We start from the raw sequence: 72,089 nt of genomic DNA, 5'->3' as shown, positions 1-72,089 counted from the left end.
ATTCTGGGTTCATTTGTGTGAAAACAAGGTACAATCAGGCTGAAACGTTACAGGAAGGTAGAATCTATTGAGTTGTAAGTGATCTGAACGTTTCATGATGATAGCACTTTCCTAAGGGGGTCAAACCATGTCCCAAAGGTCACCGGATCTGGTGTCAATTTAAAGAAGTAGTCCAGTTACACATTTGTGGACTTGTAACTTTGCTTCTGAATTTCCTAGAGAGATCTGGTTTGTTTTAGTGTACTCCAATCAACAGCCCCTACAACCACAAAAAGGAATGGAGTCATTAGCACTTATGGTTTGTAAATGGCACCCAGAATTATGTTGCACAAAGCACAATTTCACATCATTCTGGGTCCATTTGTGTGAAAACAAGGTCCAATCAGGCAGAAACGTTACAAGAAGGTAGAATCTATTGAGTTGTAAGTGATCTGAACGTTTCATGATGATCGCACATTCCTATAGGGGGTTAAACCATGTCCCAAAGGTCACCGGGCCTGGTGTCACTTTAAAGAAGTAGTCCAGTTACACCTTTGTGGGCTTATAACTTGGCTACTGAAGGGCCTAGAGAGGTCAGGTTTGTTTTAGTGTACTCCAATCAACAGTTCCTACAACCACAAAAAGGAATGGAGTCATTAGCATTTATGGTTTGTTAATCGCACCCAGAATTATGTTGCACGAAGCACAATTTCACATCATTCTGGGTCCATTTGTGTGAAAACAAGGTCTAATCAGGCTGAAACGTTACAAGACGGTAGAATCTACTGAGTTGTAAGTGATCTGAACATTTCATGATGATCACACATTCCTATAGGGGGTAAAACCATGTCCCAAAGGTCACCGGGCCTGGTGTCACTTTAAAGAAGTAGTCCAGTTACACATTTGTGGGCTTATAACTTGGCTTCTGAATGTCCTAGAGAAATCAGGTTTGTTTTAGTGTACTCCAATCAACAGCCCCTAGAACCACAAAAAGGAATGGAGTCATTAGCACTTATGGTTTGTAAATGGCACCCAGAATTATGTTGCACGAAGCACAATTTCACATCATTCTGGGTCCATTTGTGTGAAAACAAGGTCCAATCAGGCTGAAACGTTACAGGAAGGTAGAATCTATTGAGTTGTAAGTGATCTGAACGTTTCATGATGATAGCACTTTCCTAAGGGGGTCAAACCATGTCCCAAAGGTCACCGGATCTGGTGTCAATTTAAAGAAGTAGTCCAGTTACACATTTGTGGGCTTATAACTTGGCTTCTGAATGTCCTAGAGAGATCAGGTTTGTTTTAGTGTACTCCAATCAACAGCCCCTACAACCAAACAAAGGAATGGAGTCATTAGTACTTATGGTTTTTAAATGGCACCCAGAATTATGTTGCATGAAGCACAATTTCACATCATTCTGGGTTCATTTGTGTGAAAACAAGGCCCAATCAGGCTGAAACGTTACAGGAAGGTAGAATCTATTGAGTTGTAAGTGATCTGAACGTTTCATGATGATAGCACTTTCCTAAGGGGGTCAAACCATGTCCCAAAGGTCACCGGATCTGGTGTCAATTTAAAGAAGTAGTCCGGTTACACATTTGTGGGCTTTTAACTTGGCTTCTGAATATCCTAGAGAGATCAGGTTTGTTTTAGTGTACTCCAATCAACAGCCCCTACAACCACAAAAAGGAATGGAGTCATTAGCACTTATGGTTTTTAAATGGCACCAAGAATTATGTTGCACGAAGCACAATTTCACATCATTCTGGGTTCATTTGTGTGAAAACAAGGTCCAATCAGGCTGAAACGTTACAAGAAGGTAGAATCTATTGAGTTGTAAGTGATCTGAACGTTTCATGATGATAGTACTTTCCTAAGGGGGTCAAACCATGTCCCAAAGGTCACCGGATCTGGTGTCAATTTAAAGAAGTAGTCCAGTTACACATTTGTGGGCTTATAACTTGGCTTCTGAATGTCCTAGAGAGATCAGGTTTGTTTTAGTGTACTCCAATCAACAGCCCCTACAACCACAAAAAGGAATGGAGTCATTAGCACTTATGGTTTGTAAATGGCACCCAGAATTATGTTGCACGAAGCACAATTTCACATCATTCTGGGTCCATTTGTGTGAAAACAAGGTCCAATCAGGCTGAAACGTTACAGGAAGGTAGAATCTATTGAGTTGTAAGTGATCTGAACGTTTCATGATGATAGCACTTTCCTAAGGGGGTCAAACCATGTCCCAAAGGTCACCGGATCTGGTGTCAATTTAAAGAAGTAGTCCAGTTACACATTTGTGGGCTTATAACTTGGCTTCTGAATGTCCTAGAGAGATCAAGTTTGTTCTAGTGTACTCCAATCAACAGCCCCTACAACCACACAAAGGAATGGAGTCATTAGCACTTATGGTTTTTAAATGGCACCCAGAATTATGTTGCACGAAGCACAATTTCACATCATTCTGGGTTCATTTGTGTGAAAACAAGGCCCAATCAGGCTGAAACGTTACAGGAAGGTAGAATCTATTGAGTTGTAAGTGATCTGAACGTTTCATGATGATAGCACTTTCCTAAGGGGGTCAAACCATGTCCCAAAGGTCACCGGATCTGGTGTCAATTTAAAGAAGTAGTCCGGTTACACATTTGTGGGCTTATAACTTGGCTTCTGAATATCCTAGAGAGATCAGGTTTGTTTTAGTGTACTCCAATCAACAGCCCCTACAAGCTCAAAAAGGAATGGAGTCATTAGCACTTATGGTTTGTAAATGGCACCCAGAATTATGTTGCACGAAGCACAATTTCACATCATTCTGGGTTCATTTGTGTGAAAACAATGTACAATCAGGCTGAAACGTTACAGGAAGGTAGAATCTATTGAGTTGTAAGTGATCTGAACGTTTAATGATGATAGCACTTTCCTAAGGGGGTCAAACCATGTCCCAAAGGTCAACGGATCTGGTGTCAATTTAAAGAAGTAGTCCAGTTACACATTTGTGGACTTATAACTTGGCTTCTGAATTTCCTAGAGAGATCAGGTTTGTTTTAGTGTACTCCAATCAACAGCCCCTACAACCACAAAAAGGAATGGAGTCATTAGCACTTATGGTTTGTAAATGGCACCCAGAATTATGTTGCACGAAGCACAATTTCACATCATTCTGGGTCCATTTGTGTGAAAACAAGGTCCAATCAGGCAGAAACGTTACAGGAAGGTAGAATCTATTGAGTTGTAAGTGATTTGAACGTTTCATGATGATCGCACATTCCTATAGGGGGTTAAACCATGTCCCAAAGGTCACCGGGCCTGGTGTCACTTTAAAGAAGTAGTCCAGTTACACCTTTGTGGGCTTATAACTTGGCTATTGAATTGCCTAGAGAGGTCAGGTTTGTTTTAGTGTACTCCAATCAACAGTCCCTACAACCACAAAAAGGAATGGAGTCATTAGCACTTATGGTTTGTAAATGGCATCCAGAATTATGTTGCACGAAGCACAATTTCACATCATTCTGGGTCCATTTGTGTGAAAACAAGGTCCAATCAGGCTGAAACGTTACAGGAAGGTAGAATCTATTGAGTTGTAAGTGATCTGAACGTTTCATGATGATCGCACATTCCTATAGGGGGTCAAACCATGTCCCAAAGGTCACCGGATCTGGTGTCAATTTAAAGAAGTAGTCCAGTTACACATTTGTGGGCTTATAACTTGGCTTCTGAATGTCCTAGAGAGATCAGGTTTGTTTTAGTGTACTCCAATCAACAGCCCCTACAACCACAAAAAGGAATGGAGTCATTAGCACTTATGGTTTTTAAATGGCACCCAGAATTATGTTGCACGAAGCACAATTTCACATCATTCTGGGTTCATTTGTGTGAAAACAAGGTCCAATCAGGCTGAAACGTTACAGGAAGGTAGAATCTATTGAGTTGTAAGCAATCTGAACGTTTCATGATGATAGCACTTTCCTAAGGGTGTCAAACCATGTCCCAAAGGTCACCGGATCTGGTGTCAATTTAAAGAAGTAGTCCGGTTACACATTTGTGGGCTTATAACTTGGCTTCTGAATATCCTAGAGAGATCAGGTTTGTTTTAGTGTACTCCAATCAACAGCCCCTACAACCACAAAAAGGATTGGAGTCATTAGCACTTATGGTTTGTAAATGGCACCCAGAATTATGTTGCATGAAGCACAATTTCACATTATTCTGGGTCCATTTGTGTGAAAACAAGGTCCAATCAGGCTGAAACGTTACAAGAAGGTAGAATCTATTGAGTTGTAAGTGATCTGAACGTTTCATGATGATCGCACATTCCTTTAGGGGGTCAAACCATGTCCCAAAGGTCACCGGGCCTGGTGTCACTTTAAAGAAGTAGTCCAGTTACACATTTGTGGGCTTATAACTTGGCTTCTGAATATCCTAGAGAGGTCAGGTTTGTTTTAGAGTACTCCAAATAACAGCCCACATTACCACAAAAAGGAATGGAGTCATTAGCACTTATGGTTTGTAAATGGCACCCAGAATTATGTTGCACGAAGCACAATTTAACATCATTCTGGGTCCATTTGTGTGAAAACAAGGTCCAATCAGGCTGAAACGTTACAAGAATGTAGAATCTATTGAGTTGTAAGTGATCTGAACGTTTCATGATGATCGCACATTCCTTTAGGGGGTCAAACCATAACCCAAAGGTCACCGGGCCTGGTGTCACTTTAAAGAAGTAGTCCAGTTACACATTTGTGGGCTTATAACTTGGCTTCTGAATATCCTAGAGAGGTCAGGTTTGTTTTAGAGTACTCCAAATAACAGCCCACATTACCACAAAAAGGAATGGAGTCATTAGCACTTATGGTTTTTAAATGGCACCAAGAATTATGTTGCACGAAGCACAATTTCACATCATTCTGGGTTCATTTGTGTGAAAACAAGGTCCAATCAGGCTGAAACGTTACAAGAAGGTAGAATCTATTGAGTTGTAAGTGATCTGAACGTTTCATGATGATAGTACTTTCCTAAGGGGGTCAAACCATGTCCCAAAGGTCACCGGATCTGGTGTCAATTTAAAGAAGTAGTCCAGTTACACATTTGTGGGCTTATAACTTGGCTTCTGAATGTCCTAGAGAGATCAGGTTTGTTTTAGTGTACTCCAATCAACAGCCCCTACAACCACAAAAAGGAATGGAGTCATTAGCACTTATGGTTTGTAAATGGCACCCAGAATTATGTTGCACGAAGCACAATTTCACATCATTCTGGGTCCATTTGTGTGAAAACAAGGTCCAATCAGGCTGAAACGTTACAGGAAGGTAGAATCTATTGAGTTGTAAGTGATCTGAACGTTTCATGATGATAGCACTTTCCTAAGGGGGTCAAACCATGTCCCAAAGGTCACCGGATCTGGTGTCAATTTAAAGAAGTAGTCCAGTTACACATTTGTGGGCTTATAACTTGGCTTCTGAATGTCCTAGAGAGATCAAGTTTGTTCTAGTGTACTCCAATCAACAGCCCCTACAACCACACAAAGGAATGGAGTCATTAGCACTTATGGTTTTTAAATGGCACCCAGAATTATGTTGCACGAAGCACAATTTCACATCATTCTGGGTTCATTTGTGTGAAAACAAGGCCCAATCAGGCTGAAACGTTACAGGAAGGTAGAATCTATTGAGTTGTAAGTGATCTGAACGTTTCATGATGATAGCACTTTCCTAAGGGGGTCAAACCATGTCCCAAAGGTCACCGGATCTGGTGTCAATTTAAAGAAGTAGTCCGGTTACACATTTGTGGGCTTATAACTTGGCTTCTGAATATCCTAGAGAGATCAGGTTTGTTTTAGTGTACTCCAATCAACAGCCCCTACAAGCTCAAAAAGGAATGGAGTCATTAGCACTTATGGTTTGTAAATGGCACCCAGAATTATGTTGCACGAAGCACAATTTCACATCATTCTGGGTTCATTTGTGTGAAAACAATGTACAATCAGGCTGAAACGTTACAGGAAGGTAGAATCTATTGAGTTGTAAGTGATCTGAACGTTTAATGATGATAGCACTTTCCTAAGGGGGTCAAACCATGTCCCAAAGGTCAACGGATCTGGTGTCAATTTAAAGAAGTAGTCCAGTTACACATTTGTGGACTTATAACTTGGCTTCTGAATTTCCTAGAGAGATCAGGTTTGTTTTAGTGTACTCCAATCAACAGCCCCTACAACCACAAAAAGGAATGGAGTCATTAGCACTTATGGTTTGTAAATGGCACCCAGAATTATGTTGCACGAAGCACAATTTCACATCATTCTGGGTCCATTTGTGTGAAAACAAGGTCCAATCAGGCAGAAACGTTACAGGAAGGTAGAATCTATTGAGTTGTAAGTGATTTGAACGTTTCATGATGATCGCACATTCCTATAGGGGGTTAAACCATGTCCCAAAGGTCACCGGGCCTGGTGTCACTTTAAAGAAGTAGTCCAGTTACACCTTTGTGGGCTTATAACTTGGCTATTGAATTGCCTAGAGAGGTCAGGTTTGTTTTAGTGTACTCCAATCAACAGTCCCTACAACCACAAAAAGGAATGGAGTCATTAGCACTTATGGTTTGTTAATCGCACCCAGAATTATATTGCACGAAGCACAATTTCACATCATTCTGGGTCCATTTGTGTGAAAACAAGGTCCAATCAGGCTGAAACGTTACAAGACGGTAGAATCTACTGAGTTGTAAGTGATCTGAACCTTTCATGATGATCGCAAATTCCTATAGGGGGTAACACCATGTCCCAAAGGTCACCGGGCCTGGTGTCACTTTAAAGAAGTAGTCCAGTTACACATTTGTGGGCTTATAACTTGGCTTCTGAATGTCCTAGAGAGATCAGGTTTGTTTTAGTGTACTCCAATCAACAGCCCCTACAACCACAAAAAGGAATGGAGTCATTAGCACTTATGGTTTGTAAATGGCATCCAGAATTATGTTGCACGAAGCACAATTTCACATCATTCTGGGTCCATTTGTGTGAAAACAAGGTCCAATCAGGCTGAAACGTTACAGGAAGGTAGAATCTATTGAGTTGTAAGTGATCTGAACGTTTCATGATGATCGCACATTCCTATAGGGGGTCAAACCATGTCCCAAAGGTCACCGGATCTGGTGTCAATTTAAAGAAGTAGTCCAGTTACACATTTGTGGGCTTATAACTTGGCTTCTGAATGTCCTAGAGAGATCAGGTTTGTTTTAGTGTACTCCAATCAACAGCCCCTACAACCACAAAAAGGAATGGAGTCATTAGCACTTATGGTTTTTAAATGGCACCCAGAATTATGTTGCACGAAGCACAATTTCACATCATTCTGGGTTCATTTGTGTGAAAACAAGGTCCAATCAGGCTGAAATGTTACAGGAAGGTAGAATCTATTGAGTTGTAAGCAATCTGAACGTTTCATGATGATAGCACTTTCCTAAGGGTGTCAAACCATGTCCCAAAGGTCACCGGATCTGGTGTCAATTTAAAGAAGTAGTCCGGTTACACATTTGTGGGCTTATAACTTGGCTTCTGAATATCCTAGAGAGATCAGGTTTGTTTTAGTGTACTCCAATCAACAGCCCCTACAACCACAAAAAGGATTGGAGTCATTAGCACTTATGGTTTGTAAATGGCACCCAGAATTATGTTGCACGAAGCACAATTTCACATTATTCTGGGTCCATTTGTGTGAAAACAAGGTCCAATCAGGCTGAAACGTTACAAGAAGGTAGAATCTATTGAGTTGTAAGTGATCTGAACGTTTCATGATGATCGCACATTCCTTTAGGGGGTCAAACCATGTCCCAAAGGTCACCGGGCCTGGTGTCACTTTAAAGAAGTAGTCCAGTTACACATTTGTGGGCTTATAACTTGGCTTCTGAATATCCTAGAGAGGTCAGGTTTGTTTTAGAGTACTCCAAATAACAGCCCACATTACCACAAAAAGGAATGGAGTCATTAGCACTTATGGTTTTTAAATGGCACCCAGAATTATGTTGCACGAAGCACAATTTCACATCATTCTGGGTTCATTTGTGTGAAAACAAGGTACAATCAGGCTGAAACGTTACAGGAAGGTAGAATCTAATGAGTTGTAAGTGATCTGAACGTTTCATGATGATAGCACTTTCCTAAGGGGGTCAAACCATGTCCCAAAGGTCACCGGATCTGGTGTCAATTTAAAGAAGTAGTCCAGTTACACATTTGTGGGCTTATAACTTGGCTTCTGAATGTCCTAGAGAGATCAGGTTTGTTTTAGTGTACTCCAATCAACAGCCCCTACAACCACAAAAAGGAATGGAGTCATTAGCACTTATGGTTTGTAAATGGCACCCAGAATTATGTTGCACGAAGCACAATTTCACATCATTCTGGGTCAATTTGTGTGAAAACAAGGTCCAATCAGGCTGAGACGTCACAGGAAGGTAGAATCTATTGAGTTGTAAGTGATCTGAACGTTTCATGATGATAGCACTTTCCTAAGGGGGTCAAACCATGTCCCAAAGGTCACCGGATCTGGTGTCAATTTAAAGAAGTAGTCCAGTTACACATTTGTGGGCTTATAACTTGGCTTCTGAATGTCCTAGAGAGATCAGGTTTTTTTTAGTGTACTCCAATCAACAGCCCCTACAACCACACAAAGGAATGGAGTCATTAGCACTCATGGTTTTTAAATGGCACCCAGAATTATGTTGCACGAAGCACAATTTCACATCATTCTGGGTTCATTTGTGTGAAAACAAGGCCCAATCAGGCTAAAACGTTACAGGAATGTAGAATCTATTGAGTTGTAAGTGATCTGAATGTTTCATGATGATCGCACATTCCTTTAGGGGGTCAAACCATGTCCCAAAGGTCACCGGTTCTGGTGTCACTTTAAAGAAGTAGTCCAGTTACACATTTATGGGCTTATAACTTGGCTTCTGAATATCCTAGAGAGGTCAGGTTTGTTTAGAGTACTCCAAATAACAGCCCCCATTACCACAAAAAGGAATGGAGTCATTAGCACTTATGGTTTTTAAATGGCACCCAGAATTATGTTGCACGAAGCACAATTTCACATCATTCTGGGTTCATTTGTGTGAAAACAATGTTCAATCAGGCTGAAACGTTACAGGAAGGTAGAATCTATTGAGTTGTAAGTGATCTGAACGTTTCATGATGATAGCACTTTCCTAAGGGGGTCATACCATGTCCCAAAGTTCACCGGATCTGGTGTCAATTTAAAGAAGTAGTCCAGTTACACATTTGTGGGCTTATAACTTGGCTTCTGAATGCCCTAGTGAGATCAGGTTTGTTTTGGTGTACTCCAATCAAGAGCCCCTACAACCACAAAAAGGAATGGAGTCATTAGCACTTATGGTTTTTAAATGGCACCCAGAATTGTGTTGCACGAAGCACAATTTCACATCATTCTGGGTTCATTTGTGTGAAAACAAGGTCCAATCAGGCTGAAACGTTACAGGACGGTAGAATCTATTGAGTTGTAAGTGATCTGAACGGTTCATGATGATCGCACATTCCTATAGGGGGTAAAACCATGTCCCAAAGGTCACCGGGCCAGGTGTCACTTTAAAGAAGTAGTCCAGTTACACCTTTGTGGGCTTATAACTTGGCTACTGAATGTCCTAGAGAGGTCAGGTTTGTTTTAGTGTACTCCAATCAACAGTCCCTACAACCACAAAAAGGAATGGAGTCATTAGCACTTATGGTTTGTAAATGGCACCCAGAATTATGTTGCACGAAGCACAATTTCACATCATTCTGGGTCCATTTGTGTGAAAACAAGGTCCAATCAGGCTGAAACGTTACAAGAAGTTAGAATCTACTGAGTTGTAAGTAATCTGAATGTTTCATGATGATCGCACATTCCTATAGGGGGTAAAACCATGTCCCAAACGTCACCGGGCCTGGTGTCACTTTAAAGAAGTAGTCCAGTTACACATTTGTGGGCTTATAACTTGGCTTCTGAATGTCCTAGAGAGATCAGGTTTGTTTTAGTGTACTCCAATCAACAGCCCCTACAACCACAAAAAGGAATGGAGTCATTAAAACTTATGGTTTGTAAATGGCACCCAGAATTATGTTGCACGAAGCACAATTTCACATCATTCTGGGTTCATTTGTGTGAAAACAAGGTCCAATCAGGCAGAAACGTTACAGGAAGGTAGAATCTATTGAGTTGTAAGTGATCTGAACGTTTCATGATGATAGCACTTTCCTAAGGGGGTCAAACCATGTCCCAAAGGTCACCGGATCTGGTGTCACTTTAAAGAAGTAGTCCAGTTACACATTTGTGGGCTTATAACGTGGCTTCTGAAATTCCTAGAGAGATCAGGTTTGTTTCAGTGTACTCCAATCAACAGCCCCTACAACCACAAAAAGGAATGGAGTCATTAGCACTTATGGTTTTTAAATGGCACCCAGAATTATGTTGCACGAAGCACAATTTCACATCATTCTGGGTTCATTTGTGTGAAAACAAGGTCCAATCAGGCTGAAACGTTACAGGACGGTAGAATATATTGAGTTGTAAGTGATCTGAACGTTTCATGATGATAGCACTTTCCTAAGGGGGTCAAACCATGTCCCAAAGGTCACCGGATCTGGTGTCAATTTAAAGAAGTAGTCCAGTTACACATTTGTGGGCTTATAACTTGGCTTCTGAATTTCCTAGAGAGATCAGGTTTTTTTTATTGTACTCCAATCAAGAGCCCCTACAACCAAAAAAAGGAATGGAGTCATTAGCACTTATGGTTTGTAAATGGCACCCAGAATTATGTTGCACGAAGCACAATTTCACATCATTCTGGGTTCATTTGTGTGAAAACAAGGTACAATCAGGCTGAAACGTTACAGGAAGGTAGAATCTATTGAGTTGTAAGTGATCTGAACATTTCATGATGATAGCACATTCCTATAGGGGGTCAAACCATTTCCCAAAGGACACCGGGCCTGGTGTCACTTTAAAGAAGTAGTCCAGTTACACCTTTGTGGGCTTATAACTTGGCTACTGAATAACCAAGAGAGGTCAGGTTTGTTTTAGTGTACTCCAATCAACAGTCCCTACAACCACAAAAAGGAATGGAGTCATTAGCACTTATGGTTTGTAAATGGCACCCAGAAATATGTTGCACGAAGCACAATTTCACATCATTCTGGGTCCATTTGTGTGAAAACAAGGTCCAATCAGGCTGAAACGTTACAAGAAGGTAGAATCTACTGAGTTGTAAGTGATCTGAACGTTTCATGATGATCGCACATTCCTATAGGGGGTAAAACCATGTCCCAAAGGTCACCGGGCCTGGTGTCACTTTAAAGAAGTAGTCCAGTTACACATTTGTGGGCTTATAACTTGGCTTCTGAATGTCCTAGAGAGATCAGGTTTGTTTTAGTGTACTCCAATCAACAGCCCCTACAACCACAAAAAGGAATGGAGTCATTAAAACTTATTGTTAGTAAATGGCTCCCAGAATTATGTTGCACGAAGCACAATTTCACATCATTCTGGGTCCATTTGTGTGAAAACAAGGTCCAATCAGGCTGAAACATTACAAGAAGGTAGAATCTATTGAGTTGTAATTGATCTGAACGTTTCATGATGATCGCACATTCCTATAGGGGGTAAAACCATGTCCCAAAGGTCACCGGATCTGGTGTCACTTTAAAGAAGTAGTCCAGTTACACATTTGTGGGCTTATAACTTGGCTTCTGAATATCAGAGAGAGGTCAGGTTTTTTTTAGAGTACTCCAATTCACAGCCCCCATTACCCCAAAAAGGAAAGGAGTCATTAGCACTTATGGTTTTTAAATGGCACCCAGAATTATGTTGCACGAAGCACAATTTCACATCATTCTGGGTTCATTTGTGTGAAAACAAGGTCCAATCAGGCAGAAACGTTACAGGAAGGTAGAATCTATTGAGTTGTAAGTGATCTGAACGTTTCATGATGATAGCACTTTCCTAAGGGGGTCAAACCATGTCCCAAAGGTCACCGGATCTGGTGTCAATTTAAAGAAGTAGTCCAGTTACACATTTATGGGCTTATAACTTGGCTTCTGAATTTCCTAGAGAGATCAGGTTTGTTTTAGTGTACTCCAATCAACAGCCCCTACAACCACAAAAAGGAATAGAGTCATTAGCACTTATGCTTTTTAAATGGCACCCAGAATTATGTTGCACGAAGCACAATTTCACATCATTCTGGGTTCATTTGTGTGAAAACAAGGTCCAATCAGGCTGAAACGTTACAGGAAGGTAGAATCTATTGAGTTGTAAGTGATCTGAACGTTTCATGATGATCGCACATTCCTTTAGGGGGTCAAACCATGTCCCACAGGTCACCGGGCCTGGTGTAACTTTAAATAAGTAGTCCAGTTACACCTTTGTGGGCTTATAACTTGGCTACTGAATGTCCTAGAGAGGTCAGGTTTGTTTTAGTGTACTCCAATCAACAGTCCCTACAACCACAAAAAGGAATGGAGTCATTAGCACTTATGGTTTGTAAATGGCACCCAGAATTATGTTGCACGAAGCACAATTTCACATCATTCTGGGTCCATTTGTGTGAAAACATAGTCCAATCAGGCTGAAATGTTACAAGAAGGTAGAATCTACTGAGTTGTAAGTGATCTGAACGTTTCATGATGATTGCACATTCCTATAGGGGGTAAAACCATGTCCCAAAGGTCACTGGGCCTGGTGTCACTTTAAAGAAATAGTCCAGTTACACATTTGTGGGCTTATAACTTGGCTTCTGAATGTCCTAGAGAGATCAGGTTTGTTTTAGTGTACTCCAATCAACAGCCCCTACAACCACAAAAAGGAATGGAGTCATTAAAACTTATGGTTTGTAAATGGCACCCAGAATTATGTTGCACGAAGCACAATTTCACATCATTCTGGGTCCATTTGTGTGAAAACAAGGTCCAATCAGGCTGAAACATTACAAGAAGGTAGAATCTATTGAGTTGTAAGTGATCTGAACGTTTCATGATGATCGCACATTCCTATAGGGGGTAAAACCATGTCCCAAAGGTCACCGGGCCTGGTGTCACTTTAAAGAAGTAGTCCAGTTACACATTTGTGGGCTTATAACTTGGCTTCTGAATGTCCTAGAGAGATCAGGTTTGTTTTAGTGTACTCCAATCAACAGCCCCTACAACCACAAAAAGGAATGGAGTCATTAAAACTTATGGTTTGTAAATGGCACCCAGAATTATGTTGCACGAAGCACAATTTCACATCATTCTGGGTCCATTTGTGTGAAAACAAGGTCCAATCAGGCTGAAACATTACAAGAAGGTAGAATCTATTGAGTTGTAAGTGATCTGAACTTTTCATGATGATCGCACATTCCTATAGGGGGTAAAACCATGTCCCAAAGGTCACCGGATCTGGTGTCTCTTTAAAGAAGTAGTCCAGTTGCACATTTGTGGGCTTATAACTTGGCTTCTGAATATCCTAGAGAGGTCAGGTTTGTTTTAGAGTACTCCAATTAACAGCCCCCATTACCCCAAAAAGGAAAGGAGTCATTAGCACTTATGGTTTTTAAATGGCACCCAGAATTATGTTGCACGAAGCACAATTTCACATCATTCTGGGTTCATTTGTGTGAAAACAAGGTCCAATCAGGCAGAAACGTTACAGGAAGGTAGAATCTATTGAGTTGTAAGTGATCTGAACGTTTCATGATGATAGCACTTTCCTAAGGGGGTCAAACCGTGTCCCAAAGGTCACCGGATCTGGTGTCAATTTAAAGAAGTAGTCCAGTTACACATTTGTGGGCTTATAACTTGGCTTCTGAATTTCCTAGAGAGATCAGGTTTGTTTTAGTGTACTCCAATCAACAGCCCCTACAACCACAAAAAGGAATAGAGTCATTAGCACTTATGCTTTTTAAATGGCACCCAGAATTATGTTGCACGAAGCACAATTTCACATCATTCTGGGTTCATTTGTGTGAAAACAAGGTCCAATCAGGCTGAAACGTTACAGGAAGGTAGAATCTATTGAGTTGTAAGTGATCTGAACGTTTCATGATGATCGCACATTCCTTTAGGGGGTCAAACCATGTCCCAAAGGTCACCGGGCCTGGTGTAACTTTAAAGAAGTAGTCCAGTTACACCTTTGTGGGCTTATAACTTGGCTACTGAATGTCCTAGAGAGGTCAGGTTTGTTTTAGTGTACTCCAATCAACAGTCCCTACAACCACAAAAAGGAATGGAGTCATTAGCACTTATGGTTTGTAAATGGCTCCCAGAATTATGTTGCACGAAGCACAATTTCACATCATTCTGGGTCCATTTGTGTGAAAACATAGTCCAATCAGGCTGAAACGTTACAAGAAGGTAGAATCTACTGAGTTGTAAGTGATCTGAACGTTTCATGATGATTGCACATTCCTATAGGGGGTAAAACCATGTCCCAAAGGCCACTGGGCCTGGTGTCACTTTAAAGAAAAAGTCCAGTTACACATTTGTGGGCTTATAACTTGGCTTCTGAATGTCCTAGAGAGATCAGGTTTGTTTTAGTGTACTCCAATCAACAGCCCCTACAACCACAAAAAGGAATGGAGTCATTAAAACTTATGGTTTGTAAATGCCACCCAGAATTATGTTGCACGAAGCACAATTTCACATCATTCTGGGTCCATTTGTGTGAAAACAAGGTCCAATCAGGCTGAAACATTACAAGAAGGTAGAATCTATTGAGTTGTAAGTGATCTGAACGTTTCATGATGATCGCACAATCCTATAGGGGTAAAACCATGTCCCAAAGGTCACCGGGCCTTGTGTCACTTTAAAGAAGTAGTCCAGTTACACATTTGTGGGCTTATAACTTGGCTTCTGAATATCCTAGAGAGGTCAGGTTTGTTTTAGAGTACTCCAAATAACAGCCCACATTACCACAAAAAGGAATGGAGTCATTAGCACTTATGGTTTGTAAATGGCACCCAGAATTATGTTGCACGAAGCACAATTTAACATCATTCTGGGTCCATTTGTGTGAAAACAAGGTCCAATCAGGCTGAAACGTTACAAGAATGTAGAATCTATTGAGTTGTAAGTGATCTGAACGTTTCATGATGATCGCACATTCCTTTAGGGGGTCAAACCATAACCCAAAGGTCACCGGGCCTGGTGTCACTTTAAAGAAGTAGTCCAGTTACACATTTGTGGGCTTATAACTTGGCTTCTGAATATCCTAGAGAGGTCAGGTTTGTTTTAGAGTACTCCAAATAACAGCCCACATTACCACAAAAAGGAATGGAGTCATTAGCACTTATGGTTTTTAAATGGCACCAAGAATTATGTTGCACGAAGCACAATTTCACATCATTCTGGGTTCATTTGTGTGAAAACAAGGTCCAATCAGGCTGAAACGTTACAAGAAGGTAGAATCTATTGAGTTGTAAGTGATCTGAACGTTTCATGATGATAGTACTTTCCTAAGGGGGTCAAACCATGTCCCAAAGGTCACCGGATCTGGTGTCAATTTAAAGAAGTAGTCCAGTTACACATTTGTGGGCTTATAACTTGGCTTCTGAATGTCCTAGAGAGATCAGGTTTGTTTTAGTGTACTCCAATCAACAGCCCCTACAACCACAAAAAGGAATGGAGTCATTAGCACTTATGGTTTGTAAATGGCACCCAGAATTATGTTGCACGAAGCACAATTTCACATCATTCTGGGTCCATTTGTGTGAAAACAAGGTCCAATCAGGCTGAAACGTTACAGGAAGGTAGAATCTATTGAGTTGTAAGTGATCTGAACGTTTCATGATGATAGCACTTTCCTAAGGGGGTCAAACCATGTCCCAAAGGTCACCGGATCTGGTGTCAATTTAAAGAAGTAGTCCAGTTACACATTTGTGGGCTTATAACTTGGCTTCTGAATGTCCTAGAGAGATCAAGTTTGTTCTAGTGTACTCCAATCAACAGCCCCTACAACCACACAAAGGAATGGAGTCATTAGCACTTATGGTTTTTAAATGGCACCCAGAATTATGTTGCACGAAGCACAATTTCACATCATTCTGGGTTCATTTGTGTGAAAACAAGGCCCAATCAGGCTGAAACGTTACAGGAAGGTAGAATCTATTGAGTTGTAAGTGATCTGAACGTTTCATGATGATAGCACTTTCCTAAGGGGGTCAAACCATGTCCCAAAGGTCACCGGATCTGGTGTCAATTTAAAGAAGTAGTCCGGTTACACATTTGTGGGCTTATAACTTGGCTTCTGAATATCCTAGAGAGATCAGGTTTGTTTTAGTGTACTCCAATCAACAGCCCCTACAAGCTCAAAAAGGAATGGAGTCATTAGCACTTATGGTTTGTAAATGGCACCCAGAATTATGTTGCACGAAGCACAATTTCACATCATTCTGGGTTCATTTGTGTGAAAACAATGTACAATCAGGCTGAAACGTTACAGGAAGGTAGAATCTATTGAGTTGTAAGTGATCTGAACGTTTAATGATGATAGCACTTTCCTAAGGGGGTCAAACCATGTCCCAAAGGTCAACGGATCTGGTGTCAATTTAAAGAAGTAGTCCAGTTACACATTTGTGGACTTATAACTTGGCTTCTGAATTTCCTAGAGAGATCAGGTTTGTTTTAGTGTACTCCAATCAACAGCCCCTACAACCACAAAAAGGAATGGAGTCATTAGCACTTATGGTTTGTAAATGGCACCCAGAATTATGTTGCACGAAGCACAATTTCACATCATTCTGGGTCCATTTGTGTGAAAACAAGGTCCAATCAGGCAGAAACGTTACAGGAAGGTAGAATCTATTGAGTTGTAAGTGATTTGAACGTTTCATGATGATCGCACATTCCTATAGGGGGTTAAACCATGTCCCAAAGGTCACCGGGCCTGGTGTCACTTTAAAGAAGTAGTCCAGTTACACCTTTGTGGGCTTATAACTTGGCTATTGAATTGCCTAGAGAGGTCAGGTTTGTTTTAGTGTACTCCAATCAACAGTCCCTACAACCACAAAAAGGAATGGAGTCATTAGCACTTATGGTTTGTTAATCGCACCCAGAATTATATTGCACGAAGCACAATTTCACATCATTCTGGGTCCATTTGTGTGAAAACAAGGTCCAATCAGGCTGAAACGTTACAAGACGGTAGAATCTACTGAGTTGTAAGTGATCTGAACCTTTCATGATGATCGCAAATTCCTATAGGGGGTAACACCATGTCCCAAAGGTCACCGGGCCTGGTGTCACTTTAAAGAAGTAGTCCAGTTACACATTTGTGGGCTTATAACTTGGCTTCTGAATGTCCTAGAGAGATCAGGTTTGTTTTAGTGTACTCCAATCAACAGCCCCTACAACCACAAAAAGGAATGGAGTCATTAGCACTTATGGTTTGTAAATGGCATCCAGAATTATGTTGCACGAAGCACAATTTCACATCATTCTGGGTCCATTTGTGTGAAAACAAGGTCCAATCAGGCTGAAACGTTACAGGAAGGTAGAATCTATTGAGTTGTAAGTGATCTGAACGTTTCATGATGATCGCACATTCCTATAGGGGGTCAAACCATGTCCCAAAGGTCACCGGATCTGGTGTCAATTTAAAGAAGTAGTCCAGTTACACATTTGTGGGCTTATAACTTGGCTTCTGAATGTCCTAGAGAGATCAGGTTTGTTTTAGTGTACTCCAATCAACAGCCCCTACAACCACAAAAAGGAATGGAGTCATTAGCACTTATGGTTTTTAAATGGCACCCAGAATTATGTTGCACGAAGCACAATTTCACATCATTCTGGGTTCATTTGTGTGAAAACAAGGTCCAATCAGGCTGAAACGTTACAGGAAGGTAGAATCTATTGAGTTGTAAGCAATCTGAACGTTTCATGATGATAGCACTTTCCTAAGGGTGTCAAACCATGTCCCAAAGGTCACCGGATCTGGTGTCAATTTAAAGAAGTAGTCCGGTTACACATTTGTGGGCTTATAACTTGGCTTCTGAATATCCTAGAGAGATCAGGTTTGTTTTAGTGTACTCCAATCAACAGCCCCTACAACCACAAAAAGGATTGGAGTCATTAGCACTTATGGTTTGTAAATGGCACCCAGAATTATGTTGCACGAAGCACAATTTCACATTATTCTGGGTCCATTTGTGTGAAAACAAGGTCCAATCAGGCTGAAACGTTACAAGAAGGTAGAATCTATTGAGTTGTAAGTGATCTGAACGATTTCATGATGATCGCACATTCCTTTAGGGGGTCAAACCATGTCCCAAAGGTCACCGGGCCTGGTGTCACTTTAAAGAAGTAGTCCAGTTACACATTTGTGGGCTTATAACTTGGCTTCTGAATATCCTAGAGAGGTCAGGTTTGTTTTAGAGTACTCCAAATAACAGCCCACATTACCACAAAAAGGAATGGAGTCATTAGCACTTATGGTTTTTAAATGGCACCCAGAATTATGTTGCACGAAGCACAATTTCACATCATTCTGGGTTCATTTGTGTGAAAACAAGGTACAATCAGGCTGAAACGTTACAGGAAGGTAGAATCTAATGAGTTGTAAGTGATCTGAACGTTTCATGATGATAGCACTTTCCTAAGGGGGTCAAACCATGTCCCAAAGGTCACCGGATCTGGTGTCAATTTAAAGAAGTAGTCCAGTTACACATTTGTGGGCTTATAACTTGGCTTCTGAATGTCCTAGAGAGATCAGGTTTGTTTTAGTGTACTCCAATCAACAGCCCCTACAACCAGAAAAAGGAATGGAGTCATTAGCACTTATGGTTTGTAAATGGCACCCAGAATTATGTTGCACGAAGCACAATTTCACATCATTCTGGGTCAATTTGTGTGAAAACAAGGTCCAATCAGGCTGAGACGTCACAGGAAGGTAGAATCTATTGAGTTGTAAGTGATCTGAACGTTTCATGATGATAGCACTTTCCTAAGGGGGTCAAACCATGTCCCAAAGGTCACCGGATCTGGTGTCAATTTAAAGAAGTAGTCCAGTTACACATTTGTGGGCTTATAACTTGGCTTCTGAATGTCCTAGAGAGATCAGGTTTTTTTTAGTGTACTCCAATCAACAGCCCCTACAACCACACAAAGGAATGGAGTCATTAGCACTCATGGTTTTTAAATGGCACCCAGAATTATGTTGCACGAAGCACAATTTCACATCATTCTGGGTTCATTTGTGTGAAAACAAGGCCCAATCAGGCTAAAACGTTACAGGAATGTAGAATCTATTGAGTTGTAAGTGATCTGAATGTTTCATGATGATCGCACATTCCTTTAGGGGGTCAAACCATGTCCCAAAGGTCACCGGTTCTGGTGTCACTTTAAAGAAGTAGTCCAGTTACACATTTATGGGCTTATAACTTGGCTTCTGAATATCCTAGAGAGGTCAGGTTTGTTTAGAGTACTCCAAATAACAGCCCCCATTACCACAAAAAGGAATGGAGTCATTAGCACTTATGGTTTTTAAATGGCACCCAGAATTATGTTGCACGAAGCACAATTTCACATCATTCTGGGTTCATTTGTGTGAAAACAATGTTCAATCAGGCTGAAACGTTACAGGAAGGTAGAATCTATTGAGTTGTAAGTGATCTGAACGTTTCATGATGATAGCACTTTCCTAAGGGGGTCATACCATGTCCCAAAGTTCACCGGATCTGGTGTCAATTTAAAGAAGTAGTCCAGTTACACATTTGTGGGCTTATAACTTGGCTTCTGAATGCCCTAGTGAGATCAGGTTTGTTTTGGTGTACTCCAATCAAGAGCCCCTACAACCACAAAAAGGAATGGAGTCATTAGCACTTATGGTTTTTAAATGGCACCCAGAATTGTGTTGCACGAAGCACAATTTCACATCATTCTGGGTTCATTTGTGTGAAAACAAGGTCCAATCAGGCTGAAACGTTACAGGACGGTAGAATCTATTGAGTTGTAAGTGATCTGAACGGTTCATGATGATCGCACATTCCTATAGGGGGTAAAACCATGTCCCAAAGGTCACCGGGCCAGGTGTCACTTTAAAGAAGTAGTCCAGTTACACCTTTGTGGGCTGATAACTTGGCTACTGAATGTCCTAGAGAGGTCAGGTTTGTTTTAGTGTACTCCAATCAACAGTCCCTACAACCACAAAAAGGAATGGAGTCATTAGCACTTATGGTTTGTAAATGGCACCCAGAATTATGTTGCACGAAGCACAATTTCACATCATTCTGGGTCCATTTGTGTGAAAACAAGGTCCAATCAGGCTGAAACGTTACAAGAAGTTAGAATCTACTGAGTTGTAAGTAATCTGAATGTTTCATGATGATCGCACATTCCTATAGGGGGTAAAACCATGTCCCAAACGTCACCGGGCCTGGTGTCACTTTAAAGAAGTAGTCCAGTTACACATTTGTGGGCTTATAACTTGGCTTCTGAATGTCCTAGAGAGATCAGGTTTGTTTTAGTGTACTCCAATCAACAGCCCCTACAACCACAAAAAGGAATGGAGTCATTAAAACTTATGGTTTGTAAATGGCACCCAGAATTATGTTGCACGAAGCACAATTTCACATCATTCTGGGTTCATTTGTGTGAAAACAAGGTCCAATCAGGCAGAAACGTTACAGGAAGGTAGAATCTATTGAGTTGTAAGTGATCTGAACGTTTCATGATGATAGCACTTTCCTAAGGGGGTCAAACCATGTCCCAAAGGTCACCGGATCTGGTGTCACTTTAAAGAAGTAGTCCAGTTACACATTTGTGGGCTTATAACGTGGCTTCTGAAATTCCTAGAGAGATCAGGTTTGTTTCAGTGTACTCCAATCAACAGCCCCTACAACCACAAAAAGGAATGGAGTCATTAGCACTTATGGTTTTTAAATGGCACCCAGAATTATGTTGCACGAAGCACAATTTCACATCATTCTGGGTTCATTTGTGTGAAAACAAGGTCCAATCAGGCTGAAACGTTACAGGACGGTAGAATATATTGAGTTGTAAGTGATCTGAACGTTTCATGATGATAGCACTTTCCTAAGGGGGTCAAACCATGTCCCAAAGGTCACCGGATCTGGTGTCAATTTAAAGAAGTAGTCCAGTTACACATTTGTGGGCTTATAACTTGGCTTCTGAATTTCCTAGAGAGATCAGGTTTTTTTTATTGTACTCCAATCAAGAGCCCCTACAACCAAAAAAAGGAATGGAGTCATTAGCACTTATGGTTTGTAAATGGCACCCAGAATTATGTTGCACGAAGCACAATTTCACATCATTCTGGGTTCATTTGTGTGAAAACAAGGTACAATCAGGCTGAAACGTTACAGGAAGGTAGAATCTATTGAGTTGTAAGTGATCTGAACATTTCATGATGATAGCACATTCCTATAGGGGGTCAAACCATTTCCCAAAGGACACCGGGCCTGGTGTCACTTTAAAGAAGTAGTCCAGTTACACCTTTGTGGGCTTATAACTTGGCTACTGAATAACCAAGAGAGGTCAGGTTTGTTTTAGTGTACTCCAATCAACAGTCCCTACAACCACAAAAAGGAATGGAGTCATTAGCACTTATGGTTTGTAAATGGCACCCAGAAATATGTTGCACGAAGCACAATTTCACATCATTCTGGGTCCATTTGTGTGAAAACAAGGTCCAATCAGGCTGAAACGTTACAAGAAGGTAGAATCTACTGAGTTGTAAGTGATCTGAACGTTTCATGATGATCGCACATTCCTATAGGGGGTAAAACCATGTCCCAAAGGTCACCGGGCCTGGTGTCACTTTAAAGAAGTAGTCCAGTTACACATTTGTGGGCTTATAACTTGGCTTCTGAATGTCCTAGAGAGATCAGGTTTGTTTTAGTGTACTCCAATCAACAGCCCCTACAACCACAAAAAGGAATGGAGTCATTAAAACTTATTGTTAGTAAATGGCTCCCAGAATTATGTTGCACGAAGCACAATTTCACATCATTCTGGGTCCATTTGTGTGAAAACAAGGTCCAATCAGGCTGAAACATTGCAAGAAGGTAGAATCTATTGAGTTGTAATTGATCTGAACGTTTCATGATGATCGCACATTCCTATAGGGGGTAAAACCATGTCCCAAAGGTCACCGGATCTGGTGTCACTTTAAAGAAGTAGTCCAGTTACACATTTGTGGGCTTATAACTTGGCTTCTGAATATCAGAGAGAGGTCAGGTTTTTTTTAGAGTACTCCAATTCACAGCCCCCATTACCCCAAAAAGGAAAGGAGTCATTAGCACTTATGGTTTTTAAATGGCACCCAGAATTATGTTGCACGAAGCACAATTTCACATCATTCTGGGTTCATTTGTGTGAAAACAAGGTCCAATCAGGCAGAAACGTTACAGGAAGGTAGAATCTATTGAGTTGTAAGTGATCTGAACGTTTCATGATGATAGCACTTTCCTAAGGGGGTCAAACCATGTCCCAAAGGTCACCGGATCTGGTGTCAATTTAAAGAAGTAGTCCAGTTACACATTTATGGGCTTATAACTTGGCTTCTGAATTTCCTAGAGAGATCAGGTTTGTTTTAGTGTACTCCAATCAACAGCCCCTACAACCACAAAAAGGAATAGAGTCATTAGCACTTATGCTTTTTAAATGGCACCCAGAATTATGTTGCACGAAGCACAATTTCACATCATTCTGGGTTCATTTGTGTGAAAACAAGGTCCAATCAGGCTGAAACGTTACAGGAAGGTAGAATCTATTGAGTTGTAAGTGATCTGAACGTTTCATGATGATCGCACATTCCTTTAGGGGGTCAAACCATGTCCCACAGGTCACCGGGCCTGGTGTAACTTTAAATAAGTAGTCCAGTTACACCTTTGTGGGCTTATAACTTGGCTACTGAATGTCCTAGAGAGGTCAGGTTTGTTTTAGTGTACTCCAATCAACAGTCCCTACAACCACAAAAAGGAATGGAGTCATTAGCACTTATGGTTTGTAAATGGCACCCAGAATTATGTTGCACGAAGCACAATTTCACATCATTCTGGGTCCATTTGTGTGAAAACATAGTCCAATCAGGCTGAAATGTTACAAGAAGGTAGAATCTACTGAGTTGTAAGTGATCTGAACGTTTCATGATGATTGCACATTCCTATAGGGGGTAAAACCATGTCCCAAAGGTCACTGGGCCTGGTGTCACTTTAAAGAAATAGTCCAGTTACACATTTGTGGGCTTATAACTTGGCTTCTGAATGTCCTAGAGAGATCAGGTTTGTTTTAGTGTTCTCCAATCAACAGCCCCTACAACCACAAAAAGGAATGGAGTCATTAAAACTTATGGTTTGTAAATGGCACCCAGAATTATGTTGCACGAAGCACAATTTCACATCATTCTGGGTCCATTTGTGTGAAAACAAGGTCCAATCAGGCTGAAACATTACAAGAAGGTAGAATCTATTGAGTTGTAAGTGATCTGAACGTTTCATGATGATCGCACATTCCTATAGGGGGTAAAACCATGTCCCAAAGGTCACCGGGCCTGGTGTCACTTTAAAGAAGTAGTCCAGTTACACATTTGTGGGCTTATAACTTGGCTTCTGAATGTCCTAGAGAGATCAGGTTTGTTTTAGTGTACTCCAATCAACAGCCCCTACAACCACAAAAAGGAATGGAGTCATTAAAACTTATGGTTTGTAAATGGCACCCAGAATTATGTTGCACGAAGCACAATTTCACATCATTCTGGGTCCATTTGTGTGAAAACAAGGTCCAATCAGGCTGAAACATTACAAGAAGGTAGAATCTATTGAGTTGTAAGTGATCTGAACTTTTCATGATGATCGCACATTCCTATAGGGGGTAAAACCATGTCCCAAAGGTCACCGGATCTGGTGTCTCTTTAAAGAAGTAGTCCAGTTGCACATTTGTGGGCTTATAACTTGGCTTCTGAATATCCTAGAGAGGTCAGGTTTGTTTTAGAGTACTCCAATTAACAGCCCCCATTACCCCAAAAAGGAAAGGAGTCATTAGCACTTATGGTTTTTAAATGGCACCCAGAATTATGTTGCACGAAGCACAATTTCACATCATTCTGGGTTCATTTGTGTGAAAACAAGGTCCAATCAGGCAGAAACGTTACAGGAAGGTAGAATCTATTGAGTTGTAAGTGATCTGAACGTTTCATGATGATAGCACTTTCCTAAGGGGGTCAAACCGTGTCCCAAAGGTCACCGGATCTGGTGTCAATTTAAAGAAGTAGTCCAGTTACACATTTGTGGGCTTATAACTTGGCTTCTGAATTTCCTAGAGAGATCAGGTTTGTTTTAGTGTACTCCAATCAACAGCCCCTACAACCACAAAAAGGAATAGAGTCATTAGCACTTATGCTTTTTAAATGGCACCCAGAATTATGTTGCACGAAGCACAATTTCACATAATTCTGGGTTCATTTGTGTGAAAACAAGGTCCAATCAGGCTGAAACGTTACAGGAAGGTAGAATCTATTGAGTTGTAAGTGATCTGAACGTTTCATGATGATCGCACATTCCTTTAGGGGGTCAAACCATGTCCCAAAGGTCACCGGGCCTGGTGTAACTTTAAAGAAGTAGTCCAGTTACACCTTTGTGGGCTTATAACTTGGCTACTGAATGTCCTAGAGAGGTCAGGTTTGTTTTAGTGTACTCCAATCAACAGTCCCTACAACCACAAAAAGGAATGGAGTCATTAGCACTTATGGTTTGTAAATGGCTCCCAGAATTATGTTGCACGAAGCACAATTTCACATCATTCTGGGTCCATTTGTGTGAAAACATAGTCCAATCAGGCTGAAACGTTACAAGAAGGTAGAATCTACTGAGTTGTAAGTGATCTGAACGTTTCATGATGATTGCACATTCCTATAGGGGGTAAAACCATGTCCCAAAGGCCACTGGGCCTGGTGTCACTTTAAAGAAAAAGTCCAGTTACACATTTGTGGGCTTATAACTTGGCTTCTGAATGTCCTAGAGAGATCAGGTTTGTTTTAGTGTACTCCAATCAACAGCCCCTACAACCACAAAAAGGAATGGAGTCATTAAAACTTATGGTTTGTAAATGGCTCCCAGAATTATGTTGCACGAAGCACAATTTCACATCATTCTGGGTCCATTTGTGTGAAAACATAGTCCAATCAGGCTGAAACGTTACAAGAAGGTAGAATCTACTGAGTTGTAAGTGATCTGAACGTTTCATGATGATTGCACATTCCTATAGGGGGTAAAACCATGTCCCAAAGGTCACCGGGCCTTGTGTCACTTTAAAGAAGTAGTCCAGTTGCACATTTGTGGGCTTATAACTTGGCTTCTGAATATCCTAGAGAGGTCAGGTTTGTTTTAGAGTACTCCAATTAACAGCCCCCATTACCCCAAAAAGGAATGGAGTCATTAGCACTTATGGTTTTTAAATGGCACCCAGAATTATGTTGCACGAAGCACAATTTCACATCATTCTGGGTTCATTTGTGTGAAAACAAGGTCCAATCAGGCAGAACGTTACAGGAAGGTAGAATCTATTGAGTTGAAAGTGATCTGAACGTTTCATGATTATAGCACTTTCCTAAGGGGGTCAAACCATGTCCCAAAGGTCACCGAATCTGTTGTCACTTTAAAGAAGTAGTCCAGTTACACATTTGTGGGCTTATAACTTGGCTTCTGAATGTCCTAGAGAGATCAGGTTTGTTTTAATGTACTCCAATCAACAGCCCCTACAACCACAAAAAGGAATGGAGTCATTAGCACTTATGGTTTGTAAATGGCACCCAGAATTATGTTGCACTAAGCACAATTTCACATCATTCTGGGTCCATTTGTGTGAAAACAAGGTCCAATCAGGCTGAAACGTTACAAGAAGGTAGAATCTATTGAGTTGTAAGTGATCTGAACGTTTCATGATGATCGCACATTCCTATAGGGGGTTAAACCATGTCCCATAGGTCACCGGGCCTGGTGTCACTTTAAAGAAGTAGTCCAGTTACACCTTTGTGGGCATATAACTTGGCTTCTGAATGTCCTAGAGAGATCAGGTTTGTTTTAATGTACTCCAATCAACAGCCCCTATAACCACAAAAAGGAATGGAGTCATTAGCACTTATGGTTTGTAAATGGCACCCAGAATTATGTTGCACGAAGCACAATTTCACATCATTCTGGGTCCATTTGTGTGAAAACAAGATCCAATCAGGCTGAAACGTTACAAGAATGTAGAATCTACTGAGTTGTAAGTGATCTGAACGTTTCATGATGATCGCACATTCCTATAGGGGGTCAAACCATGTCCCAAAGGTCACCGGGCCTGGTGTCACTTTAAAGAAGTAGTCCAGTTACACCTTAGTGGGCTTAAAACTTGGCTTCTGAATGTCCTAGAGTGATCAGGTTTGTTTTAATGTACTCCAATCAACAGCCCCTACAACCACAAAAAGGAATGGAGTCATTAGCACTTATGGTTTGTAAATGGCACCCAGAATTATGTTGCACGAAGCACAATTTCACATCATTCTGGGTCCATTTGTGTGAAAACAAGGTCCAATCAGGCTGAAACCTTACAAGAAGGTAGAATCTACTGAGTTGTAAGTGATCTGAACATTTCATGATGATCGCACATTCCTATAGGGGGTAAAATCATGTCCCAAAGGTCACCGGGCCTGGTGTCATTTTAAAGAAGTAGTCCTGTTACACATTTGTGGGCTTATAACTTGGCTTCTCAATGTCCTAGAGAGATCAGGTTTGTTTTAGTGTACTCCAATCAACAGCCCCTACAACCACAAAAAGGAATGGAGTCATTAGCACTCATGGTTTGTAAATGGCACCCAGAATTATGTTGCACGAAGCACAATTTCACATCATTCTGGGTTCATTTGTGTGAAAACAAGGTCCAATCAGGCAGAAACGTTACAGGAAGGTAGAATCTATTGAGTTGTAAGTGATCTGAACGTTTTATGATGATAGCACTTTCCTAAGGGGGTCAAACCATGTCCCAAAGGCCACCGGATCTGGTGTCAATTTAAAGAAGTAGTCCAGTTACACATTTGTGGGCTTATAACTTGGCTTCTGAATATCCTAGAGAGGTCAGGTTTGTTTTAGAGTACTCCAATTAACAGCCCCCATTACCCAAAAAGGAATGGAGTCATTAGCACTTATGGTTTTTAAATGGCACCCAGAATTATGTTGCACGAAGCACAATTTCACATCATTCTGGGTCCATTTGTGTGAAAACAAGGTCCAATCAGGCTGAAACGTTACAAGAAGGTAGAATCTACTGAGTTGTAAGTGATCTGAACGTTTCATGATGATTGCACATTCCTAAGGGGGTCAAACCATGTCCCAAAGGTCACCGGGCCTGGTGTCACTTTAAAGTAGTCGTCCAGTTACACCTTTGTTGGCTTATAACTTGGCTTCTGAATGTACTAGAGAGATCAGGTTTGTTTTAGTGTACTCCAATCAACAGCCCCTAAATCCACAAAAAGGAATGGAGTCATTAGCACTTATGGTTTGTAAATGGCACCCAGAATTATGTTGCACAAAGCACAATTTCACATCATTCTGGGTCCATTTGTGAGAAAACAAGGTCCAATCAGGCTGAAACGTTACAAGAAGGTAGAATCTATTGAGTTGTAAGTGATCTGAACGTTTCATGATGATTGCACATTCCTATAGGGGGTAAAACCATGTCCCAAAGGCCACTGGGCCTGGTGTCACTTTAAAGAAAAAGTCCAGTTACACATTTGTGGGCTTATAACTTGGCTTCTGAATGTCCTAGAGAGATCAGGTTTGTTTTAGTGTACTCCAATCAACAGCCCCTACAACCACAAAAAGGAATGGAGTCATTAAAACTTATGGTTTGTAAATGCCACCCAGAATTATGTTGCACGAAGCACAATTTCACATCATTCTGGGTCCATTTGTGTGAAAACAAGGTCCAATCAGGCTGAAACATTACAAGAAGGTAGAATCTATTGAGTTGTAAGTGATCTGAACGTTTCATGATGATCGCACAATCCTATAGGGGTCAAACCATGTCCCAAAGGTCACCGGGCCTGGTGTCACTTTAAAGAAGTAGTCCAGTTGCACATTTGTGGGCTTATAACTTGGCTTCTGAATATTCTAGAGAGGTCAGGTTTGTTTTAGAGTACTCCAATTAACAGCCCCCATTACCCCAAAAAGGAATGGAGTCATTAGCACTTATGGTTTTTAAATGGCACCCAGAATTATGTTGCACGAAGCACAATTTCACATCATTCTGGGTTCATTTGTGTGAAAACAAGGTCCAATCAGGCAGAACGTTACAGGAAGGTAGAATCTATTGAGTTGAAAGTGATCTGAACGTTTCATGATTATAGCACTTTCCTAAGGGGGTCAAACCATGTCCCAAAGGTCACCGAATCTGTTGTCACTTTAAAGAAGTAGTCCAGTTACACATTTGTGGGCTTATAACTTGGCTTCTGAATGTCCTAGAGAGATCAGGTTTGTTTTAATGTACTCCAATCAACAGCCCCTACAACCACAAAAAGGAATGGAGTCATTAGCACTTATGGTTTGTAAATGGCACCCAGAATTATGTTGCACTAAGCACAATTTCACATCATTCTGGGTCCATTTGTGTGAAAAACAAGGTCCAATCAGGCTGAAACGTTACAAGAAGGTAGAATCTATTGAGTTGTAAGTGATCTGAACGTTTCATGATGATCGCACATTCCTATAGGGGGTTAAACCATGTCCCATAGGTCACCGGGCCTGGTGTCTCTTTAAAGAAGTAGTCCAGTTACACCTTTGTGGGCATATAACTTGGCTTCTGAATGTCCTAGAGAGATCAGGTTTGTTTTAATGTACTCCAATCAACAGCCCCTACAACCGCAAAAAGGAATGGAGTCATTAGCACTTATGGTTTGTAAATGGCACCCAGAATTATGTTGCACGAAGCACAATTTCACATCATTCTGGGTCCATTTGTGTGAAAACAAGATCCAATCAGGCTGAAACGTTACAAGAATGTAGAATCTACTGAGTTGTAAGTGATCTGAACGTTTCATGATGATCGCACATTCCTATAGGGGGTCAAACCATGTCCCAAAGGTCACCGGGCCTGGTGTCACTTTAAAGAAGTAGTCCAGTTACACCTTTGTGGGCTTAAAACTTGGCTTCTGAATGTCCTAGAGTGATCAGGTTTGTTTTAATGTACTCCAATCAACAGCCCCTACAACCACAAAAAGGAATGGAGTCATTAGCACTTATGGTTTGTAAATGGCACCCAGAATTATGTTGCACGAAGCACAATTTCACATCATTCTGGGTCCATTTGTGTGAAAACAAGGTCCAATCAGGCTGAAACCTTACAAGAAGGTAGAATCTACTGAGTTGTAAGTGATCTGAACATTTCATGATGATCGCACATTCCTATAGGGGGTAAAATCATGTCCCAAAGGTCACCGGGCCTGGTGTCATTTTAAAGAAGTAGTCCAGTTACACATTTGTGGGCTTATAACTTGGCTTCTCAATGTCCTAGAGAGATCAGGTTTGTTTTAGTGTACTCCAATCAACAGCCCCTACAACCACAAAAAGGAATGGAGTCATTAGCACTCATGGTTTGTAAATGGCACCCAGAATTATGTTGCACGAAGCACAATTTCACATCATTCTGGGTTCATTTGTGTGAAAACAAGGTCCAATCAGGCAGAAACGTTACAGGAAGGTAGAATCTATTGAGTTGTAAGTGATCTGAACGTTTCATGATGATAGCACTTTCCTAAGGGGGTCAAACCATGTCCCAAAGGCCACCGGATCTGGTGTCAATTTAAAGAAGTAGTCCAGTTACACATTTGTGGGCTTATAACTTGGCTTCTGAATATCCTAGAGAGGTCAGGTTTGTTTTAGAGTACTCCAATTAACAGCCCCCATTACCCAAAAAGGAATGGAGTCATTAGCACTTATGGTTTTTAAATGGCACCCAGAATTATGTTGCACGAAGCACAATTTCACATCATTCTGGGTCCATTTGTGTGAAAACATAGTCCAATCAGGCTGAAACGTTACAAGAAGGTAGAATCTACTGAGTTGTAAGTGATCTGAACGTTTCATGATGATTGCACATTCCTATAGGGGGTAAAACCATGTCCCAAAGGTCACTGGGCCTGGTGTCACTTTAAAGAAATAGTCCAGTTACACATTTGTGGGCTTATAACTTGGCTTCTGAATGTCCTAGAGAGATCAGGTTTGTTTTAGTGTACTTCAATCAACAGCCCCTACAACCACAAAAATGAATGGAGTCATTAAAACTTATGGTTTGTAAATGGCACCCAGAATTATGTTGCACGAAGCACAATTTCACATCATTCTGGGTCCATTTGTGTGAAAACAAGGTCCAGTCAGGCTGAAACATTACAAGAAGGTAGAATCTATTGATTTGTAAGTTATCTGAACGTTTCATGATGATCGCACATTCTTATAGGGGGTAAAACCATGTCCCAAAGGTCACCGTGCTTGGTGTCACTTTAAAGAAGTAGTCCAGTTACACATTTGTGGGCTTATAACTTGGCTTCTGAATGTCCTAGAGAGATCAGGTTTGTTTTAGTGTACTCCAATCAACAGCCCCTACAACCACAAAAAGGAATGGAGTCATTAAAACTTATGGTTTGTAAATGGCACCCAGAATTATGTTGCACGAAGCACAACTTCACATCATTCTGGGTCCATTTGTGTGAAAACAAGGTCCAATCAGGCTGAAACATTACAAGAAGGTAGAATTTATTGAGTTGTAAGTGATCTGAACGTTTCATGATGATCGCACATTCCTATAGGGGGTAAAACCATGTCCCAAAGGTCACCGGATCTGGTGTCACTTTAAAGAAGTAGTCCAGTTACACATTTGTGGGCTTATAACTTGGCTTCTGAATTTCCTATTGAGATCAGGTTTGTTTTAGTGTACTCCAATCAACAGCCCCTACAACCACAAAAAGGAATAGAGTCATTAGCACTTATGCTTTTTAAATGGCACCCAGAATTATGTTGCACGAAGCACAATTTCACATCATTCTGGGTTCATTTGTGTGAAAACAAGGTCCAATCAGGCTGAAACGTTACAGGAAGGTAGAATCTATTGAGTTGTAAGTGATCTGAACGTTTCATGATGATCGCACATTCCTTTAGGGGGTCAAACCATGTCCCAAAGGTCACCGGGCCTGGTGTAACTTTAAAGAAGTAGTCCAGTTACACCTTTGTGGGCTTATAACTTGGCTACTGAATGTCCTAGAGAGGTCAGGTTTTTTTAGTGTACTCCAATCAACAGTCCCTACAACCACAAAAAGGAATGGAGTCATTAGCACTTATGGTTTGTAAATGGCTCCCAGAATTATGTTGCACGAAGCACAATTTCACATCATTCTGGGTCCATTTGTGTGAAAACATAGTCCAATCAGGCTGAAACGTTACAAGAATGTAGAATCTACTGAGTTGTAAGTGATCTGAACGTTTCATGATGATCGCACATTCCTATAGGGGGTCAAACCATGTCCCAAAGGTCACCGGGCCTGGTGTCACTTTAAAGAAGTAGTCCAGTTACACCTTTGTGGGCTTAAAACTTGGCTTCTGAATGTCCTAGAGTGATCAGGTTTGTGTTAATGTACTCCAATCAACAGCCCCTACAACCACAAAAAGGAATGGAGTCATTAGCACTTATGGTTTGTAAATGGCACCCAGAATTATGTTGCACGAAGCACAATTTCACATCATTCTGGGTCCATTTGTGTGAAAACAAGGTCCAATCAGGCTGAAACCTTACAAGAAGGTAGAATCTACTGAGTTGTAAGTGATCTGAACATTTCATGATGATCGCACATTCCTATAGGGGGTAAAATCATGTCCCAAAGGTCACCGGGCCTGGTGTCATTTTAAAGAAGTAGTCCAGTTACACATTTGTGGGCTTATAACTTGGCTTCTCAATGTCCTAGAGAGATCAGGTTTGTTTTAGTGTACTCCAATCAACAGCCCCTACAACCACAAAAAGGAATGGAGTCATTAGCACTCATGGTTTGTAAATGGCACCCAGAATTATGTTGCACGAAGCACAATTTCACATCATTCTGGATTCATTTGTGTGAAAACAAGGTCCAATCAGGCAGAAACGTTACAGGAAGGTAGAATCTATTGAGTTTAAGTGATCTGAACGTTTCATGATGATAGCACTTTCCTAAGGGGGTCAAACCATGTCCCAAAGGCCACCGGATCTGGTGTCAATTTAAAGAAGTAGTCCAGTTACACATTTGTGGGCTTATAACTTGGCTTCTGAATATCCTAGAGAGGTCAGGTTTGTTTTAGAGTACTCCAATTAACAGCCCCCATTACCCAAAAAGGAATGGAGTCATTAGCACATATGGTTTTTAAATGGCACCCAGAATTATGTTGCACGAAGCACAATTTCACATCATTCTGGGTCCATTTGTGTGAAAACATAGTCCAATCAGGCTGAAACGTTACAAGAAGGTAGAATCTACTGAGTTGTAAGTGATCTGAACGTTTCATGATGATTGCACATTCCTATAGGGGGTAAAACCATGTCCCAAAGGTCACTGGGCCTGGTGTCACTTTAAAGAAATAGTCCAGTTACACATTTGTGGGCTTATAACTTGGCTTCTGAATGTCCTAGAGAGATCAGGTTTGTTTTAGTGTACTCCAATCAACAGCCCCTACAACCACAAAAAGGAATGGAGTCATTAAAACTTATGGTTTGTAAATGGCACCCAGAATTATGTTGCACGAAGCACAATTTCACATCATTCTGGGTCCATTTGTGTGAAAACAAGGTCCAATCAGGCTGAAACATTACAAGAAGGTAGAATCTATTGAGTTGTAAGTTATCTGAACGTTTCATGATGATCGCACATTCCTATAGGGGGTAAAACCATGTCCCAAAGGTCACCGTGCTTGGTGTCACTTTAAAGAAGTAGTCCAGTTACACATTTGTGGGCTTATAACTTGGCTTCTGAATGTCCTAGAGAGATCAGGTTTGTTTTAGTGTACTCCAATCAACAGCCCCTACAACCACAAAAAGGAATGGAGTCATTAAAACTTATGGTTTGTAAATGGCACCCAGAATTATGTTGCACGAAGCACAACTTCACATCATTCTGGGTCCATTTGTGTGAAAACAAGGTCCAATCAGGCTGAAACATTACAAGAAGGTAGAATCTATTGAGTTGTAAGTGATCTGAACGTTTCATGATGATCGCACATTCCTATAGGGGGTAAAACCATGTCCCAAAGGTCACCGGATCTGGTGTCACTTTAAAGAAGTAGTCCAGTTACACATTTGTGGGCTTATAACTTGGCTTCTGAATATCCTAGAGAGGTCAGGTTTGTTTTAGAGTACTCCAATTAACAGCCCCCATTACCCCAAAAAGGAAAGGAGTCATTAGCACTTATGGTTTTTAAATGGCACCCAGAATTATGTTGCACGAAGCACAATTTCACATCATTCTGGGTTCATCTGTGTGAAAACAAGGTCCAATCAGGCTGAAACGTTACAGGAAGGTAGAATCTATTGAGTTGTAAGTGATCTGAACGTTTCATGATGATCGCACATTCCTTTAGGGGGTCAAACCATGTCCCAAAGGTCACCGGGCCTGGTGTAACTTTAAAGAAGTAGTCCAGTTACACCTTTGTGGGCTTATAACTTGGCTACTGAATGTCCTAGAGAGGTCAGGTTTGTTTTAGTGTACTCCAATCAACAGTCCCTACAACCACAAAAAGGAATGGAGTCATTAGCACTTATGGTTTGTAAATGGCTCCCAGAATTATGTTGCACGAAGCACAATTTCACATCATTCTGGGTCCATTTGTGTGAAAACATAGTCCAATCAGGCTGAAACGTTACAAGAAGGTAGAATCTACTGAGTTGTAAGTGATCTGAACGTTTCATAATGATTGCACATTCCTATAGGGGGTAAAACCATGTCCCAAAGGCCACTGGGCCTGGTGTCACTTTAAAGAAAAAGTCCAGTTACACATTTGTGGGCTTATAACTTGGCTTCTGAATGTCCTAGAGAGATCAGGTTTGTTTTAGTGTACTCCAATCAACAGCCCCTACAACCACAAAAAGGAATGGAGTCATTAAAACTTATGGTTTGTAAATGGCACCCAGAATTATGTTGCACGAAGCACAATTTCACATCATTCTGGGTCCATTTGTGTGAAAACAAGGTCCAATCAGGCTGAAACATTACAAGAAGGTAGAATCTATTGAGTTGTAAGTGATCTGAACGTTTCATGATGATCGCACATTCCTATAGGGGGTAAAACCATGTCCCAAAGGTCACCGGGCCTGGTGTCACTTTAAAGAAGTAGTCCAGTTGCACATTTGTGGGCTTATAACTTGGCTTCTGAATATCCTAGAGAGGTCAGGTTTGTTTTAGAGTACTCCAATTAACAGCCCCCATTACCCCAAAAAGGAATGGAGTCATTAGCACTTATGGTTTTTAAATGGCACCCAGAATTATGTTGCACGAAGCACAATTTCACATCATTCTGGGTTCATTTGTGTGAAAACAAGGTCCAATCAGGCAGAAACGTTACAGGAAGGTAGAATCTATTGAGTTGAAAGTGATCTGAACGTTTCATGATTATAGCACTTTCCTAAGGGGGTCAAACCATGTCCCAAAGGTCACCGGATCTGGTGTCACTTTAAAGAAGTAGTCCAGTTACACATTTGTGGGCTTATAACTTGGCTTCTGAATGTCCTAGAGAGATCAGGTTTGTTTTAATGTATTCCAATCAACAGCCCCTACAACCACAAAAAGGAATGGAGTCAATAGCACTTATGGTTTGTAAATGGCACCCAGAATTATGTTGCACTAAGCACAATTTCACATCATTCTGGGTCCATTTGTGTGAAAACAAGGTCCAGTCAGGCTGAAACGTTACAAGAAGGTAGAATCTATTGAGTTGTAAGTGATCTGAACGTTTCATGATGATCGCACATTCCTATAGGGGGTAAAACCATGTCCCAAAGGTCACCAGGCCTGGTGTCACTTTAAAGAAGTAGTCCAGTTACACATTTGTGGGCTTATAACTTGGCTTCTGAATGTCCTAGAGAGATCAGGTTTGTTTTAGTGTCCTCCAATCAACAGCCCCTACAACCACAAAAAGGATTTGAGTCATTAGCACTTATGGTTTGTAAATGGCACCCAGAATTATGTTGCACTAAGCACAATTTCACATCATTCTGGGTCCATTTGTGTGAAAAACAAGGTCCAGTCAGGCTGAAACGTTACAAGAAGGTAGAATCTATTGAGTTGTAAGTGATCTGAACGTTTCATGATGATCGCACATTCCTATAGGGGGTCAAACCATGTCCCAAAGGTCACCGGGCCTGGTGTCACTTTAAAGAAGTAGTCCAGTTACACATTTGTGGGCTTATAACTTGGCTTCTGAATGTCCTAGAGAGATCAGGTTTGTTTTAGTGTACTCCAATCAACAGCCCCTACAACCACAAAAAGGAATGGAGTCATTAAAACTTATGGTTTGTAAATGGCACCCAGAATTATGTTGCACGAAGCACAATTTCACATCATTCTGGGTCCATTTGTGTGAAAACAAGGTCCAATCAGGCTGAAACATTACAAGAAGGTAGAATCTATTGAGTTGTAAGTGATCTGAACGTTTCATGATGATCGCACATTCCTATAGGGGGTAAAACCATGTCCCAAAGGTCACCGGGCCTGGTGTCACTTTAAAGAAGTAGTCCAGTTGCACATTTGTGGGCTTATAACTTGGCTTCTGAATATCCTAGAGAGGTCAGGTTTGTTTTAGAGTACTCCAATTAACAGCCCCCATTACCCCAAAAAGGAATGGAGTCATTAGCACTTATGGTTTTTAAATGGCACCCAGAATTATGTTGCACGAAGCACAATTTCACATCATTCTGGGTTCATTTGTGTGAAAACAAGGTCCAATCAGGCAGAAACGTTACAGGAAGGTAGAATCTATTGAGCTGAAAGTGATCTGAACGTTTCATGATTATAGCACTTTCCTAAGGGGGTCAAACCATGTCCCAAAGGTCACCGGATCTGGTGTCACTTTAAAGAAGTAGTCCAGTTACACATTTGTGGGCTTATAACTTGGCTTCTGAATGTCCTAGAGAGATCAGGTTTGTTTTAATGTATTCCAATCAACAGCCCCTACAACCACAAAAAGGAATGGAGTCATTAGCACTTATGGTTTGTAAATGGCACCCAGAATTATGTTGCACTAAGCACAATTTCACATCATTCTGGGTCCATTTGTGTGAAACAAGGTCCAGTCAGGCTGAAACGTTACAAGAAGGTAGAATCTATTGAGTTGTAAGTGATCTGAACGTTTCATGATGATCGCACATTCCTATAGGGGGTAAAACCATGTCCCAAAGGTCACCAGGCCTGGTGTCACTTTAAAGAAGTAGTCCAGTTACACATTTGTGGGCTTATAACTTGGCTTCTGAATGTCCTAGAGAGATCAGGTTTGTTTTAGTGTCCTCCAATCAACAGCCCCTACAACCACAAAAAGGATTTGAGTCATTAGCACTTATGGTTTGTAAATGGCACCCAGAATTATGTTGCACTAAGCACAATTTCACATCATTCTGGGTCCATTTGTGTGAAAAACAAGGTCCAGTCAGGCTGAAACGTTACAAGAAGGTAGAATCTATTGAGTTGTAAGTGATCTGAACGTTTCATGATGATCGCACATTCCTATAGGGGGTAAACCCATGTCCCAAAGGTCACCAGGCCTGGTGTCACTTTAAAGAAGTAGTCCAGTTACACATTTGTGGGCTTATAACTTGGCTTCTGAATGTCCTAGAGAGATCAGGTTTGTTTTAGTGTCCTCCAATCAACAGCCCCTACAACCACAAAAAGGATTTGAGTCATTAGCACTTATGGTTTTTAAATGGCACCCAGAATTATGTTGCACGAAGCACAATTTCACATCATTCTGGGTCCATTTGTGTGAAAACAAGATCCAATCAGGCTGAAACGTTACAAGAATGTAGAATGTACTGAGTTGTAAGTGATCTGAACGTTTCATGATGATCGCACATTCCTATAGGGGGTCAAACCATGTCCCAAAGGTCACCGGGCCTGGTGTCACTTTAAAGAAGTAGTCCAGTTACACCTTTGTGGGCTTAAAACTTGGCTTCTGAATGTCCTAGAGTGATTAGGTTTGTTTTAATGTACTCCAATCAACAGCCCCTACAACCACAAAAAGGAATGGAGTCATTAGCACTTATGGTTTGTAAATGGCACCCAGAATTATGTTGCACGAAGCACAATTTCACATCATTCTGGGTCCATTTGTGTGAAAACAAGGTCCAATCAGGCTGAAACGTTACAAGAAGGTAGAATCTACTGAGTTGTAAGTGATCTGAACATTTCATGATGATCGCACATTCCTATAGGGGGTAAAATCATGTCCCAAAGGTCACCGGGCCTGGTGTCATTTTAAAGAAGTAGTCCAGTTACACATTTGTGGGCTTATAACTTGGCTTCTCATTGTCCTAGAGAGATCAGGTTTGTTTTAGTGTACTCCAATCAACAGCCCCTACAACCACAAAAAGGAATGGAGTCATTAGCACTCATGGTTTGTAAATGGCACCCAGAATTATGTTGCACGAAGCACAATTTCACATCATTCTGGGTTCATTTGTGTGAAAACAAGGTCCAATCAGGCAGAAACGTTACAGGAAGGTAGAATCTATTGAGTTGTAAGTGATCTGAACGTTTCATGATGATAGCACTTTCCTAAGGGGGTCAAACCATGTCCCAAAGGTCACCGGATCTGGTGTCAATTTAAAGAAGTAGTCCAGTTACACATTTGTGGGCTTATAACTTGGCTTCTGAATATCCTAGAGAGGTCAGGTTTGTTTTAGAGTACTCCAATTAACAGCCCCCATTACCCAAAAAGGAATGGAGTCATTAGCACTTATGGTTTTTAAATGGCACCCAGAATTATGTTGCACGAAGCACAATTTCACATCATTCTGGGTTCATTTGTGTGAAAACAAGGTCCAATCAGGGAGAAACGTTACAGGAAGGTAGAATCTATTGAGTTGTAAGTGATCTGAACGTTTCATGATGATAGCCCTTTCCTAAGGGGGTCAAACCATGTCCCAAAGGTCACCGGATCTGGTGTCAATTTAAAGAAGTAGTCCAGTTACACATTTGTGGGCTTATAACTTGGCTTCTGAATTTCCTAGAGAGATCAGGTTTGTTTTAGTGTACTCCAATTAACAGCCCCTACAACCACAAAAAGGAATGGAGTCATTAGCGCTTATGGTTTTTAAATGGCACCCAGAATTATGTTGCACGAAGCACAATTTCACATCATTCTGGGTTCATTTGTGTGAAAACAAGGTCCAATCAGGCTGAAACATTACAGGAAGGTAGAATCTATTGAGTTGTAAGTGATCTGAATGTTTCATGATGATCGCACATTCCTATAAGGGGTCAAACCATGTCCCAAAGGTCACCGGATCTGGTGTCAATTTAAAGAAGTAGTCCAGTTACACATTTGTGGGGTTATAACTTGGCTTCTGAATGTCCTAGAGAGATCAGGTTTGTTTTAGTGTACTCCAATCAACAGCCCCTACAACGTCAAAAAGGAATGGAGTCATTAGCACTTATGGTTTTTAAATGGCACCCAGAATTATGTTGCACGAAGCACAATTTCACATCATTCTGGGTTCATTTGTGTGAAAACAAGGTCCAATCAGGCTGAAACGTTACAGAAAGGTAGAATCTATTGAGTTGTAAGTGATGTAAGGTTATGAAGTTCATGGTTTTCAACTCCATACAGCTGGCCCCTGGGCACAATAACACCGTGTAGAAAAACCAAGGTCGGGTTGTTCCTCAGACTGTTTACATTCCAGAAGAAGAAGCTTTACCTAATCAAAGTACTTTATTTGTGATTAAAATTATTAAGCAAAACAGATGTTGATCAACAATAATCAAGTGAATGATCTGTGAAATAAATATGTCATGAATTATGTTTAATGAAACCAGGACTACGGTGCAGACATACTGATCCTCATCTCCATAGAAATGCATGACACATTGTTCCAACCAATCAGAGCTTTCGGCTGCCGCAGGAGAATCTGGTGTTGACTTCAAGTGTCCAATCTACTTTACTGAAACTTATCAACAATTCAGAGATATAAAACAAGGCAACGCCATTTTAAGTCAGTTCCATCTTGACTTCAGTTCTATTCACCATCATCCTAAAGACAAGCGCAGCCTGGCCGGATGCGTTATCTTTAAACTAAGAACTGTGAAACGGGAGATTTTCGTCGTTTAACAACCAGACGACGTCCTTTCAAAATAAGAGCAACTGCTGACGCTGCTGAATCGTACCGGGCCGACCCTCCAGACGGGTTTTGAAACGTTGTGACCGCTGCACCGACAGCTCCATCGTACATCCGAGGTTTCCGGACCTGGCAATTCCTGATCTACTTGGGAGACCCCACTGGGTACGTACACGGCAAAATAGCGGCTCATGTCATCACTTTATAAGCCTCGTGATATCTAGTCATAACAAAGACGACCAGATTCGATTACGTCATCCTAGAGAATCTGAACCAGACCCACACACACACACACATGCACCAACACAACATCCGAATCCATTCTCATCCATCACAGAGTAGTCCTGGTAGATTGTTTAGAATTTATAATTCAGAAATTAAAGATTCTCAAACGATCCCATCTCTCTCTCTTTTATTGTCTCAAAGTCAATACAGAGTGTTTAATTAAACTCCCTGATGATAAAAACAGCCTATTCTTCTGTTTATAAAAGTGAACGACTAACAGTGTATTAAAATACAACATTAGATAGTTACATCACTTTGATTCCGTTACACTATGGCGAGCCAAGCTTGATATCTGCACAGTTTATTACACTTTGTGCCGAATTTGAGACATTTTGGGATTATCTGTGTCTGTGTGTTAGAGATAAAGGAAAAGGCGAGCGCTTCCTCAGTCAGCTCTTAGAAAGGGGGGTGCACATTCACCACCCTCCAACGGGAGGCGCTGTTTCATCAAAACACCTTAAGTGCTGACATGTGCTGGTGGCCATTTTGAGGCCTACATCTAAGGGTAAACATTTCTCCTGTTTTATTGCATTGGAACCGTCTGTTTATTGTTTGTCGTGGTGTTTGTGACACTGTGTGCGTCCATTTGTGTAATCGGAGACTGAAGACTCCGTCGGAAATTTATTTCCATTCGATGAGCGCAGGATTCGCGCTGTTCTTAGTCGGAATTCTCGTTAGCACCTGCCGTTGCTTGACTGCTCGGTGAACGCTGTCAGCCGAGAACACCCGCAGAGCGGTACTGAATCCAGATTGCGTACACTTATGAGACCCTTTCAATCACGGAGCGAGAGGCCCGTTGGTTGATCGAGGCAATTTTGAGACCCTGGTTGCAACAGGGCGTTCGCTAGCATTAGCCGACGAGCTAACTAGCCACTCTTCTCGGTGAGAAGGCTCGGGAACGCGTCCCGCGCAGCTTTCTAGCCGTTCCGACGCAGCGGAACTGTGTCCTTTAATCCGCTGAAACCTTCCGGTACGGAGTACTTTAAGGTAACGTTAGCGGCGGTTCTGAAACACGCTGCAGTGTTCAGAATCGTGTGATTGCTACGGGGATCCAAGCCGGGTGTCGGACGACGCATGCGCGGCGGTCCGCCATCTTAGGTGCCCGACACGTAGCTCGACCCGCCATCTTGGGCAGGTCAAATGACAATGATATTTTTGGCATTATTGAACAATTTTGCCCAAAATAATCATTCACCAGCCAAACTTCCCTGTGACTACTTCTTTTAAAAAATCTACAGGTAAGGTTGTTTCTAAATAAACATCTAATTAGAAGGCAAATTTAAAGAGTAAATTGGTAAATAAAACAAGAAAAGACTATTTGATATTTTGGAAAATGGACTCAGAGGTAACGATGCAATTATCATCTCAACTTCAGGCGATGCAAAACACTTTCCTTCCAATGATGACTGACATGATGAACATGATCTGCAACCTTCAGAAAGACGTCGAGGGCGTCAAACAATTCATGCGTGATTCTCAGGCGACACGGGCGGCAGCTCCGGGTTTGCCTGAGAAGCCACAAAATGAGACTGGGATGCTGCAGGTTGATGTTTTCACAGGTTCTTATTCACAGGAAAACAACAACACCTCAAAGGAAGGAGACAACACCTCTCCGTTCGTTCCATCTGTGGCGATGTTAGGCGATGAACCCGCAGATGACGACCGCAGTACCACTACTACCACCGCCGTAACTGAGAAAATTTTGCTTGCACCTCTGGTCGTGAGAAAGGGATCTAATAGGCCCGCAGTGGAGGTCACTGTTAATCAGAGACATCGCTGTGTCGCATTATTAGACACAGGAGCGGACATCTCGCTCATCAGCGGAGCTCTTTACAGCAGCATGTGCGAACAAAGGGGGGAGGACATCTCACCCCCCACACTCATTTCCGGCCCAAAGGATTTTGACGAGTTCTATGGCGCTCCCTCGCCCGCGGCTGCGACGACTGAGGTCAACATCTCGATAGGAGGCATGTCCTTTAAACACCTCGTGTACATCACCGAGGAGATGCCGATGCCCATGCTCTTAGGGTTGGACTGTCTCCAACGCCTTGACGCTAGACTCAGCGGTGCGTCCAGACAACTGTTTGCACGTGTGCGGAAGCCAAAGCCGTACAAACCGTGGCCTGACACAGGCGGACGCCCTTCGGTGGCATGTCTTTCGCGGGGGGACGCGATTTCGACCTCACCACCACTCTCGAAGCCACCGGGTAGACCCCCGGAACTTCTGTTACAGATTGAGAAGGTCATAGACCACTTCTACGACCAGAACCTGCGAACTCACCTGCTTGCAGCATTCTCGTTCGCACAGGCATCTCTGGGAAAGTCAGCTGAAGGCAGAAAAACTTATTATGATAAGAAAGCCTCACATCCCGAACTCGATGTAGGTGACCAGGCCTGGTACTACATTTTCGCTCCCGAAACAGGTAACAACGCTGCGACCTCGGGGAAGCTGGCTAAGAAACTTTTGCCCAGATGGTCGGGTCCATACCTGATTACAGATAAGATCTCTCCGGTCGTGTATCAGATCAAGATCGCCAACAAAAACAAGGCGCCCGTCTACAAATGGGTACACAGGGACCATATCAAACTGCACAAGGGTCCCACAGATTTGGCCGATACCAACAACAACAATCCACCGACTTCAAAAGGGGGGTGATAAATACGTCCCGTTGGTTCCACAGATTTCTATCTCTGATTACACAAATTTGTTTGTTGTGAGTGTACATGGTTGTCTTTCCTGTTATACGTCACGTGCAGACTTAAGTTGTGTTGAGACGGACGTGCTGTGGGCTCCTGGAGTCAGGTAAAAGGCCAGGTAACAGTGAGTGGGTTAGGTCACATAGTACTGTTGTCCAAAATTTTGTTTTTTTTAATCTTTACTAATCACCATTCCTTAGGGGTACATTAACATGAACATGATTACTAACCACTGATTTACATTTTAGTACTGATTTACATTTCTGTTTTTTTATAGTACCTTTGATCAGTTGATTTTTACAGTGAATATTATGTTTGTGATTATAAATTCTTTGATTTATCCTACGGGGCTATAACCAATTTTGCCCCTGTCCTGACACAAGTATTTACAGTGAGGATTCACTGATACCGGTTAGGGTTTCTTTCATTTTTCTGCTTCTCGCATCATCCCTTTTTGCATCTTACACAGTCAGGGCTGCATCCATTTCTTCACTTAATGGGTAATTACACTTAAAACTAACACATAGTACAAAAGGCACTCAAAGAGTTAGGTTTTTATTATTTTTATTTTCTTTGATGACATGAAATGCACTTTTGTCGTGTCTACATTGAAGTGCCTACACTGTGCTCTCTCTCCTCTGTTGAGCGTGTGAGGATCCTGCGTCCTGGGGGTGGATCCGTGACTCGTCATCTGCATCGACTACTCCTGGGGGTTCTCCGGCTCGTTGGCCTTGGACGACTGTGGTTCCGGCTTGGCTGCTGGGACGCCTCATTCGTTGGGTTTACTGTCACCCGCTCTTCCCTTTTTGTGGATTACGATAAGTACTCTTTCAAAGTTCAATTTTTATTTGGAATATTGCCCTGCCTGCGGATACAACAATCGATTTTTAATTGGAATACTACCCTGTTCGTGGATACGTTCAAGATTTGCTCCTGCTTTGCTTTATTGCCCGTGAGGATATGACGTTGCTGTTGCTTCGTTTATGACTTCCATGGGGAATAATTAATAACCTACTGACTTGTGTTCTTCCTGAGGAGTGTGCGAGACTGTTCTCCGGCGTGGGGTTCGTGCCTCACCACAGACGGCTGTTCCCTTGGGATCGCATCCGGTTCTGTTGTCGAGATTCTTCATAACTTGGGTTTGTTCAACGACCAAGTGGTCTCTTGAAGGACCACATTGACCTTGAAAAGGGGGGATATGTAAGGTTATGAAGTTCATGGTTTTCAACTCCATACAGCTGGCCCCTGGGCACAATAACACCGTGTAGAAAAACCAAGGTCGGGTTGTTCCTCAGACTGTTTACATTCCAGAAGAAGAAGCTTTACCTAATCAAAGTACTTTATTTGTGATTAAAATTATTAAGCAAAACAGATGTTGATCAACAATAATCAAGTGAATTATCTGTGAAATAAATATGTCATGAATTATGTTTAATGAAACCAGGACTACGGTGCAGACATACTGATCCTCATCTCCATAGAAATGCATGACACATTGTTCCAACCAATCAGAGCTTTCGGCTGCCGCAGGAGAATCTGGTGTTGACTTCAAGTGTCCAATCTACTTTACTGAAACTTATCAACAATTCAGAGATATAAAACAAGGCAACGCCATTTTAAGTCAGTTCCATCTTGACTTCAGTTCTATTCACCATCATCCTAAAGACAAGCGCAGCCTGGCCGGATGCGTTATCTTTAAACTAAGAACTGTGAAACGGGAGATTTTCGTCGTTTAACAACCAGACGACGTCCTTTCAAAATAAGAGCAACTGCTGACGCTGCTGAATCGTACCGGGCCGACCCTCCAGACGGGTTTTGAAACGTTGTGACCGCTGCACCGACAGCTCCATCGTACATCCGAGGTTTCCAGACCTGGCAATTCCTGATCTACTTGGGAGACCCCACTGGGTACGTACACGGCAAAATAGCGGCTCATGTCATCACTTTATAAGCCTCGTGATATCTAGTCATAACAAAGACGACCAGATTCGATTACGTCATCCTAGAGAATCTGAACCAGACCCACACACACACACACATGCACCAACACAACATCCGAATCCATTCTCATCCATCACAGAGTAGTCCTGGTAGATTGTTTAGAATTTATAATTCAGAAATTAAAGATTCTCAAACGATCCCATCTCTCTCTCTTTTATTGTCTCAAAGTCAATACAGAGTGTTTAATTAAACTCCCTGATGATAAAAACAGCCTATTCTTCTGTTTATAAAAGTGAACGACTAACAGTGCATTAAAATACAACATTAGATAGTTACATCACTTTGATTCCGTTACACTATGGCGAGCCAAGCTTGATATCTGCACAGTTTATTACACTTTGTGCCGAATTTGAGACATTTTGGGATTATCTGTGTCTGTGTGTTAGAGATAAAGGAAAAGGCGAGCGCTTCCTCAGTCAGCTCTTAGAAAGGGGGGTGCACATTCACCACCCTCCAACGGGAGGCGCTGTTTCATCAAAACACCTTAAGTGCTGACGTGTGCTGGTGGCCATTTTGAGGCCTACATCTAAGGGTAAACATTTCTCCTGTTTTATTGCATTGGAACCGTCTGTTTATTGTTTGTCGTGGTGTTTGTGACACTGTGTGCGTCCATTTGTGTAATCGGAGACTGAAGACTCCGTCGGAAATTTATTTCCATTCGATGAGCGCAGGATTCGCGCTGTTCTTAGTCGGAATTCTCGTTAGCACCTGCCGTTGCTTGACTGCTCGGTGAACGCTGTCAGCCGAGAACACCCGCAGAGCGGTACTGAATCCAGATTGCGTACACTTATGAGACCCTTTCAATCACGGAGCGAGAGGCCCGTTGGTTGATCGAGGCAATTTTGAGACCCTGGTTGCAACAGGGCGTTCGCTAGCATTAGCCGACGAGCTAACTAGCCACTCTTCTCGGTGAGAAGGCTCGGGAACGCGTCCCGCGCAGCTTTCTAGCCGTTCCGACGCAGCGGAACTGTGTCCTTTAATCCGCTAAACCTTCCGGTACGGAGTACTTTAAGGTAACGTTAGCGGCGGTTCTGAAACACGCTGCAGTGTTCAGAATCGTGTGATTGCTACGGGGATCCAAGCCGGGTGTCGGACGACGCATGCGCGGCGGTCCGCCATCTTAGGTGCCCGACACGTAGCTCGACCCGCCATCTTGGGCAGGTCAAATGACAATGATATTTTTGGCATTATTGAACAATTTTGCCCAAAATAATCATTCACCAGCCAAACTTCCCTGTGACTACTTCTTTTAAAAAATCTACAGGTAAGGTTGTTTCTAAATAAACATCTAATTAGAAGGCAAATTTAAAGAGTAAATTGGTAAATAAAACAAGAAAAGACTATTTGATATTTTGGAAAATGGACTCAGAGGTAACGATGCAATTATCATCTCAACTTCAGGCGATGCAAAACACTTTCCTTCCAATGATGACTGAGATGATGAACATGATCTGCAACCTTCAGAAAGACGTCGAGGGCGTCAAACAATTCATGCGTGATTCTCAGGCGACACGGGCGGCAGCTCCGGGTTTGCCTGAGAAGCCACAAAATGAGACTGGGATGCTGCAGGTTGATGTTTTCACAGGTTCTGATTCACAGGAAAACAACAACACCTCAAAGGAAGGAGACAACACCTCTCCGGTCGTTCCATCTGTGGCGATGTTAGGCGATGAACCCGCAGATGACGACCGCAGTACCACTACTACCACCGCCGTAACTGAGAAAATTTTGCTTGCACCTCTGGTCGTGAGAAAGGGATCTAATAGGCCCGCAGTGGAGGTCACTGTTAATCAGAGACATCGCTGTGTCGCATTATTAGACACAGGAGCGGACATCTCGCTCATCAGCGGAGCTCTTTACAGCAGCATGTGCGAACAAAGGGGGGAGGACATCTCACCCCCCACACTCATTTCCGGCTCAAAGGATTTTGACGAGTTCTATGGCGCTCCCTCGCCCGCGGCTGCGACGACTGAGGTCAACATCTCGATAGGAGGCATGTCCTTTAAACACCTCGTGTACATCACCGAGGAGATGCCGATGCCCATGCTCTTAGGGTTGGACTGTCTCCAACGCCTTGACGCTAGACTCAGCGGTGCGTCCAGACAACTGTTTGCACGTGTGCGGAAGCCAAAGCCGTACAAACCGTGGCCTGACACAGGCGGACGCCCTTCGGTGGCATGTCTTTCGCGGGGGGACGCGATTTTGACCTCACCACCACTCTCGAAGCCACCGGGTAGACCCCCGGAACTTCTGTTACAGATTGAGAAGGTCATAGACCACTTCTACGACCAGAACCTGCGAACTCACCTGCTTGCAGCATTCTCGTTCGCACAGGCATCTCTGGGAAAGTCAGCTGAAGGCAGAAAAACTTATTATGATAAGAAAGCCTCACATCCCGAACTCGATGTAGGTGACCAGGCCTGGTACTACATTTTCGCTCCCGAAACAGGTAACAACGCTGCGACCTCGGGGAAGCTGGCTAAGAAACTTTTGCCCAGATGGTCGGGTCCATACCTGATTACAGATAAGATCTCTCCGGTCGTGTATCAGATCAAGATCGCCAACAAAAACAAGGCGCCCGTCTACAAATGGGTACACAGGGACCATATCAAACTGCACAAGGGTCCCACAGATTTGGCCGATACCAACAACAACAATCCACCGACTTCAAAAGGGGGGTGATAAATACGTCCCGTTGGTTCCACAGATTTCTATCTCTGATTACACAAATTTGTTTGTTGTGAGTGTACATGGTTGTCTTTCCTGTTATACGTCACGTGCAGACTTAAGTTGTGTTGAGACGGACGTGCTGTGGGCTCCTGGAGTCAGGTAAAAGGCCAGGTAACAGTGAGTGGGTTAGGTCACATAGTACTGTTGTCCAAAATTTTGTTTTTTTTAATCTTTACTAATCACCATTCCTTAGGGGTACATTAACATGAACATGATTACTAACCACTGATTTACATTTTAGTACTGATTTACATTTCTGTTTTTTTATAGTACCTTTGATCAGTTGATTTTTACAGTGAATATTATGTTTGTGATTATAAATTCTTTGATTTATCCTACGGGGCTATAACCAATTTTGCCCCTGTCCTGACACAAGTATTTACAGTGAGGATTCACTGATACCGGTTAGGGTTTCTTTCATTTTTCTGCTTCTCGCATCATCCCTTTTTGCATCTTACACAGTCAGGGCTGCATCCATTTCTTCACTTAATGGGTAATTACACTTAAAACTAACACATAGTACAAAAGGCACTCAAAGAGTTAGGTTTTTATTATTTTTATTTTCTTTGATGACATGAAATGCACTTTTGTCGTGTCTACATTGAAGTGCCTACACTGTGCTCTCTCTCCTCTGTTGAGCGTGTGAGGATCCTGCGTCCTGGGGGTGGATCCGTGACTCGTCATCTGCATCGACTACTCCTGGGGGTTCTCCGGCTCGTTGGCCTTGGACGACTGTGGTTCCGGCTTGGCTGCTGGGACGCCTCATTCGTTGGGTTTACTGTCACCCGCTCTTCCCTTTTTGTGGATTACGATAAGTACTCTTTCAAAGTTCAATTTTTATTTGGAATATTGCCCTGCCTGCGGATACAACAATCGATTTTTAATTGGAATACTACCCTGTTCGTGGATACGTTCAAGATTTGCTCCTGCTTTGCTTTATTGCCCGTGAGGATATGACGTTGCTGTTGCTTCGTTTATGACTTCCATGGGGAATAATTAATAACCTACTGACTTGTGTTCTTCCTGAGGAGTGTGCGAGACTGTTCTCCGGCGTGGGGTTCGTGCCTCACCACAGACGGCTGTTCCCTTGGGATCGCATCCGGTTCTGTTGTCGAGATTCTTCATAACTTGGGTTTGTTCAACGACCAAGTGGTCTCTTGAAGGACCACATTGACCTTGAAAAGGGGGGATATGTAAGGTTATGAAGTTCATGGTTTTCAACTCCATACAGCTGGCCCCTGGGCACAATAACACCGTGTAGAAAAACCAAGGTCGGGTTGTTCCTCAGACTGTTTACATTCCAGAAGAAGAAGCTTTACCTAATCAAAGTACTTTATTTGTGATTAAAATTATTAAGCAAAACAGATGTTGATCAACAATAATCAAGTGAATTATCTGTGAAATAAATATGTCATGAATTATGTTTAATGAAACCAGGACTACGGTGCAGACATACTGATCCTCATCTCCATAGAAATGCATGACACATTGTTCCAACCAATCAGAGCTTTCGGCTGCCGCAGGAGAATCTGGTGTTGACTTCAAGTGTCCAATCTACTTTACTGAAACTTATCAACAATTCAGAGATATAAAACAAGGCAACGCCATTTTAAGTCAGTTCCATCTTGACTTCAGTTCTATTCACCATCATCCTAAAGACAAGCGCAGCCTGGCCGGATGCGTTATCTTTAAACTAAGAACTGTGAAACGGGAGATTTTCGTCGTTTAACAACCAGACGACGTCCTTTCAAAATAAGAGCAACTGCTGACGCTGCTGAATCGTACCGGGCCGACCCTCCAGACGGGTTTTGAAACGTTGTGACCGCTGCACCGACAGCTCCATCGTACATCCGAGGTTTCCAGACCTGGCAATTCCTGATCTACTTGGGAGACCCCACTGGGTACGTACACGGCAAAATAGCGGCTCATGTCATCACTTTATAAGCCTCGTGATATCTAGTCATAACAAAGACGACCAGATTCGATTACGTCATCCTAGAGAATCTGAACCAGACCCACACACACACACACATGCACCAACACAACATCCGAATCCATTCTCATCCATCACAGAGTAGTCCTGGTAGATTGTTTAGAATTTATAATTCAGAAATTAAAGATTCTCAAACGATCCCATCTCTCTCTCTTTTATTGTCTCAAAGTCAATACAGAGTGTTTAATTAAACTCCCTGATGATAAAAACAGCCTATTCTTCTGTTTATAAAAGTGAACGACTAACAGTGTATTAAAATACAACATTAGATAGTTACATCACTTTGATTCCGTTACACTATGGCGAGCCAAGCTTGATATCTGCACAGTTTATTACACTTTGTGCCGAATTTGAGACATTTTGGGATTATCTGTGTCTGTGTGTTAGAGATAAAGGAAAAGGCGAGCGCTTCCTCAGTCAGCTCTTAGAAAGGGGGGTGCACATTCACCACCCTCCAACGGGAGGCGCTGTTTCATCAAAACACCTTAAGTGCTGACGTGTGCTGGTGGCCATTTTGAGGCCTACATCTAAGGGTAAACATTTCTCCTGTTTTATTGCATTGGAACCGTCTGTTTATTGTTTGTCGTGGTGTTTGTGACACTGTGTGCGTCCATTTGTGTAATCAGAGACTGAAGACTCCGTCGGAAATTTATTTCCATTCGATGAGCGCAGGATTCGCGCTGTTCTTAGTCGGAATTCTCGTTAGCACCTGCCGTTGCTTGACTGCTCGGTGAACGCTGTCAGCCGAGAACACCCGCAGAGCGGTACTGAATCCAGATTGCGTACACTTATGAGACCCTTTCAATCACGGAGCGAGAGGCCCGTTGGTTGATCGAGGCAATTTTGAGACCCTGGTTGCAACAGGGCGTTCGCTAGCATTAGCCGACGAGCTAACTAGCCACTCTTCTCGGTGAGAAGGCTCGGGAACGCGTCCCGCGCAGCTTTCTAGCCGTTCCGACGCAGCGGAACTGTGTCCTTTAATCCGCTAAACCTTCCGGTACGGAGTACTTTAAGGTAACGTTAGCGGCGGTTCTGAAACACGCTGCAGTGTTCAGAATCGTGTGATTGCTACGGGGATCCAAGCCGGGTGTCGGACGACGCATGCGCGGCGGTCCGCCATCTTAGGTGCCCGACACGTAGCTCGACCCGCCATCTTGGGCAGGTCAAATGACAATGATATTTTTGGCATTATTGAACAATTTTGCCCAAAATAATCATTCACCAGCCAAACTTCCCTGTGACTACTTCTTTTAAAAAATCTACAGGTAAGGTTGTTTCTAAATAAACATCTAATTAGAAGGCAAATTTAAAGAGTAAATTGGTAAATAAAACAAGAAAAGACTATTTGATATTTTGGAAAATGGACTCAGAGGTAACGATGCAATTATCATCTCAACTTCAGGCGATGCAAAACACTTTCCTTCCAATGATGACTGAGATGATGAACATGATCTGCAACCTTCAGAAAGACGTCGAGGGCGTCAAACAATTCATGCGTGATTCTCAGGCGACACGGGCGGCAGCTCCGGGTTTGCCTGAGAAGCCACAAAATGAGACTGGGATGCTGCAGGTTGATGTTTTCACAGGTTCTGATTCACAGGAAAACAACAACACCTCAAAGGAAGGAGACAACACCTCTCCGGTCGTTCCATCTGTGGCGATGTTAGGCGATGAACCCGCAGATGACGACCGCAGTACCACTACTACCACCGCCGTAACTGAGAAAATTTTGCTTGCACCTCTGGTCGTGAGAAAGGGATCTAATAGGCCCACAGTGGAGGTCACTGTTAATCAGAGACATCGCTGTGTCGCATTATTAGACACAGGAGCGGACATCTCGCTCATCAGCGGAGCTCTTTACAGCAGCATGTGCGAACAAAGGGGGGAGGACATCTCACCCCCCACATTCATTTCCGGCCCAAAGGATTTTGACGAGTTCTATGGCGCTCCCTCGCCCGCGGCTGCGACGACTGAGGTCAACATCTCGATAGGAGGCATGTCCTTTAAACACCTCGTGTACATCACCGAGGAGATGCCGATGCCCATGCTCTTAGGGTTGGACTGTCTCCAACGCCTTGACGCTAGACTCAGCGGTGCGTCCAGACAACTGTTTGCACGTGTGCGGAAGCCAAAGCCGTACAAACCGTGGCCTGACACAGGCGGACGCCCTTCGGTGGCATGTCTTTCCCGGGGGGACGCGATTTCGACCTCACCACCACTCTCGAAGCCACCGGGTAGACCCCCGGAACTTCTGTTACAGATTGAGAAGGTCATAGACCACTTCTACGACCAGAACCTGCGAACTCACCTGCTTGCAGCATTCTCTTTCGCACAGGCATCTCTGGGAAAGTCAGCTGAAGGCAGAAAAACTTATTATGATAAGAAAGCCTCACATCCCGAACTCGATGTAGGTGACCAGGCCTGGTACTACATTTTCGCTCCCGAAACAGGTAACAACGCTGCGACCTCGGGGAAGCTGGCTAAGAAACTTTTGCCCAGATGGTCGGGTCCATACCTGATTACAGATAAGATCTCTCCGGTCGTGTATCAGATCAAGATCGCCAACAAAAACAAGGCGCCCGTCTACAAATGGGTACACAGGGACCATATCAAACTGCACAAGGGTCCCACAGATTTGGCCGATACCAACAACAACAATCCACCGACTTCAAAAGGGGGGTGATAAATACGTCCCGTTGGTTCCACAGATTTCTATCTCTGATTACACAAATTTGTTTGTTGTGAGTGTACATGGTTGTCTTTCCTGTTATACGTCACGTGCAGACTTAAGTTGTGTTGAGACGGACGTGCTGTGGGCTCCTGGAGTCAGGTAAAAGGCCAGGTAACAGTGAGTGGGTTAGGTCACATAGTACTGTTGTCCAAAATTTTGTTTTTTTTAATCTTTACTAATCACCATTCCTTAGGGGTACATTAACATGAACATGATTACTAACCACTGATTTACATTTTAGTACTGATTTACATTTCTGTTTTTTTATAGTACCTTTGATCAGTTGATTTTTACAGTGAATATTATGTTTGTGATTATAAATTCTTTGATTTATCCTACGGGGCTATAACCAATTTTGCCCCTGTCCTGACACAAGTATTTACAGTGAGGATTCACTGATACCGGTTAGGGTTTCTTTCATTTTTCTGCTTCTCGCATCATCCCTTTTTGCATCTTACACAGTCAGGGCTGCATCCATTTCTTCACTTAATGGGTAATTACACTTAAAACTAACACATAGTACAAAAGGCACTCAAAGAGTTAGGTTTTTATTATTTTTATTTTCTTTGATGACATGAAATGCACTTTTGTCGTGTCTACATTGAAGTGCCTACACTGTGCTCTCTCTCCTCTGTTGAGCGTGTGAGGATCCTGCGTCCTGGGGGTGGATCCGTGACTCGTCATCTGCATCGACTACTCCTGGGGGTTCTCCGGCTCGTTGGCCTTGGACGACTGTGGTTCCGGCTTGGCTGCTGGGACGCCTCATTCATTGGGTTTACTGTCACCCGCTCTTCCCTTTTTGTGGATTACGATAAGTACTCTTTCAAAGTTCAATTTTTATTTGGAATATTGCCCTGCCTGCGGATACAACAATCGATTTTTAATTGGAATACTACCCTGTTCGTGGATACGTTCAAGATTTGCTCCTGCTTTGCTTTATTGCCCGTGAGGATATGACGTTGCTGTTGCTTCCTTTATGACTTCCATGGGGAATAATTAATAACCTACTGACTTGTGTTCTTCCTGAGGAGTGTGCGAGACTGTTCTCCGGCGTGGGGTTCGTGCCTCACCACAGACGGCTGTTCCCTTGGGATCGCATCCGGTTCTGTTGTCGAGATTCTTCATAACTTGGGTTTGTTCAACGACCAAGTGGTCTCTTGAAGGACCACATTGACCTTGAAAAGGGGGGATATGTAAGGTTATGAAGTTCATGGTTTTCAACTCCATACAGCTGGCCCCTGGGCACAATAACACCGTGTAGAAAAACCAAGGTCGGGTTGTTCCTCAGACTGTTTACATTCCAGAAGAAGAAGCTTTACCTAATCAAAGTACTTTATTTGTGATTAAAATTATTAAGCAAAACAGATGTTGATCAACAATAATCAAGTGAATGATCTGTGAAATAAATATGTCATGAATTATGTTTAATGAAACCAGGACTACGGTGCAGACATACTGATCCTCATCTCCATAGAAATGCATGACACATTGTTCCAACCAATCAGAGCTTTCGGCTGCCGCAGGAGATTCTGGTGTTGACTTCAAGTGTCCAATCTACTTTACTGAAACTTATCAACAATTCAGAGATATAAAACAAGGCAACGCCATTTTAAGTCAGTTCCATCTTGACTTCAGTTCTATTCACCATCATCCTAAAGACAAGCGCAGCCTGGCCGGATGCGTTATCTTTAAACTAAGAACTGTGAAACGGGAGATTTTCGTCGTTTAACAACCAGACGACGTCCTTTCAAAATAAGAGCAACTGCTGACGCTGCTGAATCGTACCGGGCCGACCCTCCAGACGGGTTTTGAAACGTTGTGACCGCTGCACCGACAGCTCCATCGTACATCCGAGGTTTCCAGACCTGGCAATTCCTGATCTACTTGGGAGACCCCACTGGGTACGTACACGGCAAAATAGCGGCTCATGTCATCACTTTATAAGCCTCGTGATATCTAGTCATAACAAAGACGACCAGATTCGATTACGTCATCCTAGAGAATCTGAACCAGACCCACACACACACACACATGCACCAACACAACATCCGAATCCATTCTCATCCATCACAGAGTAGTCCTGGTAGATTGTTTAGAATTTATAATTCAGAAATTAAAGATTCTCAAACGATCCCATCTCTCTCTCTTTTATTGTCTCAAAGTCAATACAGAGTGTTTAATTAAACTCCCTGATGATAAAAACAGCCTATTCTTCTGTTTATAAAAGTGAACGACTAACAGTGTATTAAAATACAACATTAGATAGTTACATCACTTTGATTCCGTTACAGTGATCTGAACGTTTCATGATGATAGCTTTTTCCTAAGGGGGTCAAACCATGTCCCAAAGGTCACCGGATCTGGTGTCAATTTAAAGAAGTAGTCCAGTTAATCATTTGTGGGCTTATAACTTGGCTTCTGAATATCCTAGAGAGATCAGGTTTGTTTTAGTGCACTCCAATCAACAGCCCCTACAACCACAAAAAGGAATGGAGTCATTAGCGCTTATGGTTTTTAAATGGCACCCAGAATTATGTTGCACGAAGCACAATTTCACATCATTCTGGGTTCATTTGTGTGAAAACAAGGTCCAATCAGGCTGAAACGTTACAAGAAGGTAGAATATATTGAGTTGTAAGTGATCTGAACATTTCATGATGATCGCACATTCCTAAAGGGGGTCAAACCATGTCCCATAGGTCACCGGGCCTGGTGTCACTTTAAAGAAGTAGTCCAGTTACACCTTTGTGGGCTTATAACTTGGCTTCTGAATGTCCTAGAGAGATCAGGTCTGTTTTAATGTACTCCAATCAACAGCCCCTACAACCACAAAAAGGAATGGAGTCATTAGCACTTATGGTTTTTAAATGGCACCCAGAATTATGTTGCACGAAGCACAATTTCACATCATTCTGGGTTCATTTGTGTGAAAACAAGGTCCAATCAGGCTGAAACGTTACAGGAAGGTAGAATCTATTGAGTTGTAAGTGATCTGAATGTTTCATGATGATCACACATTCCTATAAGGGGTCAAACCATGTCCCAAAGGTCACCGGATCTGGTGTCAATTTAAAGAGGTAGTCCAGTTACACATTTGTGGGCTTATAACTTGGCTTCTGAATGTCCTAGAGAGATCAGGTTTGTTTTAGTGTACTCCAATCAACAGCCCCTACAACCACAAAAAGGAATGGAGTCATTAGCACTTATGGTTTTTAAATGGCACCCAGAATTATGTTGCAGGAAGCACAATTTCACATCATTCTGGGTTCATTTGTGTGAAAACAAGGTCCAATCAGGCTGAAACGTTACAGGAAGGTAGAATCTATTGAGCTGAAAGTGATCTGAACGTTTCATGATGATAGCACTTTCCTAAGGGGGTCAAACCATGTCCCAAAGGTCACCAGATCTGGTGTCAATTTAAAGAAGTAGTCCAGTTACACATTTGTGGGCTTATAACTTGGCTTCTGAATGTCCTAGAGAGATCAGGTTTGTTTTAGTGTACCCCAACCAACAGCCCCTACAACCACAAAAAGGAATGGAGTCATTAGCACTTATGGTTTTTAAATGGCACCCAGAATTATGTTGCACGAAGCACAATTTCACATCAGTCTGGGTTCATTTGTGTGAAAACAAGGTCCAATCAGGCTGAAACGTTACAAGAAGGTAGAATCTATTGAGTTGTAAGTGATCTGAACGTTTCATGATGATCGCACATTCCTATAGGGGGTCAAACCATGTCCCAAAGGTCGCCGGGCCTGGTGTCACTTTAAAGTTGTCCAGTTACACCTTTGTGGGCTTATAACTTGGCTTCTGAATGTCCTAGAGAGATCAGGTTTGTTTTAATGTACTCCAATCAACAGCCCCTACAACCACAAAAAGGAATGGAGTCATTAGCACTTATGGTTTTTAAATGGCACCCAGAATTATGTTGCACGAAGCACAATTTCACATCATTCTGGTTTCATTTGTGTGAAAACAAGGTCCAATCAGGCTGAAACGTTACAGGAAGGTAGAATCTATTGAGTTGCAAGTGATCTGAACATTTCATGATGATCGCACATTCCTATAGGGGGTCAAACCATGTCCCAAACGTCACAGAATCTGGTGTCAATTTAAAGTAGTCCATTTACACATTTGTGGGCTTATAACTTGGCTTCTGAATGTCATACAGAGATCAGGTTTGTTTTAATGTACTCCAATCAACAGCCCCTACAACGACAAAAAGGAATGGAGTCATTAGCACTTATGGTTTTTAAATGGCACCCAGAATTATGTTGCACGAAGCACAATTTCACATCATTCTGGGTTCATTTGTGTGAAAACAAGGTCCAATCAGGCTGAAACGTTACAGGAAGGTAGAATCTATTGAGTTGTAAGTTATCTGAACGTTTCATGATGATAGCTTTTTCCTAAGGGGGCCAAACCATGTCCCAAAGGTCACCGGATCTGGTGTCAATTTAAAGAAGAAGTCCAGTTACACATTTGTGGGCTTATAACTTGGCTTCTGAATATCCTAGAGAGATCAGGTTTGTTTTAGTGTACTCCAATCAACAGCCCCTACAACCACAAAAAGGAATGGAGTCATTAGCGCTTATGGTTTTTAAATGGCACCCAGAATTATGTTGCACAAAGCACAATTTCACATCATTCTGGGTTCATTTGTGTGAAAACAAGGTCAAATCAGGCTGAAACGTTACAAGAAGGTAGAATCTATTGAATTGTAAGTGATCTGAACGTTTCATATTGACCGCACATTCCTATAGGGGGTCAAAACATGTCCCATAGATCAACGGGCCTGGTGTCACTTTAAAGAAGTAGTCCAGTTACACCTTTGTGGGCTTATAACTTGGCTTCTGAATGTCCTAGAGGGATCAGGTTAGTTTTAATGTAATCCAATCAAAAGCCCCTACAACCACAAGAAGGAATGGAGTCATTAGCACTTATGGTTTTTAAATGGCACCCAGAATAATGTTGCACGAAGCACAATTTCACATCATTCTGGGTTCATTTGTGTGAAAACAAGGTCCAATCAGGCTGAAACTTTACAGGAAGGTAGAATCTATTGAGTTGTAAGTGATCTGAACGTTTCATGATGATCGCACATTCCTATAGGGGGTCAAACCATGTCCCAAAGGTCACCGGGCCTGGTGTCACTTTAAAGAAGTAGTCCAGTTACACATTTGCGGGCTTATAACTTGGCTTCTGAATGTCCTAGAGAGATCAGGTTTGGTTTAGTGTACTCCAATCAACAGCCCCTACAACCACAAAAAGGAATGGAGTCATTAGCACTTATGGTTTGTAAATGGCACCCAGAATTATGTTGCACGAAGCACAATTTCACATCATTCTGGGTCCATTTGTGTGAAAACAAGGTCCAATCAGGCTGAAACGTTACAAGAAGGTAAAGTCTATTGAGTTGTAAGTGATCTGAACGTTTCATGATGATCGCACATTCCTATAAGGGGTCAAACCATGTCCCAAAGGTCACCGGATCTGGTGTCAATTTAAAGAGGTAGTCCAGTTACACATTTGTGGGCTTATAACTTGGCTTCTGAATGTCCTAGAGAGATCAGGTTTGTTTTAGTGTACTCCAACCAACAGCCCCTACAACCACAAAAAGGAATGGAGTCATTAGCACTTATGGTTTTTAAATGGCACCCAGAATTATGTTGCACGAAGCACAATTTCACATCATTCTGGGTTCATTTGTGTGAAAACAAGGTCCAATCAGGCTGAAACGTTACAAGAAGGTAGAATCTATTGAGTTGTAAGTGATCTGAACGTTTCATGATGATCGCACATTCCTATAGGGGGTCAAACCATGTCCCAAAGGTCACCGGATCTGGTGTCAATTTAAAGAAGTAGTCCAGTTACACATTTGTGGGCTTATAACTTGGCTTCTGAATGTCCTACAGAGATCAGGTTTGTTTCAATGTACTCCAATAAACAGCCCCTACAACCACAAAAAGGAATGGAGTCATTAGCACTTATGGTTTGTAAATGGCACCCAGAATTATGTTGCACGAAGCACAATTTCACATCATTCTGGGTCCATTTGTGTGAAAGCAAGGTCCAATCAGGCTGAAACGTTACAGGAAGGTAGAATCTACTGAGTTGTAAGTGATCTTAACATTTCATGATGATCACACATTCCTATAGGGGGTAAAACCATGTCCCAAAGGTCACCGGGCCTGGTGTCACTTTAAAGAAGTAGTCCAGTTACACATTTGTTGGCTTATAACTTGGCTTCTGAATGTCCTAGAGAGATCAGGTTTTTTTTTAGTGTACTCCAATCAACAGCCCCTACAACCACAAAAAGGAATGGAGTCATTAGCACTTATGGTTTGTAAATGGCACCCAGAATGATGTTGCACGAAGCACAATTTCACATCATTCTGGGTCCATTTGTGTGAAAACAAGGTCCAATCAGGCTGAAACGTTACAAGAAGGTACAATCTGTTGAGTTGCAAGTGATCTGAACGTTTCATGATGATCGCACATTCCCATAGGGGGTCAAACCATGTACCAAAGGTCACCGGGCCTGGTGTCACTTTAAAGAAGTAGTCCAGTTACACATTTGTGGGCTTATAACTTGGCTTCTGAAAATCCTAGAGAGGTCAGGTTTGTTTTAGAGTACTCCAATTAAAAGCCCCTACAACCACAAAAAGGAATGGAGTCATTAGCACTTATGGTTTTTAAATGGCACCCAGAATTATGTTGCACGAAGCACAATTTCACATCATTCTGGGTTCATTTGTGTGAAAACAAGGTCCAATTAGGCTGAAACGTTACAGGAAGGTAGAATCTATTGAGTTGTAAGTGATCTGAACGTTTCATGATGATCACACATTCCTATAGGGGGTCAAACCATGTCCCAAAGGTCACCGGGCCTGGAGTCAATTTAAAGAAGTAGTCCAGTTACACATTTGTGGGCTTATAACTTGGCTTCTGAATGTCCTAGAGAGATCAGGTTTGTTTTAGTGTACTCCAATCAACAGCCCCTACAACCACAAAAAGGAATTGAGTCATTAGCGCTTATGGTTTTTAAATGGCACCCAGAATTATGTTGCATGAAGCACAATTTCACATCATTCTGGGTTCATTTGTGTGAAAACAAGGTCCAATCAGGCTGAAACGTTACAAGAAGGTAGAGTCTATTGAGTTGTAAGTGATCTGAACGTTTCATGATGATCGCACATTCCTATAGGGGGTAAAACCATGTCCCAAAGGTCACCAGGCCTGGTGTCACTTTAAAGAAGTTGTCCAGTTACACATTTGTGGGCTTATAACTTGGCTTCTGAATGTCCTAGAGAGATCAGGTTTGATTTAGTGTACTCCAATCAACAGCCCCTACAACACAAAAAGGAATGGAGTCATTAGCACTTATGGTTTGTAAATGGCACCCAGAATTATGTTGCACGAAGCACAATTTCACATCATTCTGGGTCCATTTGTGTGAAAACAAGGTCTAATCAGGCTGAAACATTACAAGAAGGTAGAATCTATTGAGTTGTAAGTGATCTGAACGTTTCATGATGATCGCACATTCCTATAGGGTGTCAAACCATGTCCCAAAGGTCACCAGGCCTGGTGTCACTTTAAAGAAGTAGTCCAGTTACACATTTGTGGGCTTATAACTTGGCTTCTGAATGTCCTAGAGAGATCAGGTTTGTTTTAGTGTACTCCAATCAACAGCCCCTACAACCACAAAAAGGAATGGAGTCATTAGCACTTATGGTTTGTAAATGGCACCCAGAATTATGTTGCACGAAGCACATTTTCACATCATTCCGGGTCCATTTGTGTGAAAACAAGGTCCAATCAGGCTGAAACGTTACAGGAAGGTAGAATCTATTGAGTTGTAAGTGATCTGAATGTTTCATGATGATCGCACATTCCTATAAGGGGTCAAACCATGTCCCAAAGGTCACCAGATCTGGTGTCAATTTAAAGAAGTAGTCCAGTTACACATTTGTGGGCTTATAACTTGGCTTCTGCATGTCCTAGAGAGATCAGGTTTGTTTTTGTGTACTCCAATCAACAGCCCCTACAACCACAAAAAGGAATGGAGTCATTAGCACTTATGGTTTTTAAATGGCACCCAGAATTATGTTGCACGAAGCACAATTTCACATCATTCTGGGTTCATTTGTGTGAAAACAAGGTCCAATCAGGCTGAAACGTTACAGGAAGGTAGAATCTATTGAGTTGTAAGTGATCTGAATGTTTCATGATGATAGCACTTTCCTAAGGGGGTCAAACCATGTCCCAAAGGTCACCGGATCTGGTGTCAATTTAAAGAAGTAGTCCAGTTACACATTTGTGGGCTTCTAACTTGGCTTCTGAATGTCCTAGAGAGATCAGGTTTGTTTTACTGTACTCCAATCAACAGCCCCTACAACCACAAAAAGGAATGGAGTCATTAGCACTTATGGTTTGTAAATGGCACCCAGAATTATGTTGCACAAAGCACAATTTCACATCATTCTGGGTCCATTTGTGTGAAAACAAGGTCCAATCAGGCTGAAACGTTACAAGAAGGTAGAATCTACTGAGTTGTAAGTGATCTGAACGTTTCATGATGATCGCACATTCCTATAGGGGCTAAAACCATGTCCCAAAGGTCACCGGGCCTGGTGTCACTTTAAAGAAGTAGTCCAGTTACACCTTTGTGGGCTTATAACTTGGCTTCTGAATGTCCTAGAGAGATCAGGTTTGTTTTAGTGTACTCCAATCAACAGCCCCTACAAACACAAAAAGGAATGGAGTCATTAGCACTTATGGTTTGTAAATGGCACCCAGAATTATGTTGCACGAAGCACAATTTCACATCATTCTGGGTTCATTTGTTTGAAAACAAGGTCCAATCAGGCTGAAACGTTACAGGAAGGTAGAATCTATTGAGTTGTAAGTGATCTGAATGTTTCATGATGATAACACTTTCCTAAGGGGGTCAAACCATGTCCCAAACGTCACCGGATCTGGTGTCAATTTAAAGAAGTAGTCCAGTTACACATTTCTGGGCTTATAACTTGGCTTCTGAATGTCCTAGAGAGATCAGGTTTGCTTTAGTGTACTCCAATCAACAGACCCTACAACCACAAAAGGGAATGGAGTCATTAGCACTTATGGTTTGTAAATGGCACCCAGAATTATGTTGCACGAAGCACAATTTCACATCATTCTGGGTCCATTTGTGTGAAAACAAGGTCCAATCAGGCTGAAACGTTACAAGAAGGTAGAATCTATTGAGTTGTAAGTGATCTGAACGTTTCATGATGATCGCACATTTCTTTAGGGGGTCAAACTATGTCCCAAAGGTCAGCGGGCCTTGTGTCACTTTAAAGAAGTAGTCCAGTTACACATTTGTGGGCTTATAACTTGGCTTCTGAATGCCTAGAGAGATCAGTTTTGTTTTAGTGTACTCCAATCAACAGACCCTACAACCACAAAAAGGAATGGAGTCATTAGCACTTATGGTTTTTAAATGGCACCCAGAATTATGTTGCACGAAGCACAATTTCACATCATTCTGGGTCCATTTGTGTGAAAACAAGGTCCAATCAGGCTGAAACATTACAAGAAGGTAGAATCTATTGAGCTGTAAGTGATCTGAACGTTTCATGATGATCGCACATTCCTATAGGGTGTCAAACCATGTCCCAAACGTCACCGGATCTGGTGTCAATTTAAAGAAGTAGTCCAGTTACACATTTGTGGGCTTATAACTTGGCTTCTGAATGTCCTAGAGAGATCAGGTTTGTTTTAGTGTACTCCATTCAACAGCCCCTACAACCAGAAAAAGGAATGGAGTCATTAGCACTTATGGTTTTTAAATGGCACCCAGAATTATGTTGCACGAAGCACAATTTCACATCATTCTGGGTTCATTTGTGTGAAAACAAGGTCCAATCAGGCTGAAACGTTACAGGAAGGTAGAATCTATTGAGTTGTAAGTGATCTGAACGTTTCATGATGATCGCACATTCCTTTAGGGGGTCAAACAATGTCCCAAAGGTCACCGGGCCTGGTGTCACTTTAAAGAAGTTGTCCAGTTACACATTTGTGGGCTTATAACTTGGCTTCTGAATGTCCTAGAGAGATCAGGTTTGTTTTAGTGTACTCCAATCAACAGACCCTACAACCACAAAAAGGAATGGAGTCATTAGCACTTATGGTTTGTAAATGGCACCCAGAATTATGTTGCACGAAGCACAATTTCACATCATTCTGGTTTCATTTGTGTGAAAACAAGGTCCAATCAGGCTGAAACGTTACAAGAAGGTAGAATCTATTGAGTTGTAAGTGATCTGAACGTTTCAGGATGATCGCAAATTCCTATAGGGGGTCAAACCATGTCCCATAGGTCACTGGGCCTGGTGTCACTTTAAAGAAGTAGTCCAGTTACACCTTTGTTGGCTTATAACTTGGCTTCTGAATGTCCTAGAGAGATCAGGTTTGTTTTACTGTACTCCAATCAACAGCCCCTACAACCACAAAAAGGAATGGAGTCATTAGCACTTATTGTTTGTAAATGGCACCCAGAATTATGTTGCACGAAGCACATTTTCACATCATTCCGGGTCCATTTGTGTGAAAACAAGGTCAAATCTGGCTGAAACGTTACAGGAAGGTAGAATCTATTGAGTTGTAAGTGATCTGAATGTTTCATGATGATCGCACATTCCTATAAGGGGTCAAACCATGTCCCAAAGGTCACCAGATCTGGTGTCAATTTAAAGAAGTAGTCCAGTTACACATTTGTGGGCTTATAACTTGGCTTCTGCATGTCCTAGAGAGATCAGGTTTGTTTTTGTGTACTCCAATCAACAGCCCCTACAACCACAAAAAGGAATGGAGTCATTAGCACTTATTGTTTGTAAATGGCACCCAGAATTATGTTGCACAAAGCACAATTTCACATCATTCTGGGTCCATTTGTGTGAAAACAAGGTCCAATCAGGCTGAAACGTTACAAGAAGGTAGAATCTACTGAGTTGTAAGTGATCTGAACGTTTCATGATGATCGCACATTCCTATAGGGGGTAAAACCATGTCCCAAAGGTCACCGGGCCTGGTGTCACTTTAAAGAAGTAGTCCAGTTACACCTTTGTGGGCTTATAACTTGGCTTCTGAATGTCCTAGAGAGATCAGGTTTGTTTTAGTGTACTCCAATCAACAGCCCCTACAAACACAAAAAGGAATGGAGTCATTAGCACTTATGGTTTGTAAATGGCACCCAGAATTATGTTGCACGAAGCACAATTTCACATCATTCTGGGTTCATTTGTGTGAAAACAAGGTCCAATCAGGCTGAAACGTTACAGGAAGGTAGAATCTATTGAGTTGTAAGTGATCTGAATGTTTCATGATGATAACACTTTCCTAAGGGGGTCAAACCATGTCCCAAACGTCACCGGATCTGGTGTCAATTTAAAGAAGTAGTCCAGTTACACATTTGTGGGCTTATAACTTGGCTTCTGAATGTCCTAGAGAGATCAGGTTTGTTTTAGTGTACTCCAATCAACAGACCCTACAACCACAAAAGGGAATGGAGTCATTAGCACTTATGGTTTGTAAATGGCACCCAGAATTATGTTGCACGAAGCACAATTTCACATCATTCTGGGTCCATTTGTGTGAAAACAAGGTCCAATCAGGCTGAAACGTTACAGGAAGGTAGAATCTATTGAGTTGTAAGTGATCTGAACGTTTCATGATGATCGCACATTTCTTTAGGGGGTCAAACTATGTCCCAAAGGTCAGCGGGCCTGGTGTCACTTTAAAGAAGTAGTCCAGTTACACATTTGTGGGCTTATAACTTGGCTTCTGAATGTCCTAGAGAGATCAGTTTTGTTTTAGTGTACTCTAATCAACAGACCCTACAACCACAAAAAGGAATGGAGTCATTAGCACTTATGGTTTTTAAATGGCACCCAGAATTATGTTGCACGAAGCACAATTTCACATCATTCTGGGTCCATTTGTGTGAAAACAAGGTCCAATCAGGCTGAAACATTACAAGAAGGTAGAATCTATTGATCTGTAAGTGATCTGAACGTTTCATGATGATCGCACATTCCTATAGGGAGTCAAACCATGTCCCAAACGTCACCGGATCTGGTGTCAATTTAAAGAAGTAGTCCAGTTACACATTTGTGGGCTTATAACTTGGCTTCTGAATGTCCTAGAGAGATCAGGTTTGTTTTAGTGTACTCCATTCAACAGCCCCTACAACCACAAAAAGGAATGGAGTCATTAGCACTTATGGTTTTTAAATGGCAAACAGAATTATGTTGCACGAAGCACAATTTCACATCATTCTGGGTTCATTTGTGTGAAAACAAGGTCCAATCAGGCTGAAACGTTACAGGAAGGTAGAATCTATTGAGTTGTAAGTGATCTGAACGTTTCATGATGATCGCACATTCCTTTAGGGGGTCAAACAATGTCCCAAAGGTCACCGGGCCTGGTGTCACTTTAAAGAAGTAGTCCAGTTACACATTTGTGGGCTTATAACTTGGCTTCTGAATGTCCTAGAGAGATCAGGTTTGTTTTAGTGTACTCCAATCAACAGACCCTACAACCACAAAAAGGAATGGAGTCATTAGCACTTATGGTTTGTAAATGGCACCCAGAATTATGTTGCACGAAGCACAATTTCACATCATTCTGGGTCCATTTGTGTGAAAACAAGGTCCAATCAGGCTGAAACGTTACAAGAAGGTAGAATCCATTGAGTTGTAAGTGATCTGAACGTTTCATGATGATCGCACATTCCTATAGGGGGTAAAACCATGTCCCAAAGGTCACCAGGCCTGGTGTCACTTTAAAGAAGTTGTCCAGTTACACATTTGTGGGCTTATAACAGGGCTTCTGAATGTCCTAGAGAGATCAGGTTTGTTGTATTGTACTCCAATCAACAGCCCCTACAACCACAAAAAGGAATGGAGCCATTAGCACTTATGGTTTGTAAATGGCACCCAGAATTATGTTGCACGAAGCACAATTTCACATCATTCTGGGTCCATTTGTGTGAAAACAAGGTCCAATCAGGCTGAAACGTTACAAGAAGGTAGAGTCTATTGAGTTGTAAGTGATCTGAACGTTTCATGATGATCGCTAATTCCTATAGGGTGTCAAACCATGTCCCAAAGGTCACCAGGCCTGGTGTCACTTTAAAGAAGTTGTCCAGTTACACATTTGTGGGCTTATAACTTGGCTTCTGAATGTCCTAGAGAGATCAGGTTTGATTTAGTGTACTCCAATCAACAGCCCCTACAACACAAAAAGGAATGGAGTCATTAGCACTTATGGTTTGTAAATGGCACCCAGAATTATGTTGCACGAAGCACAATTTCACATCATTCTGGGTCCATTTGTGTGAAAACAAGGTCCAATCAGGCTGAAACGTTACAAGAAGGTAGAATCTATTGAGTTGTAAGTTATCTGAACGTTTCATGATGATCGCACATTCCTATAGGGTGTCAAACCATGTCCCAAAGGTCACCAGGCCTGGTGTCACTTTAAAGAAGTAGTCCAGTTACACATTTGTGGGCTTATAACTTGGCTTCTGAATGTCCTAGAGAGATCAGGTTTGTTTTAGTGTACTGCAATCAACAGCCCCTACAACCACAAAAAGGAATGGAGTCATTAGCACTTATGGTTTGTAAATGGCACCCAGAATTATGTTGCACGAAGCACATTTTCACATCATTCCGGGTCCATTTGTGTGAAAACAAGGTCAAATCTGGCTGAAACGTTACAGGAAGGTAGAATCTATTGAGTTGTAAGTGATCTGAATGTTTCATGATGATCGCACATTCCTATAAGGGGTCAAACCATGTCCCAAAGGTCACCAGATCTGGTGTCAATTTAAAGAAGTAGTCCAGTTACACATTTGTGGGCTTATAACTTGGCTTCTGCATGTCCTAGAGAGATCAGGTTTGTTTTTGTGTACTCCAATCAACAGCCCCTACAACCACAAAAAGGAATGGAGTCATTAGCACTTATGGTTTTTAAATGGCACCCAGAATTATGTTGCACGAAGCACAATTTCACATCATTCTGGGTTCATTTGTGTGAAAACAAGGTTCAATCAGGCTGAAACGTTACAGGAAGGTAGAATCTATTGAGTTGTAAGTGATCTGAATGTTTCATGATGATAGCACTTTCCTAAGGGGGTCAAACCATGTCCCAAAGGTCACCGGATCTGGTGTCAATTTAAAGAAGTAGTCCAGTTACACATGTTTGGGCTTATAACTTGGCTTCTGAATATCCTAGAGAGATCAGGTTTGTTTTAGAGTACTCCAATCAACAGCCCCTACAACCACAAAAAGGAATGGAGTCATTAGCGCTTATGGTTTTTAAATGGCACCCAGAATTATGTTGCACGAAGCACAATTTCACATCATTCTGGTTTCATTTGTGTGAAAACAAGGTCCAATCAGGCTGAAACGTTACAAGAAGGTAGAATCTATTGAGTTGTAAGTGATCTGAACGTTTCAGGATGATCGCAAATTCCTATAGGGGGTCAAACCATGTCCCATAGGTCACTGGGCCTGGTGTCACTTTAAAGAAGTAGTCCAGTTACACCTTTGTTGGCTTATAACTTGGCTTCTGAATGTCCTAGAGAGATCAGGTTTGTTTTACTGTACTCCAATCAACAGCCCCTACAACCACAAAAAGGAATGGAGTCATTAGCACTTATTGTTTGTAAATGGCACCCAGAATTATGTTGCACGAAGCACATTTTCACATCATTCCGGGTCCATTTGTGTGAAAACAAGGTCAAATCTGGCTGAAACGTTACAGGAAGGTAGAATCTATTGAGTTGTAAGTGATCTGAATGTTTCATGATGATCGCACATTCCTATAAGGGGTCAAACCATGTCCCAAAGGTCACCAGATCTGGTGTCAATTTAAAGAAGTAGTCCAGTTACACATTTGTGGGCTTATAACTTGGCTTCTGCATGTCCTAGAGAGATCAGGTTTGTTTTTGTGTACTCCAATCAACAGCCCCTACAACCACAAAAAGGAATGGAGTCATTAGCACTTATTGTTTGTAAATGGCACCCAGAATTATGTTGCACAAAGCACAATTTCACATCATTCTGGGTCCATTTGTGTGAAAACAAGGTCCAATCAGGCTGAAACGTTACAAGAAGGTAGAATCTACTGAGTTGTAAGTGATCTGAACGTTTCATGATGATCGCACATTCCTATAGGGGGTAAAACCATGTCCCAAAGGTCACCGGGCCTGGTGTCACTTTAAAGAAGTAGTCCAGTTACACCTTTGTGGGCTTATAACTTGGCTTCTGAATGTCCTAGAGAGATCAGGTTTGTTTTAGTGTACTCCAATCAACAGCCCCTACAACCACAAAAAGGAATGGAGTCATTAGCACTTATGGTTTGTAAATGGCACCCAGAATTATGTTGCACGAAGCACAATTTCACATCATTCTGGGTTCATTTGTGTGAAAACAAGGTCCAATCAGGCTGAAACGTTACAGGAAGGTAGAATCTATTGAGTTGTAAGTGATCTGAATGTTTCATGATGATAACACTTTCCTAAGGGGGTCAAACCATGTCCCAAACGTCACCGGGCCTGGTGTCACTTTAAAGAAGTAGTCCAGTTACACATTTGTGGGCTTATAACTTGGCTTCTGAAAATCCTAGAGAGGTCAGGTTTGTTTTAGAGTACTCCAATTAAAAGCCCCTACAACCACAAAAAGGAATGGAGTCATTAGCACTTATGGTTTTTAAATGGCACCCAGAATTATGTTGCACGAAGCACAATTTCACATCATTCTGGGTTCATTTGTGTGAAAACAAGGTCCAATTAGGCTGAAACGTTACAGGAAGGTAGAATCTATTGAGTTGTAAGTGATCTGAACGTTTCATGATGATCGCACATTCCTATAGGGGGTCAAACCATGTCCCAAAGGTCACCGGGCCTGGTGTCAATTTAAAGAAGTAGTCCAGTTACACATTTGTGGGCTTATAACTTGGCTTCTGAATGTCCTAGAGAGATCAGGTTTGTTTTAGTGTACTCCAATCAACAGCCCCTACAACCACAAAAAGGAATTGAGTCATTAGCGCTTATGGTTTTTAAATGGCACCCAGAATTATGTTGCATGAAGCACAATTTCACATCATTCTGGGTTCATTTGTGTGAAAACAAGGTCCAATCAGGCTGAAACGTTACAAGAAGGTAGAGTCTATTGAGTTGTAAGTGATCTGAACGTTTCATGATGATCGCACATTCCTATAGGGGGTAAAACCATGTCCCAAAGGTCACCAGGCCTGGTGTCACTTTAAAGAAGTTGTCCAGTTACACATTTGTGGGCTTATAACTTGGCTTCTGAATGTCCTAGAGAGATCAGGTTTGATTTAGTGTACTCCAATCAACAGCCCCTACAACACAAAAAGGAATGGAGTCATTAGCACTTATGGTTTGTAAATGGCACCCAGAATTATGTTGCACGAAGCACAATTTCACATCATTCTGGGTCCATTTGTGTGAAAACAAGGTCCAATCAGGCTGAAACGTTACAAGAAGGTAGAATCTATTGAGTTGTAAGTTATCTGAACGTTTCATGATGATCGCACATTCCTATAGGGTGTCAAACCATGTCCCAAAGGTCACCAGGCCTGGTGTCACTTTAAAGAAGTAGTCCAGTTACACATTTGTGGGCTTATAACTTGGCTTCTGAATGTCCTAGAGAGATCAGGTTTGTTTTAGTGTACTGCAATCAACAGCCCCTACAACCACAAAAAGGAATGGAGTCATTAGCACTTATGGTTTGTAAATGGCACCCAGAATTATGTTGCACGAAGCACATTTTCACATCATTCCGGGTCCATTTGTGTGAAAACAAGGTCAAATCTGGCTGAAACGTTACAGGAAGGTAGAATCTATTGAGTTGTAAGTGATCTGAATGTTTCATGATGATCGCACATTCCTATAAGGGGTCAAACCATGTCCCAAAGGTCACCAGATCTGGTGTCAATTTAAAGAAGTAGTCCAGTTACACATTTGTGGGCTTATAACTTGGCTTCTGCATGTCCTAGAGAGATCAGGTTTGTTTTTGTGTACTCCAATCAACAGCCCCTACAACCACAAAAAGGAATGGAGTCATTAGCACTTATGGTTTTTAAATGGCACCCAGAATTATGTTGCACGAAGCACAATTTCACATCATTCTGGGTTCATTTGTGTGAAAACAAGGTTCAATCAGGCTGAAACGTTACAGGAAGGTAGAATCTATTGAGTTGTAAGTGATCTGAATGTTTCATGATGATAGCACTTTCCTAAGGGGGTCAAACCATGTCCCAAAGGTCACCGGATCTGGTGTCAATTTAAAGAAGTAGTCCAGTTACACATGTTTGGGCTTATAACTTGGCTTCTGAATATCCTAGAGAGATCAGGTTTGTTTTAGAGTACTCCAATCAACAGCCCCTACAACCACAAAAAGGAATGGAGTCATTAGCGCTTATGGTTTTTAAATGGCACCCAGAATTATGTTGCACGAAGCACAATTTCACATCATTCTGGTTTCATTTGTGTGAAAACAAGGTCCAATCAGGCTGAAACGTTACAAGAAGGTAGAATCTATTGAGTTGTAAGTGATCTGAACGTTTCAGGATGATCGCAAATTCCTATAGGGGGTCAAACCATGTCCCATAGGTCACTGGGCCTGGTGTCACTTTAAAGAAGTAGTCCAGTTACACCTTTGTTGGCTTATAACTTGGCTTCTGAATGTCCTAGAGAGATCAGGTTTGTTTTACTGTACTCCAATCAACAGCCCCTACAACCACAAAAAGGAATGGAGTCATTAGCACTTATTGTTTGTAAATGGCACCCAGAATTATGTTGCACGAAGCACATTTTCACATCATTCCGGGTCCATTTGTGTGAAAACAAGGTCAAATCTGGCTGAAACGTTACAGGAAGGTAGAATCTATTGAGTTGTAAGTGATCTGAATGTTTCATGATGATCGCACATTCCTATAAGGGGTCAAACCATGTCCCAAAGGTCACCAGATCTGGTGTCAATTTAAAGAAGTAGTCCAGTTACACATTTGTGGGCTTATAACTTGGCTTCTGCATGTCCTAGAGAGATCAGGTTTGTTTTTGTGTACTCCAATCAACAGCCCCTACAACCACAAAAAGGAATGGAGTCATTAGCACTTATTGTTTGTAAATGGCACCCAGAATTATGTTGCACAAAGCACAATTTCACATCATTCTGGGTCCATTTGTGTGAAAACAAGGTCCAATCAGGCTGAAACGTTACAAGAAGGTAGAATCTACTGAGTTGTAAGTGATCTGAACGTTTCATGATGATCGCACATTCCTATAGGGGGTAAAACCATGTCCCAAAGGTCACCGGGCCTGGTGTCACTTTAAAGAAGTAGTCCAGTTACACCTTTGTGGGCTTATAACTTGGCTTCTGAATGTCCTAGAGAGATCAGGTTTGTTTTAGTGTACTCCAATCAACAGCCCCTACAAACACAAAAAGGAATGGAGTCATTAGCACTTATGGTTTGTAAATGGCACCCAGAATTATGTTGCACGAAGCACAATTTCACATCATTCTGGGTTCATTTGTGTGAAAACAAGGTCCAATCAGGCTGAAACGTTACAGGAAGGTAGAATCTATTGAGTTGTAAGTGATCTGAATGTTTCATGATGATAACACTTTCCTAAGGGGGTCAAACCATGTCCCAAACGTCACCGGATCTGGTGTCAATTTAAAGAAGTAGTCCAGTTACACATTTGTGGGCTTATAACTTGGCTTCTGAATGTCCTAGAGAGATCAGGTTTGTTTTAGTGTACTCCAATCAACAGACCCTACAACCACAAAAGGGAATGGAGTCATTAGCACTTATGGTTTGTAAATGGCACCCAGAATTATGTTGCACGAAGCACAATTTCACATCATTCTGGGTCCATTTGTGTGAAAACAAGGTCCAATCAGGCTGAAACGTTACAGGAAGGTAGAATCTATTGAGTTGTAAGTGATCTGAACGTTTCATGATGATCGCACATTTCTTTAGGGGGTCAAACTATGTCCCAAAGGTCAGCGGGCCTGGTGTCACTTTAAAGAAGTAGTCCAGTTACACATTTGTGGGCTTATAACTTGGCTTCTGAATGTCCTAGAGAGATCAGTTTTGTTTTAGTGTACTCTAATCAACAGACCCTACAACCACAAAAAGGAATGGAGTCATTAGCACTTATGGTTTTTAAATGGCACCCAGAATTATGTTGCACGAAGCACAATTTCACATCATTCTGGGTCCATTTGTGTGAAAACAAGGTCCAATCAGGCTGAAACATTACAAGAAGGTAGAATCTATTGATCTGTAAGTGATCTGAACGTTTCATGATGATCGCACATTCCTATAGGGAGTCAAACCATGTCCCAAACGTCACCGGATCTGGTGTCAATTTAAAGAAGTAGTCCAGTTACACATTTGTGGGCTTATAACTTGGCTTCTGAATGTCCTAGAGAGATCAGGTTTGTTTTAGTGTACTCCATTCAACAGCCCCTACAACCACAAAAAGGAATGGAGTCATTAGCACTTATGGTTTTTAAATGGCAAACAGAATTATGTTGCACGAAGCACAATTTCACATCATTCTGGGTTCATTTGTGTGAAAACAAGGTCCAATCAGGCTGAAACGTTACAGGAAGGTAGAATCTATTGAGTTGTAAGTGATCTGAACGTTTCATGATGATCGCACATTCCTTTAGGGGGTCAAACAATGTCCCAAAGGTCACCGGGCCTGGTGTCACTTTAAAGAAGTAGTCCAGTTACACATTTGTGGGCTTATAACTTGGCTTCTGAATGTCCTAGAGAGATCAGGTTTGTTTTAGTGTACTCCAATCAACAGACCCTACAACCACAAAAAGGAATGGAGTCATTAGCACTTATGGTTTGTAAATGGCACCCAGAATTATGTTGCACGAAGCACAATTTCACATCATTCTGGGTCCATTTGTGTGAAAACAAGGTCCAATCAGGCTGAAACGTTACAAGAAGGTAGAATCCATTGAGTTGTAAGTGATCTGAACGTTTCATGATGATCGCACATTCCTATAGGGGGTAAAACCATGTCCCAAAGGTCACCAGGCCTGGTGTCACTTTAAAGAAGTTGTCCAGTTACACATTTGTGGGCTTATAACAGGGCTTCTGAATGTCCTAGAGAGATCAGGTTTGTTGTATTGTACTCCAATCAACAGCCCCTACAACCACAAAAAGGAATGGAGCCATTAGCACTTATGGTTTGTAAATGGCACCCAGAATTATGTTGCACGAAGCACAATTTCAC

The sequence above is a fragment of the Nothobranchius furzeri genome, chromosome 10 (genome assembly GCF_043380555.1).
Source record: "Nothobranchius furzeri strain GRZ-AD chromosome 10, NfurGRZ-RIMD1, whole genome shotgun sequence".
NCBI lineage: Eukaryota > Metazoa > Chordata > Actinopteri > Cyprinodontiformes > Nothobranchiidae > Nothobranchius > Nothobranchius furzeri.
The sequence above is the reverse complement of the archived record's forward strand: the minus strand, read 5'-3'. Positions refer to the sequence as shown.